The 70123-nt window shown below is 52.0% G+C and overlaps 1 protein-coding gene and 2 long non-coding RNA genes across 5 annotated transcripts; 2 read left to right on the top strand and 1 right to left on the bottom strand.

Moving 5' to 3' along the window:
* The first annotated feature begins 29543 nt into the window (after positions 1-29543).
* LOC135978469 (uncharacterized) lies at positions 29544-31797 on the top strand. The gene is made up of 2 exons (XR_010595888.1): positions 29544-29795; positions 31620-31797. It is a non-coding gene; the product is annotated as an uncharacterized LOC135978469 (long non-coding RNA).
* Positions 31798-54749: 22952 nt separating this feature from the next.
* On the bottom strand, positions 54750-62010 carry LOC135978467 (uncharacterized). Its single transcript, XR_010595887.1, has 3 exons — positions 61739-62010; positions 60403-60540; positions 54750-57090 (listed from the first exon to the last, which is right to left on the bottom strand). It is a non-coding gene; the product is annotated as an uncharacterized LOC135978467 (long non-coding RNA).
* On the top strand, positions 61134-68882 carry LOC135978466 (uncharacterized). 3 transcript variants are annotated; one of them, XR_010595886.1, is made up of 5 exons: positions 61134-61437; positions 62006-63243; positions 64249-64733; positions 65603-65711; positions 66561-68882. XR_010595886.1 is itself a non-coding variant. In XM_065579400.1 (3 exons), exons 1-3 carry the CDS (start codon positions 63124-63126, stop codon positions 67100-67102), a joined length of 771 nt encoding a protein of 256 aa, XP_065435472.1. In that variant the 5' UTR covers positions 63115-63123; the 3' UTR covers positions 67103-68882. The 3 variants fall into 3 exon arrangements, 1 of the variants encoding a protein (XP_065435472.1); XR_010595885.1 differs by lacking the exons at positions 61134-61437; positions 64249-64733 and having other exon boundaries at positions 63115-63243; positions 66561-67389; positions 68471-68882; XM_065579400.1 differs by lacking the exons at positions 61134-61437; positions 64249-64733 and having other exon boundaries at positions 63115-63243.
* Positions 68883-70123: the final 1241 nt, after the last annotated feature.

Here is a 70123-nt window from a genome sequence, read left to right as displayed (position 1 = left end):
GCTTGGCTGAGGAGAGGGCCTATAAAAGCGGTCACCCAGCCAGGCAGCGGCAACAGCTGCGAGCAGCGGCACAGGAGGCAGTGAACAGGGCTGCTAACAGGAGTTTGAGTGGGAGTTCCATTGGAGGAGGTGGAAGGGGAGGCAGGAGGGCATGGTGCCCTGTGTGCTGTGTTTCCCCAGGTGCAGAGGGCACAGCTGAGCAGGCGGGCCCAGGCAACAGCAGCCATGAGCCAAGCCGCAGGTGACAATGCAGATGATTGCATGCGGCAGCTGCGGTATGTACATGGTCCTAGCAGCGGTACCTGAACAGAGGTATGTGTGCATGAAATGCCGCCTAATAGAACTGCTGGAAGAAAAGATCTGAGGCTTGGAGATGCAGGTAGATACCCTGATAGAGTTTAGAAGGGGGTTCGAGCACCTGATGGAGCAAAGGCAAGTGGGGGCTGAAGGGGAATGCTCAGGGGCACAGGTGGTAGCAGGGGCTAAGACCTGTGAGGGGGGAATGTCGGGGGGAGAACAAGGGCAGTGGAAGCATGTGACTGTGAGAAGCAGGCAAAGGAAAAGGAGGGCCAGTGAAGGAGAAATAGAACTCAGGAACAGGTTTGGGTGTTTGGAGAACGAGGAAGGGGTGCAGCAGGTGGTAACTGAAGGGGGCAGGGTGAGGAAAAAGAGACGAGCAGCTAGTCCCATAGAAAGAGGGGAGGAGTTGATGGAGACAGCACCAATTCTGGGTCCCGGGAGGATACAGGATGACGTAAGCGGGACTATAAGTGAAAATAGGAATGGACAAGGGTTGCAACTAGAAGGAACAGGGGATAGATTAGTAGATCGCACTGCCATCAGGCAAAGGCAAGTGTATGTGATTGGGGACTCCTTACTGAGGAGGCTGGACAGGCCTGTAACCAGGGCGGACCCAGAGAACAGAAGGGTGTGCTGTCTCCCGGGCGCTAAGATACGGGATGTGGACTTGTGGCTGAAAAGGATCCTAAAAGGAGCAGGTAAGAAACCCTTGATCATCCTTCACGTAGGAACAAATGATACGGCTAGGTTCTCGCTAGAGTAATCAAGGGAGATTATGCCAGGCTGGGGAAGACGCTTAAGGAATTCGAGGCTCAGATCATCTTCAGTGGGATTCTGCCTGTTCCTAGAGAAGGGCAGTAAAAGGGTGAAAGGATTGTGATGACAAATAGTTGGCTAAGGGAGTGGTGCTATAAAGAGGGCTTTGGGATGTATGGCCACTGGGAGGTTTTCGGGGACAGAAAACTGTTCTCACGGGACAGACTTCACCTGAGTAGGGAAGGAAATAGACTTCTGGGAGGGAGGCTGGCTCATCTCATCAAAAGAGCTTTAAACTAGGAATTTGGGGGAGACGGTTGGGAGATGTCCAGTTAATCTCCACACCAGATTATAACATTGAGAGGGAGAACAATGAGATAAGAACAGATACAGCCAAGGGGAAGAGATTGGACATAAGGAGGGGGGGGGTGGATACCAGCCTAATGGGTCATACTAGCAGTACGGTGTCCATATCAAATGGGAGAACGAATGTGAGAGAGGCCAAAAGGCATAAATTAAGATGTTTATACACCAATGCGAGAAGCCTAGGTAACAAAATGGAGGAATTGGAGCTCCTGTCCGAGAAATGAAACCAGATATCGTAGGAATAACTGAAACGTGGTGGAACAGTAGTCATGACTGGAGTACAGGTATGGAAGGGTATGTGCTGTTTAGGAAAGACTGGATCAAAGGTAAAGGTGGGGGAGTAGCATTGTATGTCAATAATGAGGTAAACTGTAAAGAAATAATAAGCAATGGAATGGCTAAGACGGAGTCTGTCTGGGCATTACTCACATTGGGTAAAAAAACTACTAGAGCCTCCCCTGGGATAGTGCTTGGGGTGTGCTATAGACCGCCGGGATCTAGCCTGGATATGGACAGAGAACTCATTAACGTTTTTAGGGAAGTAAATACTAATAGGAACTGTGTAATCATGGGAGACTTTAACTTCCCAGATATAGATTGGGGAACAAATGCTAGTAACAATAATAGGGCTCAGATTTTCCTAGACGTAATAGCTGATGGATTCCTTCATCAAGTAGTTGCTGAACCGACGAGGGGGGATGCCATTTTAGATTTGGTGCTGGTGAGTAGTGAGGACCTCGTTGAGGAAATGGTTGTAGGGGACAACCTTGGCTCAAGTGATCATGAGCTAATTCAGTTTGAACTAAATGGAAAGATTAACAGAATTAAATCGGAGACTAAGGTTTACGATTTCAAAAGGGCTAACTTTAATAAATTAAGGAGACTGGTTAGGGAAGTGGATTGGACTAACATATTTAGGATCTAAAGGTGGAAGGCGCCTGGGATTATTTCAAGTTGAAGTTGCAGGAGCTGTCAGAGGCGTGTATCCCAAGAAAGGGAAAACGGTTCATAGGCGGGAGATTTAGACCGAGCTGGATGAGCAAGCATCTCAGAGGGGTCATTAAGAAAAAACAGGAAGTGTACAGGGAATGGAAGAGGGGGGGATCAGCAAAGAAACCTACCTTATTGAGGTCAGAGCATGTAGAGATGGAGTGAGAAAAGCAAAAAGCCGAGTAGAGTTGGACCTTGCGAGGGGAATTAAAACCAATAGTAAGAGCTTTTATAGCCATATAAATAGGAAGAAAACAAAGAAAGAAGAAGTGGAACCGCTTAAGACTGTAGATGGAGTGGAGATTAAGGATAATCTAGGCATGGCACAATATCTAAATGAATATTTTGCATCGGTATTTAATGAGGCTAATGAAAGGCTGAGGAATAGTAGAAGCGAGACGGATGGGAATAAAGGAGTGGGGATTGACATTACTGTATCCGAGGTAGAAGCCAAACTCGAACAGCTTAACGGGACTAAATCGGGCGGACCGGATGATCTTCATCCGAGAATATTAAAAGAACTGGCGTGGGAAATTGCAAGACCGTTAGCGATAATTTTTAATGAATCCATAAACTCGGGGGTGGTACCGTTTGACTGGAGAATAGCTAATGTGGTTCCTATTTTCAAGAAGGGGAAAAAAAGTGACCCGGGTAACTACAGGCCTGTTAGTCTAACATCTGTAATATGCAAGGTCTTGGAAAAAATTTTGAAGGAGAAAGTAGTTAAGGACCTTGAGGTCAATGCCAATTGGGACAAATTACAACACGGTTTTACGAAAGGTAGATCGTGCCAAACCAACCTGATCTCCTTCTTTGAGAAAGTAACAGATTTTTTAGATAAAGGAAATGCAGTGGATCTAATATACCTCGATTTCAGTAAAGCGTTCGATACGGTACCGCATGAGGAATTATTGGTTAAATTGGAAAAGATGGGGATCGATATGAAAATCCAGAGGTGGATAAGGAACTGGTTAAAGGGGAGACTGCAGCGGGTCGTACTAAAAGGTGAACTGTCAGGTTGGAGGGAGGTTACCAGTGGAGTTCCTCAAGGTTCGGTTTTGGGTCCAATTTTATTTACTCTATTCATTACTGACCTCGGAACCAAATGTAGGAGTGGGCTGATAAAGTTTGCGGATGACACAAAGTTGGGAGGTATTGCCAATTCGGAGAAGGATCGGAATATCCTGCAGGGAGATTTGGATGACCTTGTAAACTGGAGTAATAGTAATAAGATGAAATTTAATAGTGAGAAGTGTAAGGTTATGCATTTAGGGATAACTAACAAGAATTTTAGTTATAAGCTGGGGACGCATCAGTTGGATGTAACGGAAGAGGAGAAGGACCTCGGAGTCCTGGTTGATCGCAGGATGATTATGAGTCGGCAATGTGACGTGGCCATGAAAAAAGCTAATGCTGTCTTGGGAGGCATTAGGCGAGGTATTTCTAGTAGGGATAAGGAGGTGCTGGTTTCGTTATACAAGGCACTGGTGAGACCTCATTTGGAGTACTGTGTGCAGTTCTGGTCTCCCATGTTTAAAAAGGATGAAATCAAACTGGAACGGGTACAAAGAAGGGCCACTAGGATGATCCGAGGAATGGAAAATCTGTCGTATGAAAGGAGACTCGAGGAGCTCGGTTTGTTTACCTTAACCAAAAGAAGGCTGAGGGAGGATATGATTGCTCTCTTTAAATATATCAGAGGGATAAATACCAGGGAGGGAGAGGAATTATTTCAGCTCAGTACTAATGTGGACACTAGAACGAATGGATATAAACTGGCCGTCGGGAAGTTTAGGCTTGAAATTAGACGACGGTTTCTAACCATCAGAGGGGTGAAGTTTTGGAACAGCCTTCCAAGGGAAACAGTGGGGGCGAAAGACCTCTCTGGCTTTAAGATTAAGCTTGATAAGTTTATGGAGGGGATGGTTTGATGGGATACAGTGATTTTAGTCAATAGGTCAATAACAATGGTCAATGATGGGATATTAAAAGTTACTACAGAGAACTTTTCCAGGAGGACTGGCTAGAGAATCTTGCCCGCATGCTCGGGGTTCAGCTAATCGCCATATTTGGGGTCAGGAAGGAATTTTCCTCCAGGGTAGATTGGCAGAGGCCCTGGAGGTTTTTCGCCTTCCTCCGCAGCATGGGGCAGGGGTCGCTTGCTGGAGGATTCTCAGCAACTTGAAGTCTTTAAATAATGATTTGGGGAGTTCAACAGCTAAGTCAAGGGAGAGAATTCTTCCAGGAGTGGGTGGGTCAGGTTTTGTGGCCCACATCATGCGGGAGGTCAGACTAGATGATCATAATGGTCCCTTCTGACCTTAGAGTCTATGGCCTGGTCTACACTACGACTTTAATTCGGATTTATCAGCTTTAATTCGAATTAACCCTGCAACCGTCCACACAACGACGCTATTTATTTCGATGTAAAGGGCCCTTTAAATCGATTTCTGTACTCCACCCCGACGAGCGGAGTAGTGCCAAAATCGATTTTAGCTATTCGAATTAGGGTTAGTGTGGCCGCAATTCGATGGTATTGGCCTCCGGGAGCTATCCCACAGTGCATCATTGTGACCGCTCTGGACAGCAATCTAAACTCGGATGCACTGGCCAGGTAGACAGGAAAAGCCCCGCGAACATTTGAATTCCATTTCCTGTTTGCCCAGCGTGGAGAGCACAGGTGACCACAGATAGCTCATCAGCACAGGTAACCATGCAGGCTGATAATCGAAAAAGAGCACCAGCATGGACCGTACGGGAGGTACTGGATCTGATCGCTGTATGGGGAGAGGATTCAGTGCTTGCAGAACTTCGTTCTAAAAGACGAAATGCAAAAACTTTTGAAAAAATCTCCAAGGGCATGATGGAGAGAGGCCACAATAGGGACTCTGAGCAGTGCCGTGTGAAAGTCAAGGAGCTCAGACAAGCCTATCAAAAAACAGGAGGCAAACGGTCGCTCCGGGTCAGAGCCGCGGACATGCCGCTTCTACGCCGAGCTGCATGCAATTCTAGGGGGGGCTGCCACCACTACCCCACCTGTGTTCGTGGATTCTGGGTCGGGGATAGTCTCATCAGCGACGCCTGAGGATTCTGCCGATGGAGGAGAGGAGGAGGATGAGGAGGAGCTTGCAGAGAGCACACAGCACTCCGTTCTCCCCAACAGCCAGGATCTTTTTATCACCCTGACTGAAGTACCCTCCCAAGCCTCCCAAGCCAGTACCCAAGACTCTGACCCCATGGAAGGGACCTCAGGTGAGTTTACCTTTTAAAATATAAAACTTGTTTTAAAAGCAAATGGTTTTTAATGATTAGTTTGCCTGACTTTGCATTCGCGGTCAGTTCAGCTACTGGAAAAGTCTGTAGCTACTGGAAAAGTCTGTTAACGTGTATGGGGATGGAGCAGAAATCCTCCAGGGACATCTCCATGAAGCTCTCCTGGAGGTACTCCGAAAGCCTTGCCAGAAGGTTTCTGGGCAGTGCATCCTTATTCCCTCCTCCATGGTAGGGCACTTGACCACGCCATGCTTGCAGCAAGTAATCTGGTATCATTGCCTGACAAAGCCTGGCAGCGTATGGTCCCGGTGTTTGCTGGCATTCAAGCAACATCCGTTCTTTATCTTGTTGTGTAATCCTCAGGAGAGTGATATCACTCCTGGTAACCTGGTTGAAATACGGGAACTTAATTAAGGGGACAGAGGTGGCCGTTCCTACTTGGCTGTTTGCCTGTGGCGGAAAATAAATCCTTCCCTGCAGTTAGCCAAGCGCAGATGGGAAATTGGCCCTGAGTTTTTCGCGTTTGGCTAGCAGGGATCTTCCCTGTTACCAGCCACGCGGTGGGGGGGAGGGGTACAGCGATCATCCCAGAGAATTCATGGCGAGAGGGGGGGGGGTGGTTAGTTTGTTTTCTGGTGCTGCTGAATGTTAACAGAAAAACCGCAGCACTCTACTTGCCTGAAGGGGCCCAGACAAGCCCCCCCACACTGCCCCCCCCACACTGGCTGAGATTGGCCAGGCTTCTGCAGCACTCTACAAGCTATGCTTGGTATGTGGGAAAGGAGGGCGCAGAAGCTTACCATGGCCGCATGCAAGCCGAATTCTGTTGCCCAGACCTGTGATCTCTAGCAGCAAAGCCACAGGCACTCAGCATTAAGAGGCAAAATGCGACCTTGCACAGAAATCACATGTGCTATGTAATGTGAACAGTGTTGGTCACCGTGAAAGAGTATAAGCATTGTTCTGCAAAATGTAGCTTTTAAAACAATTCTCTCTTTTTTCCCCTCCCTACAGCAGCTGCAAATTCCTCAAGCCTCCCTCCTCCATCCCGAAGGTTATCACAGATAAGGCGTCGTAAGAAGAGAACGCGAGAGGAGATGTTTTCGGAAATTATGGAATCCAGCCGCAGTGACAGAGCTCATGTGAATGAGTGGAAGGAAACAGTTTCAAAGTATAGGAAAGAAGTCAGTGAACGTGAGGAGAGGAGGGACCAACGTGAGGAGAGGAGGGACCAACGTGAGGAGAGGAGAGACGCTCGAGATGAGAGGTGGCGGCAGGAAGACCAGAGGATGAAGGATGCAACGCTGGGGCTGCTCCGGCGTCTGGTGGAGGTTCAGGAACGGCTGCTGGAAAACAGACTGCCGCTTCAGCAACTGTTCCACCCTCCACCCTCCCCATGTTCCGTATCCTCCTCACCCAGACGTGTAAGAACTCGGGGGGGGGGAGGCTCCATACACCTTCCCATTCCACCCCAGTAGACAGCCCAAGCAAAAGGCTGTCATTTTTTAACCTTTTCTTTGTGGCTTTTTCCTTCCCAGCAATCCTCCTCCCAAATACCACCCGGGTTCCCTCCCTCTTTTTCTAATCTATTAATAAAGAATAAATGATTTTTAAATGATAGTGACTTTATTTGGTTTGAAAGAAAGCTGGGGGAAGGGGCAGGGTGGATTCCTTACAGAAAATCAGTCAATAAAGGGGGCGGGTTTTCATGAAGGAGAAACAAACAGATATTTCACACTGTAGCCTGGCCAGCCATGAAACTGGTTTTTAAAGCTTCTCTGATGCACAGCGCTTCATGGTGTGATCTTCTAATCGCCCTGGTGTCTGGCTGCGCGTAATCAGCAGCCAGGCGATTTGCCTCAGCCTCCCACCCCGCCATAAAGGTCTCCCCCTTACTTTCACAGAGATTGTGGAGCACACAGCAAGCAGAAATAACAATGGGGAGATTTCTTTGGCTGAGGTCAGAGCGAGTCAATAATGATCTCCAGCGACCTTTTAAACGGCCAAATGCACATTCTACCACCATTCTGCACTTGCTTAGCCTGTAGTTAAACAGCTCCTGACTCCTGTCCAGGCTGCCTGTGTATGGCTTCATATGCAATGGCATTAAGGGGTAGGCTGGGTCCCCAAGAATAACTATGGGCATTTCAACATCCCCAACGGTTATTTTCTGGTCCGGAAAGTAAGTCCCTTGCTGCAGCCCTTTAAACAGAGTAGTGTTCCTGAAGACGCGAGCGTCATGAACCCTTCCCGCCCAGCCCGCGTTGATGTTGGTGAAACGTCCCTTGTGATCCACAAGTGCTTGCAGCACCATTGAAAAGTACCCCTTGCGGTTTATGTACTCGGTGGCTTGGTGCTCCGGTGCCAAGATAGGGATATGGGTTCCGTCTATTGCCCCACCACAGTTAGGGAATCCCATTACAGCAAAACCATCCACTATAGCCTGCACATTTCCCAGAGTCACAAACTTTCGTAGCAGCACCTGAGTGATTGCTTTGGCTACTTGCATCACAGCAGCCCCCACAGTAGATTTGCCCACTCCCAATTGATTCCCGACTGACCGGTAGCTGTCTGGCGTTGCAAGCTTCCACAGGGCTATCGCCACGCGCTTCTCAACTGTGAGGGCTGCTCTCATCTTGGTATTCTGGCGTTTCAGGGCAGGGGACAGCAAGTCACAAAGTTCCATGAAAGTGCCCTTATGCATGCGAAAGTTCTGCAGCCACTGGGAATCGTCCCAGACCTGCAACACTATGCGGTCCCACCAGTCTGTGCTTGTTTCCCTTGCCCAGAATCGGCGTTCCATGGATAGAATCTGCCCCATTAACAACATGATCTCCAAAGCACCGGGGCCTGTGGTTTCACTGAATTCTGTATCCGTGTCCGTGTCCATGTCCTCATCATGCTTGTCGCTGCGCTGCCGCCGCCGCTGCCTCCTCGCCTCGTTTTTCTGGTCCTGGCTGAGCATAAACTCCACGAGAACCCGCGAGGTGTTTACAATATTCATGACTGCTGTCTTGAGCTCAGCGGGCTCCATGCTTGCCGTGGTATGGAGTCTGCAGTGTTCACCCACCCAGGAAAAAAGGCGCGAAAATGGTTGTCTGCCGTCCGTTGCTTTCATGCAGGGAGGGAGGGAGGAGGTGAGGCTGTACCCAGAACCACCTGCGACGATGTTTTTTGTCCCATCAGGCACTGGGATCTTAACCCACAATCCCAATGGGCGCGGGAGACTGCGGGAACTATGGGATAGCTATGGAATTGCTACCCACAGTGCAACGGTGCAGAAATCGACGCTAGCCCCGGTACTTGGACGCACACCACCGAAGTAATGTGCTTAGTGTGGCCGCATTCATTTCGACTTTATACAACCTGTTTTTTAAATCCGAATTATCTAAATTCGGATTAATCCCGTAGTGTAGACATACCCTATGAGTCTATGAGATCTCCCTCACTGCCCAGCACCCCCCAACAGGCCCCCACTGCCTAGCACCCCAAAACACACAAACCTCCCCCACTGCCCAGCGCCCTCCACACCCTCACAGCCCAGCACCCCCCTGCACACCTCCCAGACACTCACTCCACCACACCCTTCCCCCTTCCCTGGCCGCACTCACCAGCCCTGCTGGGAGGTCTCTGGCTCCTAGGGTGAGAGCGGCAAGGGGAGTCTCCAGTGGTGAGCGGGAGCCAGTTCGCGGGAACCGGTTGTTAAATTTAGAAGCCCTTTTAGAACCAGTTGTCCTGCGCGGGACCGGTTCTAAAAGGGCTTCTAAATTTAACAACCGGTAAGTTGAAGTGACCAGGACCGTAGCTGGGGGGGAGCAGAGGGAGCGGCTGCTCCCCCTGAGCACATTATCCAAAAGTGGCGCCTTAGGAGCCGATCCCATGGGTGCTCCAGCTCTCCGCCCCGCTCCCCGGCCCCAGCTCACCTCCGCTCCCCCTCCGCCTCTGAACACTCCGCCCCGCTTCCCCCCCCCCTGCTTCCCGCGAATCAGCTGTTCGCGCGGGAAGCCTGGGAGAGCAGAGAAGCAAGCGGCGGCTTCGCGCTCAAGCCCAGGGAGGCGGAGACGGAGCGGAGGTGAGCTGGGGTGGGGGGAGCCGTCCGCGCCACAGCAGGTAACCCGGGGGGAGGGGCGCCCAGGGGAACCGCTCCCCGCCCCAGCTCACCTCCGCTCTGCCTCCCTGGGCCTGAGCGCGAAGCCGCCGCTTGCTTCTCAGCCCTCCCAGGCTTCCTGCACGAACAGCTGATTTGCGGGAAGCGGGGGGGCTGCAAGCTCAGACTGACGCGGTGCTCCAGGCACTGCGCGGTGGCAGCGTGGCCCGGCTCCAGCAGAGTGGCGCGGCTGTAGCGCCGCCAGCCACCTCCAGGCAGCGCAGTAAGGGAGCAGGGAGGGGGTGCTGGATAGAGGGCAGGCGAGTTCAGGGGGGTGGTGGAGGGGTGGATAGGCGTCGGGGCAGTCAGATGGCAGGGAACAGGGGGATTGAATGGGGGCAAGGGTCCCGGGGGGCAGTCAGGAAGGAGCAAGGGTTGGATGGGGTGGTGGGAGGCAGTCAGGGGCAGGGGTTCCAAGGGTGGTCAGGGGACAGGGAGAAGGGGTGTTTGGATGGGGAATCAGGAGAGGAGTTGGATGGGGTGGTGGAGGGAAGTCAGGGGACAGGGAAGGGGGTGGATGGGGCAGGGGTCCTGGGGTGGGCATCAAGGAACGCGGGGGGTTGGATGGGGCAGGAGTCCCGGGGGGGGCCAAAAAGCACTCAGGACGGGGGCGGTGGCTGAGCCCTGTGTCCCGCTGGGGTGGGGGCGAGCGCTCCGTGCCCGTTTCCCGCTTGGGGCAGTGAGGAGGGGCAGCAACGCGTGTGGGCTCCGTGTCCCGCTTGGGGCCAGGGGGGGTGCGGGTGGAGGCGCGGCGGCGCGCGAGGGCTCCATCCCCGTGTCCTGCTTGGGGCGGGGGGGGGGGGGGTGGCAGCGCGCGAGGGTGGGGCGGGGGGGGCCGGCAGCGCTGAGGGCTCCATGTCCGTGTCCCACATTGCTGGCTCCTGTCGGCGGGCAGGCACGCCACCAGGAGCTGCCCCAGGAAGCGCCGCCACGCCAGCCTCGGGACTTTGTGTGCGTGGGGTTTAGAATCCCCCCGCGGGCCGCACAGTGAGCCCCCACGCGCTGCATGCGGCCCGCGGGCCGTATGTTGTGCAGGCCTGGTCTTGTGGCATACTTGTGACATGTCTGAAAAGCATAAGACGCCATCTGCGGACAATGGCCCCAGTAGTCTGTAGACCGGAGCGACCATAAACATCTGCTTTACAAATGAAGTCCTTCCACTCTATGCCCAATATACAATGTTGGCATTTTATGTGGAAAGCCTCCAGGTTTGCCCACTCTGAGTGGCGCAGTCCCAATGTTTCGCAACCGTACAGCAGTACAGAGAGGATACAGCTCGATTACAACCTGAACTTGGTTGTCGTGCCGAGATGATGTTGATTCCGTATTCATTGTAAACGACCCATGGCAGCGGCTGCAATGCCACACTCAGGCACCTAAATAAATGGCCTGACCTTTCTCAAATGCTGAATACCAAGAACTTCTCACTCGAATCTGCCGAAGCCGTGGCTGTTCAGCTCCTCTGAAAATCAATCCACTCGTCTAGATGCCTGAATATGAATGTTAGTGGCAGACTTTGGACAGTGACATAGGAAGACATTGGCCTGAGCCTATGCATGGACTCTCATCCTACAATCCAGCTCCTCAACAGATACATCCCAGCTTCTGACTGTGAGCCATTCAGCTACAATGGGGAGGCCTAGATGCTGTAAGTGAATTAACATGTAATGATAGATAGACAGATAGATAGATAGTATAAGCTATTCTTTCTACCATCTGCCGTACGGATTTGCTCTGTAGAGCTTGCTGTCCCTGTTACTCATGGGTATTTATGTTGCAGAGCCCCACATGAGAGAGGGAAGGATTTCAGGCCCAAGGCCCAAGTGGGGCAGGAAGAAGCACATGCTCACCTCAGTTGCCTTCTTTGCTGAGGTAAGTTTTGTTGACTTGTTGAACTGAGTTTGCAGAGCCTTGCTCAGTCCCATATTCTCACAACTGGCAGTGCCCCGTATGTATGTCTGGGGCACCTGGCATCCTCATTTCTTGACCTGTAAGTGGGGTGGCCTGGGGTTTATGTAAAAGGCAGGGATTGTGTTGAAACCATAATCATCCAGATACTTCTGAGGAAATCCCTCTGGAACAGTGGAAATAGCGCAGCATTCGGCCATCAGTCCCTCGGTAATTTCCCAGATTGTGACTGCGTTTGATTTCCCGTGAGACGTCTTGAAAACTGCTCTCTTTGTTGAGAGGCTGAAACTCTGAAAGTTCGCCCTGGAGAATGTAAGCATTGACAGGAGAGCCGTTGTGTTGATTCCCTAGGGCGCACTGTCCAGCACGCCGGCAGACAGACCCAGATCAGAAGGCCTGGACTTGGTACGTGAACGTAAGTAATATCCTTAGGTAAGTGCAGTGAGGAAGCAGAGGTCCCAGGGTGTGGGTCAAGGAGATGGCAATGGGGACACAGAGGCTCTGTCATCTTCCAAAAAAGTAAGGCAGAAACTAGTCATGTAAGCCACTCACCACAGGGTGGCGTTGATGCTCTGCCTCCCCTACATTTTTCTCCTCTTAGGTCCCTTTACAGCGAATCAGATTATGTCCAGTCTCTGGGCTGGTCCCCACTTAGTCCGGACTTCGGACTAAGGTACGCAAATTCAGCTACATTAATAACGTAGCTGAATTCGAAGTACCTTAGTCCGGACTTACCGTGGTCCAGACGCGGCCGGAAGTCTCCCCCCGTCGACGCTGCGTACTCCTCTCGGCGAGCTGGAGTACCGGCGCCGATTGTGAGCACTTCCGGGATCGATCCGGGATCGATTTATCGCGTCTTAACCAGACGCGATAAACCGATCCCAGAACATCGATGGCGTGCCGCCGGACCAGCCGGTAAGTGAAGACTAGGCCTCTGTGCCCATTGATGCAGTCTGAGTAGCAGGAGCCCTTCAGCCCCACGGTGACATGGGCTGTTATGTGTTTGAATGATTAATCCTTAATCCTTCCTCTTCCTATTCCAGGCCAGAAGGGCTGAGGTGCTGTTTCCCGAGGAGCTGTTCCAGGACTAGTGAGGTAAGCACAGACATGGGCCGTGCACTACAGCTCTAGGTACACCCAAGAGCGCCGCCAGCGTTTTTGCCGCCCTAGGTGGCGGAAGGTCCCGCCCCCGAAATGCCGCCCCCGACAGGTGGCAGAAGGTCCCGCCCCCAAAATACGGACGACAACGGGGGCAGCCGAAGATCCGGCCGCCGTGGTCGCCGCCCCCCAAATGTTAGCGCCCAAGGCAACCGCCTAGGTTGCCTAATGGGTTGTGCCGGGCCTGGGTACACCCCTATAACTCTAGAGGGGCAGGAAACGTGGTCCTTTCAGGTGGAAACGATGGTCGTTTTAATATGAGTGTCGAGTGTTTAGATGCAAGCTGGATGGCTAGAAACAGAGTTTGGAAGATCAATATATAGCTGAAGATCATTGCTTTTATTGTGTTTTTTTCCCCCTCTCACAGGAGCCTTTCCAAGCGTCACAGAAGTACGGGCCAGAGTTAACATGGCATCTAGTTGTTTGTTGCATAATAAAGCTGCTGCTGATTTCCAAGTGTGTGCGGCCAACTTTCCTCACTGCGCAGTAGGCTGCGTGTAGCCATGTGACTGAGATGTCGGCCTTCTCTTTTCTGGGCACTGCACCTTTAATAGTAGAGGAATCTTGCTGGCTGCAAGCATCCTGGCTAGGGTTCCCAGGTGTCCGGTTTTCGACCAGAACACCCGCTCGAAAAGGGACCCTGGCGGCTCCGGTCAGCACTGCTGCCTGGGCTGTCAAAAGTCCGGTTGGCGTGGGGCTGGCAGGCTCCCTACCTGGCTCCGCGCATCTCCCCGCAAGCAGCGACATGTCCGTCGGCTCCTAGATGGAGGGACGGCCGCAGCCCCATGCACAGCCCCCACCCCGAGCGCTGGTTCCGCATCTCCCATTGCCTGGGTGGAGACAGCGTGCAGAGCTGCCTGACTGCGCCTCCGCCTAGGAGCCAAGGGACATGTCGCCTTTTCCCTGGAACCGGCTGAGGTAAACACCACCCGGAGCCCGCACTCCAAAACCCCTCCTGCACCCCAACCCCCTGACCCAGCTCTGAGCCCCCTCCTGCACCCAAGCTTGGGGATTGGTCCTGCTTTGAGCAGGGGGTTGCACTAGATGACCTCCTGAGGTCTCTTTCAACCCTGATATTCTATGACTCTATGATTCCCTCCCAGAGTCTGCACCCCCCCAACACCCCAACACCCTACCCCAGCCCTGAGCCTCCCCTGCACCCCAAGCCCCTCATCCCCAGCCCCCCCCAGAGCCCGCACCCCTAGCCGAAGCCTTCACCTCCCCCCACCGCATTCCAACTGCCTGTCCCAGCACTGAACCCCTTCCCCCACCCGTCATCCCCAGCCCCACCCCAGAGCCCACACCCCCAGCTGGAGCCTTAACCTCCTCCCGCACCCCAACCCCCTGCCCCAGCCTGGATCCACCTCCCACACCCGGAACCCCTCATTTCTGGCCCCAGTCCAGAACCTGCACCCCCACCCCAAAGCCCATGTCCCCTCCCACACCCCAACCCTCTGCCTCAGCCCAGACCCCTCCCACACTCTGAACATCTCATCCCTGGCCCCACCCCAGAGCCCACACCCCCAGCCAAAGCCCTCACCCCCTCCCACTCCCCAACCACCTGCCCCAGCCCGGTGAAAATGAAGGAGTGGAGTGAGGGTGGAGGAGAGCGAGCGACAGAGGGCGGGGGGAATGGAGTGAGCGGGGGTGGGGCCTCGGAGACGTGGCGGGGCAGGGCCTCGGTGATGGGGTGGCAATGGAAGGGGCCTTGGAGAAGGGTTAGGGCAAGGGTGTTCGGTTTTGTGTGATTAGAAAGTCAGCAGCCCTAACGCTGACTTTCGGGGGCAGGGGGCAAAGCCGGGGGGGCCTGCTGTAGTCTGATCAATGGCTGGAGTTCCAAGTGGTGCCTGTTGGCTCACAGTGGAGCAAGTTCAGCCTTTCCTTTCGAAAACTCAGCCGGGCGTATTGAAGGAGAATCTCAGCTTTCTTCTTCCTTTCTTTCAAGTGAGTCGCTCTAGATTTTATGGCTGTGGGTAAATACTTGAAAATGTGAACTCCAAAGGCTCAAAAACCAGAGAGCAAATCATTTATTGATTTATTAACCTCATGATTTAGGGGGACATGACATGATTTTTTAACATGGGGTGTTGGCTCTACTGCCTCTGCGTCTAACCCTTGGCAGGGGGAAAGGTACTTCCTCCTCGCGGGTTGCCAATTTAGGTTGGACGTATTCCTGAAGGTTTCATAACATGACATAATCCTTAATTAAAGATTAATCTTGAATTCATGGAGACACCAAGCCAATCCTGGAGGCTTGGCAACCCTACCTGCAGCACAAGCCGCCTTCTCTCAAGAAGAAACACCTACAAGCGACGTCCCCCAGCTCTGCCCACTCTGTTTTCTTGCTCCATTTTATCATTCTGTCTTCATCACAAATCACCCTTTCCTCTGCCCTGTGGGTCATTCTATCTGTTCCTCTTCCTTGCGTGTCTCTCTCCCTCCATCTTTGTTCCTCGTTCTCTGGTCCCACCTGTTTCCTCCCTCCCTTGTTCTCTACCTCATCTTCTGCTTTGCCCACCCTTGATTCATCTCCTACCTAGAAATTTAGCCAGGAGAGTGGGGGTACCCCCCCAATTCTGGCAAAAAGTGGTGTGGGATCTTCAGCAACGACCCCTGATTGGGATCTCAGTTTTACGGCTCCTCCGGCAGGTGGTCCAGCAGCAGAGCGCCCCCTAGCCCCACTGGCTCAGTATTGACACAAAGGACCTCCAGCTCCTGCATTCCAAGCAGTGCAGGCTGGAAGATTCATAGTTGGCCAGGGGGAACTCAGACCAAATCTGAGTGACATTTGATGAGGAGGTAAACAATCATGAGTTAAAAGGTCTTGCAAAAACAAATGCTCAGGTGCCCGCAGATGCTCCTACACATTGGCATTCTCTGACATCACGGCCTGCTCCTGTTCCTCCTCCTGGTCATGTGTAGATAAAAGCCTGAAACACTTGGAGAGCTTTAATTTTCTCTGCCCCATGCAGAGGTAACAGGATAAATGATCCACACCTCTGCTTACTTCTCTGTGCGGAAAACACACCTATTCTGTATTGCTCGAGCCACAGGGTGACTCATGGGAATGCAAACATTCTCACTGACCTCCCGAGAGCCACATCAAACACGGAGCCATGGCAGGAAACAAACCTACCAGACTGTAGTCACGGCAAGTTCGGCTCTGGACTGTATTTCACCTGCAAACTGTTAACAATACAGGCAGCTCCAGAGGGAGTGCCACCAAAACACCCCCGGTTCAGCTTTGTGTTGACAAGAGCAGCTAAGGACACGGACAATAACAGACCCAGAGCTAGGTTCTTGACACCACTGATTCCCTAGGGCATAGGTTTCTGGCCCTATGCCCAGTGCAATTCAAATCTGTTGTTGTTATTATTTATTTGGATTTCAGTAGGACCTAACGGCCCCAGTCCATTGTGCCAGGTGCTGTATATGTGCTTGTTATTTATATTACCAAACGATTTAGGCGCCCCAGTCATGGACTAGGCCCCATTGTCCCAGGTGCTGCACAAACACAACACAAAAGACAATCCCTGCCATGAAGAGCTGACAATCTATCAATGGGATCAATCTTCACACTGTGCACAGTCTCTTCACAAGCGCACAGTCAACCTGTGGAACTCCTTGCCAGAGGATGTTGTGAAGGCCAAAACTATAACAGGGTTCAAAAAAGAACTAGATAAATTCATGGAGGATTAGGGTTGCCACCCGGCCAGTCCACGTTCCGGCTTGTGTGTCCAGGTGCCATTTGACAAGACCTGATATCTGGGTTTTTTGGATCTGGAGTGGAAGAGGTGGATCAGAGGGTGTGGTCTGGGAGAGAGGTTTATCTCACGGTGACACTAACACTTTTGACTGGCTGGCCAGGAAGTACCACCCCCTCATACCTGAGGACTTCCTGAAACAATCAGAAACACAGATGGACTGGGGCTGCAATTGCTCTCCAACAGTCCCACCTCTGGGACCCACTTCTGGGATTCACAGCATGGCAGTCAGCACGTCCCAGAGCGCATGTGGGTGTCCAGCGCCATGGGGCTGGAATTCCACTCTTGCCCATCATAAATGCCAGCTGCCACGCTGCCGCTGGAGGGATTAGGAGCATTAGATCCCAGGCTGTGATTAGGTCGCTGACGTTCCTTTGTACAGACTAACACCTTTCACCTGGGATTCGGGGCAGGACGGCTAAGGGCGCAGCCGCAGAATGCTCCTGGTCCAGTGAAGCTGCGTGTAGAAAAGAGCATCTGAGTGGCAAGGAATGGCTTAACTGGGCAGGGTAAGGACGCGACAGGTCAAGCCTCTGGTATGGCACTCGAGGTGTATATGTTCCGTATGCGGCTCCTCCAATACATTACGTAAAGAAGAACCCCACGGACTAGACAGTGCCATATAGGGACAACCCTGCGCAGGGTAAATCTACTGCCCATAGGAGTATGAGGCCCAAAGCTTGCAGAGCTCCCCAGCCTGGGCCCACGGCTGTGCCCCACAGGAGGGTGCAGGGTGCCCTCCCCTCTGCTGCTCACCAGCTTTGTCTCTCCACTCCAGTCCTTTCACCACGGTGGCCAGTGTCCACAAGGTACTAGCCGGGAGCAGACCCTGCACCCTCCAGCAGGCCTGTTTCAGGACGGCCTCAATGTGCATTAGGTACCTTTAGTTCCCACCAGCGGGGTCTACACGGGCTGGCTAGAGTGCGACGTGCGAGTGCTGCACAACTCACACCCCCATAGAGCGGACTGCGGCGCCGTGTAGAGTCTCACGGGGTGGGGGTGGGGATAGGAGTCAGGGGACGGGAAACAGGGGGGGTTGGATAGGTGTGGGGTCCCAGGGGGCCTGTCAGGGGGGCGGGAGTGTGGATAGGGGGCGGGGCAGTCAGGGGACTGGAAGCAGGTGGGTTGGATGGGTGGAGAGTTCTGAGGGGGGCAGTCAGGGGGTGTGAAGTGGGAGGGGGTGGATAGGGGGTGGGGGCCAGGCTGTTTGGGGAGGCAAAGCCTTCCCTACCCAGCCCTCCATATCATTTTGTAACCCCGATGTGGCCCTCGGGCCAAAAAGTTTGCCCACCCCTGGTGTAGCAGAACATCGTGGTGTGGTTATTAGTCAGCACATGGCAACGCCCTCTCTCCTTCCCTTGCATCACTGGTACCCCATGTCCCAGCACTCAGGGGTCACAAGAGCCGAGGAACGACCGACAGAGGGGGCTCAGCGCCTGCATTCGATCAGTGACCGGACAAAGGAAGGAACTGCCGAGCCCAGGCAGAGGTGGGACGCAGACAGTAGAGAAAGGGGAGGATGTCATGCAGCCAGGGCTCCTGAGGACTTGTTCCCTCTGCTTCCCCTGCCCCAGAGCTCAGCACCATCTGCACCATGCGTCCAACGTGCATCCACCAGCATCAATGGGAATCTGTCCTTCTCCCAGGCTGGCTAACATTTCAGCTCATCCCTTACACGCAGAGCAGAGACAATAAACACAGCTTGGGCTAACCATGCCCTGGCCTTGCAACAGCTGGTCAGCTCCAACTTAAAGGCTGGCTAAAGACATACTCTTGCCAAATAATCCATTTCACTGGATCCCATAAGTATTTAATGATGGTATTTTATTACAGATCACCTGAGGGGCTGGCCCAAGGAGGCACTACAGGAATTCACAGGGCCTCATAATGCATTAACCAATGAGACGAATTACAGCATATTAAAGTCCATTTACAAATACAGCAGCAATGTCTATTATTAACGTAACAAGCCCCTAATAAGCAGCGACAGTTCAGTCCTGTTAGAAACAGGGGCAGGCAAACCCTGGATCTGGATTTTGCATTTGGCCGGGAGGTTCCAGCTGCAAACAGCAGCCCCATTGCTGGAGCAGGAGATTTGGCCTCAGTTTGCCCCTGACTCTGGTCCCATTGCCAAGGAAGGGAACCGAGCTGGCCCATAAGTTGTAAGCATGTGCAGGGTCCCCAAGCCGCCCTTATGCTTAAGGTCCTCTCTGATCAATGCACTCACAGGGAGACAGACCCATCCACAGCAAGTGTCACTAATTATACTAGCGAATGCCCCTGCCCCGCCTGTTTGCTGAGGTGACACATCACATCTCTTTTACAAAGCGAGACCCAGGCACAAAGAGACACTTGCCGCAGGTCAGAGACAGGGCATGGCCATGGCACCCAGGAGCACTATGGTAGCAACAATAGCAGATGTTAAGGTAGCCATCTTACAGCAAAAAAACTTCAGGACCAGACTCCAAAGAGAAACTGCTGAGCTTCAGTTCATCTGCAAATTTGACACCATCAGATCAGGATTAAACAAAGACTGTGAATGGCTATCCAACTACAGAAACAGTTTCTCCTCCCTTGGTGTTCACACCTCAACTGCTAGCAGAGCACCTCACCCTCCCTGATTGAACTAACCTCGTTATCTCCACACTGATATATACCTGCCTCTGGAGATTTCCATTACTTGCATCTGAAGAAGTGAGGTTCTGACCCACGAAAGCTTATGCTCCCAGTACTTCTGTTAGTCTCAAAGCTGCCACAGGACCCTCTGTTGCTTTTTATGGTAGCAACAGACCTTCTCCACATCGCCGTCACCAGGGTCAATGTCCTTTGTTTGTCTCGACTCAGCTGCCTTTAGAAGCACGTGTCCCACCCTGCCAAGGAACTGCCCTGCAGCAGCGCCGGTCAGATGGGCTCAGCTGAGCCCCCTTGGCGGTCTATGGCACTCAAGAGATGAAGGAGCGAAGCAGCAGGGGAGCAGTAGGGGGTTGCCAGGGGAGATGATCCACTCCAGGAAGTTTCACACCATCTGCATAATGAAGAGGCTGGAGAAGCCCTGGCCCAGGGGCTCCTATTCTAGTTTGGTAGCAATATTATTGCTTCCTGCGGGCTGCTGGTTTGCACCGACCCTGCAGGGAGGGAGCATTTGCCACAGTACCAGCTAACCCCTAATCTCTTTTGAAAAGCTCCATGTAAAAGGTCACTTCTCCCTGGCCAGCCTTCAGAGATGGGCAGAAGAGACCTTGGTTTAACATCTCATTGGAAGCATGCCATCTCTAAGGGCTTGTCTCCATGGGGAAACTTATTGGTATAATCATACTCTACAGTTATACCCGTGAGCCATTTTTAAACGACTCGCGCTGGTGAAAGGGTCATGCGGCCCCTTCTGTAGATGGACACTTGCTGCCTACAATAGAGGTAGCAGTAGAGCAACAATCCTTACACCATCCACCTGTAACCCCAGAACCAACTCGGCCCTGGACCTGCCGTGGCTGGGAGAGGGGCAGGCCAAACCCAGTCCCGGCTCAGACCTGCCGCGGCCAGGGGGGGCACCTATCCCACGGCCCCAGCCCCAGAGCTGCGGCGGGGAGAGGAACCTCTCCCCACAGCCCAGGTGCTGCAGTAGGGAGAGAGACCTGGGGGGAGTTCTCTCTCCGCGCCGTAGCCCCGGAGCACCCTTCTGCACCCAAAACCCCTCATCCCCGGTCCCACCCCAGAGTCCATACCCCCAGATGGAGTCTCCATCTCCTGCACCCAACCCTCTGCCCCAGCCCTGAGCCCCTCATCCCTGGCCCCACCTCAGAGCCCGCACCCCCAACCCACAGCCCTCACGCCCCAGCATCCCAACCCTCTGCCCCAGCCCGTAGCCCCCTCCTACACGCCAAACCCCTCGGCCCCACCCCCACCAGATGAATTTTGTTATGTGCACCTATATGAAGATGATGTGTCACACATCACCTCCATATTGATGCATGTAACAAAATTCATTCCGCACATGGGTGGGAAAAATGAGAGGGAACGCTGGCCCTGTGTATAGAACCAATGTGGAGTTTGTGCCTGGCTCATAACAGACTGAGGTTGGTACTCAAGCTCTTAAGACACCGCAGGACAGCTTGACACAGAGGCCACAGGCTCAAGCCCTGCTGCTCTTCACACGCTCGGGGTATCACGTGATAAGTGGTGGCCCTTCCAGGAAGCTCAGCTGGGCAGAGCTCTCAGGTCAGGATGAGCGTCCTCAGAGGGGGAGGTCTCTTAGCTCAAAGCCAGAGGCAATGTCAGAATTCTCTGGGGTCCAGCCGCTAGAGGGAGAGAGCCCCACTCAGTGGTTTGAGCATTACCCCCCTAAACCCAGGGTTGTGAGTTCAATCCTTGAGGGGGGCCACTTAGGGATCGGGGGCAAAAATCAGTATTTGGTCCTGCTAGTGAAGGTAGGGGGCTGGACTCAATGACCTTTCGAGGTCCCTTCCAGCTCTGTGAGATAGGTATATCTCCATATATTATTATATTACTAAGCAAGCATGGACTGATGACATACTCATGTGCCCCAGCCACACCCTAGAGGAACCACCAATCTCCCCACTGGCAGAAAGAGGACCAAGTTAGTCCCTGACTTCTTGGTGTGGTTGTTGTGGCCTAGACCAAGGCCAAGTTTATTTCATAGCTGGTCTGAGTAAGGCATCAGATGGTAACAACCATCAGCCAACTCCCAACACAGGCTGGGTTTGAACTGCTGCCCTAGAGCTGGGAGGAGCTGCAATTCATGACCAATCCCACAAGCTAACGAGTTCCCAGCTACACCTCTCTGAAAGGACAACAAGGCTGTGTAGTGACAACAGGGCTGGTGCACCTGAGCTTCCTGCCCGGGCCAGACACTGGCTTCTGCAGCTCTCCCAACAAAGGAAAGGATAATTGTCCCTATTATTCAGGGTCCTGCCTGGGGGCGGAGTTGAATACCTGCCCATGTCTCTCATGAATGCAGCAATTGTTCTGTCAGAAGGTAAACTGATATCTTGGGATGTCAACGGCTTAGTCACCTGCTAAGGAGCTGTATCTATACACTTGTCAGGCCTATTGTTGCAATCCCCTTTCTAATGCCTCAGTCAAAGTGAGGCCTGGTCTACGCTACAGGGGTAGGTCACCGTAAGCTGCCTTGCGTCCACCGAGCTGTGGAAGTGTCTTCACTTAAATTCGGCTCCCGTTGATGTAAAGTGCCTCCCTACACCGATTTAGTAATGTCACCTCCCCGAGTGGTGTAGAGTCATGGTCAATGTCATTAGGTCGACACAGTGTCAGCGTAGAGCTGCCTAGGAAGGAGTACTGCGGAAAGGGATCTGGGCGTCATAGTGGATCACAAGCTGAGTCAACAGTGTAACACTGTTGCAAAAAAAGCAAACATCATTCTGGGATGTATTAGCAGAAGTGTTGTAAGCAAGACACGAGAAGTAATTATTCCGCTCTGATTAGGCCTCAACTGGAGTATTGTGTCCAGTTCTGAGCACCACATTTCAGGAAGGATGTGGACAAATTGGAAAGAGTCCAGAGAAGAGGAACAAAAATGATTAAAGGTCTAGAAAACATGACCTATGACAGAAAAAAAAAATCTTCTTTTTCCAGAAGATTGGAAAAATTGGGTTTGTTTAATCTGGAAAAGAGAAGACTAAAGCAATGGGCTTAAATTGCAGAAACGGCAGTTTAGGTTGGATATTAGGAAAAACTTCCTAACTGTCAGGGTGGTTAAGCAAATTGCCTAGTGAGGCTGTGGAATCTCCATCATTGGAGATTTTTAAGAGCAGGTTAGACAAACACCTGTCAGGAATGGTCTAGATAATTAGTCCTGCCACGAGTGCAGGGGATGGACTAGATGACCTCTCGAGGTCCCTTCCAGTTCTGTGATTCTTCAGGTCTTGGAAAAGTTTACAGGGAGAAATCATTAGCTGGCTGCGGGGTACAGGATAAAAACCCGATCGGATGTCCTGCTCTTCTTTGCATGGAACCATTTCAACTAAATGTTTGCTCGCTTCATCTTGAAAGCCCTTATTTCAGTGGATCTTGAATCTCCTACTTCATATGAACCGCCATAGTGGGCCAGACCAATGGTCTATCTAGCCCAGTGTCTTGCCTCTGACAGTGGCCAGTGCCAGGAATGAACAGAACAGGGCAATTATTGAGTGATCCATTCCCTGTTGTCCAGTCTCAGCTTCTGGCACTTGGACGTTTAGGGACATCCAGAACATGGGGTTGCATCCCTGATCATCTTGGCTAATAGCCATTGATGGGCCTATCCTCCAGGAACTTCTTTAATTCTTTTTTTAACCCAATTATACTTTTGGCCTTTACAATGTCCCCTGGAGGGAAGGAAAGGGGCTTTCAGAGGATGGATCTACGAGAGAGTTGTGGGTCCCACTTGACATAAGTAATAAAACATGTGGGAAGCCTTATTTCTTGGGAGGCAGGATTAGGGAGGTAAATGAATCAGCAGGCTGGAAACAGAACATCTGGACTAGCTAAGATAAGGGGGACACCCAGGAAACCATTTATAATGGGCAAGATAATGGATAGGCTAAGTCTGGAACATAAGGTGGGGTACAGAGTAAGTTGCGCATGGACAGTGCACACTGTACAGAGATTGGTTTCTGGAAAGTGACCGTGCCAATCCCAAAATGTGTGATTCAACATACGGTAAATGCCATATAACGTGTAATTATATATAAAGGAAGAGATTTGCTATGTAACTTTGGATGTGTGGTACGCCCTATGCACAGTCTCGGGAGCCCATCCGCAGGCCCCTGGGGCTGCACGCACGTTCCCAACCCCACATCATATTTACCCTTATGCCCAGCTTAGGGGGCCAGAGCAGAAAGGAGAGCCTGCCCCTAAGGTCCAGGCCTATGCCCATGGCAGTCACGGGGGTTGGCACTGATGACAGTGGGGACGCGGGAAAGGCCCATGCCCAAGAGCAACCGGAATAAGTAGGACTCATGTCACTCAGCTGATCACTTATCACTGCTGAGCCGTGAGAGGAAGTGACCACCCCTCCCCTCCAGCCTCGGCACCTACTTAGAGCCCTGCGCGGGACTAGTATAGAGCACTGCAGCGGGATTAAACAAAGTCCCACGCAGGGCTCTGCGCCAGCCCTTCTCAGCCCAGTGCGACCTTCGCGCTTCACCTGGGAGTGGAGTATTGACTTCATGTTCGTACACAGCACCAGGGCCTGGCAACAAGGGAGGCAAGAGGTGAGCAGCCAGTTACGCAGCTTTATTGTACTCAGCCCTGCCCACAGCATCTCCGGTGCTCTGCGCGCCCCACCTGCTCACTGGCTCAGCCGACGATGGGCGGGGGGGGGCGGGGGGGAGGGGATTTAAGGGACTCGTGGTCTGTTCTGTCAGCACATTTGAGCCGGACCGGCGAGAGCAGCCACAGGGAGCGGCGTCTGTATAACCGTCTCGTGCTGGTATCGTAGGCAGTTTTGTTTCGTAGCTGTAGTCTGCTTGCTAGGCTTGAAATAGTATTGCTCCTTGCAACACTTTCCCCAGCCATGGTGTGAATGTGTGTGTCTCAGTGTGGGAGTCTGTGAGTGTGGGTGTGTGTGGGGGTATGTGTGAGGGTGCATGCACCTGATACAATTATATAATTTAAAGATTCAAACGAAGGCAGTACAAGTGCTAATTGTATTGGAAGTTTGGAAGTTGCTGTTTTTAGCAAAGGGCGGGGGTGGGGGGAATTTTTTTTTAATTTTGAGGCAAATAAAATAGTTTTGTTTGATTTTGGGGTGTTTTTTAATATGTAACCCTTCTGCCCACCTAAGTTGGCAGCAACAAGGGCCGGGTTCTGTATCTAGGGGTTCCGCTTCAATAACGCAATGCAAAACCGGCTCGAGCCCCCACCCAGTGACCTGGGACAATTACATACCACCCCCTGGGTGCCTCTAAGAGGCAATACTTCCCCTCTCGCAAGCACAGAGTCTGAGTGTAACAAAAAATGTTTAATAACATGAGGTAAACGACATCAGCATTAAATTGGAAAAAAAACCACAAACAGGATTCATAACACAAACCATGAGCAAAAAAAACCCACCCCAGCAAGTTGGGCTGTGTCCTTTCCCTTGGGTTCTTGAAACCAGCAACCCAAGGATCACCAAAGTCCCAAAAGTCCAACAACCCCCCAAAGTCTCTGTCCCTGGTCAGTGCAGCCCCAGAGTTCGGGGGGGGGGAGGGCACACAGGGCGTTAAGGGGCACCTTACGTGATCAGAGGCCGACGGGGTTCCGCCGCAGTCTTCACCACGAGCTGCTCCACTCCACCAGCTGTCCCGTGAGCTGCTCCCGCCGTCCCACGAACTGCTCTGGCAGCTGCTTCACTCTGCTCACCGACCTGTGAGCCGCTCAGCTCTGCTCCACTTCAGCCGTCCCTTGGGCCGCTTCCACAAGACTCCACTCCGCTCCACTCCACTCACCCACCTGTGAGTTGCTCAGCTCCACTCCAACCATCCCACAAGGCTCCACTCTGCTAGCTGCTCTACCAGCCGCTTAGCATTATAGCTTCAGGCTCCCCCACTAGTTAACACAGCCTCAGTGATCTCACCTCTTTTGTGATTTCAGCTCTTAGCAATTTCAGCTCATAATAGGGGAGCCCCACTGCTAGTGCAGCATTGGTCTAAAGTGAATTCCATTCAGCAGTCTGTAACTAGACTTCTAATGGAATCAAAGTTAGCTCTGATATTTAAGAGTGGAGAGAGGAAGTAGTGCAATTGGTGTTTCAACCCCTTGGAGAGAGACCCATACCATCAGGTACAAATATCTGTCCCCATCATCTCTCTATTCACTGGGTTTTGTAACCCATGCCCCTTGTCAAGCAAGTGCTACTTAGGTAATGGTGAAGGACTCACTCAGTCCTTCTGTCATACAACAGGTTCACTGCCCTTGATTCACAGAATCAGGGTAACAAAACTTTATTCTTCCTGCCCCAATAACAGAGAAACTGGGGATCCCACACCAGCCAAAGTAACCACTTTGAGTTGCTGTTGTTTCATGCCAGGCGAGTGGGTGTGCCTATGCAAACCAGATCAGCCCCTGGAGTTCTTTTCCACACTCACCATAATTCACCACCAGATGTCAGGGTAGAGCTCATCCTGATTCTGCTTACAAAGAAAAGCAAAGGAAATTGGGAAATGGGGGGCACCTAGATGCCATTCATGCACCCGAGGAGTTGGCGTTGCCCCCTTTGTGTCCCTAGCCCAGTGGTTAGGGTACCCACCTGGGAGACTTGCATTTGTTGTGGGTTTGCACCGGGTCTCTCCTGTCCCAGGTAGGGGCCGTAACCCAAAGACTACTGGGCATAAGGGGACACCAGCCTGCCTCACTTTTGTGAAAGGCACCTCAGTTGCCTTGTCAACGGAGATCAAAAAATCAAATGCTTTTGTTTTGCACATGTCCAAATGAACCGTATTGACATTTCCAAGATGTTTTTTTCATCCGGAACAATTAGTCAGAATCAACAAATTTACTAAGGTTCCCGTCAACTGGAATCTGCCTTTTTCAATGGAAAAACAGTTTGGGCTAAAACATTTTGCCCAGCTCTAGGCCTGAGATCCGTACGTGCCACAGCTACTGAAATCAAAGGCAGCTGCATGCACAGAGGGGCTTAAACAAAACAAAAAATGGTGGAACTTTGCCACTTTCCCTTTATTCCCACAGCTCGTATGTTCGATCCCTTTCTCCCAGCCTTTGTCTGTCTAGTCTGTTTAGACCCTAAACTCTTTCGGGCATGGTCTCTTAGACTGGGACTGTGCAGTGCCTGGCACGGGCGGGGCACTCTTGGCTGGTGCCTGGGCACTGCTGAAATGCCAAATGACAATCATATCTCACCTATTCCATGTCTACAGCAGCAGAACCATTTCTGCCAGAGCCAGCCATGCAGTCAGATTTCTGAGATTAGATCAGAGGGGTGTTGGCATGACAGTGGCCCCGGGGCAGTGCCATGTATGTACCAACCAGTGCCCACGGCTGTGCACAAACCACAATCTAGCCCAGAGCTGCTGGCTGTGGCGAGGCCGGTCTGGAGACGGCAGGGCTGCTGGCTGCTGCACTGCAAGGAGCCTGGGGCACATGCTGCAAACGGGCAATAGGAATGCCAGGCTGGCAGAGTGCGGTGGGCATTGCGTGGCAGCAGTGCCAGGCTGCACGGGATTGGCAGCAGGGGCATTAACTGCCTGACGCCAAGAGGGCTGGACACACGGTGCTGCTCAGGTGGCTCCAGGCTGGTAGCTCAGAGCCAATGCCCCGTTCCAAAAGGCAGAGAAGTACACGGCCCTGCTCCTGGGCGTTCCCACAGCCGCTGTGTGAGTGGGCACGGGACAGGGCAGCATGGGGCCCCACCCCATTACAGACAGGCACGTGCTGCCCGAGCTGCCTCAGGCCCTTTGAAGCCAATGGCAGTTTTGCTGCGGGGCCGTGGGCGCAGCTGGCTTTGCGGGTTTGCTGCTCCTGTTCCTTGCGCTGTGTATTCCAGCAGCCCCACGAGGCCCCAGCTGAGCTGAGTCCCTGGTGCTGGGTGCTGCACATGCACTGGGACAGGTCCTGCTCTGAAGAGCTGCTGCCCAAGGCAGACCAAGGTGGCAGGGGAAGTGCCCAAGGTCACCCAGCAGCTTGTGGCAGAGACAGGACGGGCGCCCAGGCTGCTGGCGCAGGGCACGTGGGTGCGGTGCCATCTCACGCTGGCCGCACCTCCCCTCGTCGTGCAGGTGGGGGTAGGGTGACTACCCATCCTGAACTGGGCGGGACAGTCCCGAAATGCAGAGGTCTAGTCCCGGTCCCGGGTTGAATGACTCCAGGACTGCATTTGTCCCGGATTCCCTGCAGCGCCGCTCTGTAGCTGCCTGAGGCTCAGGGGTGGTGCCAGCCTCTTCCTGCGGGGAGAGAAGAAGGGGCTGAGGTGGGCGTTTGCCCCCCTCGCCATGAGGCCCTGCCCCTGCTCCTCCCCTTCCCCGGAAGCCCTGCCCCCTGCCCAGGAGCCGAGGAGCTCCCACCTGTCCTGGGCAGCATGCCCCCAGGGGCGGGCACACGGGCCGGGGGCTGCTCTTGTGCCCCTCGTCCAGGGCAGGTGGAGGGTCCAGGGCTCCTCACAGTGGCCCAGGCTTCCAAGGTGGCTCTTCCCACTGCCCACCTCTGGCTTCTGGCCTGAGCAGGGGGCAGGGCTTTGGGGACGAGGAGGAGCAGGGGCGGGGCCACAGAGGGGGCGGGGTTTCTGTATGTGTCCCGCTTTTGCCTTTTGAAAAGGTGATCACCCTAGGTGCAGGCTGCGGGCGGGGACCGTTCTGCCCCCCTGCTGCGGGTGCTTTTCCGTGGTTTGCTGCGCTGGTGCAGAGAGCGGCTCCAGGGGCGGGAGGCAGGTGACTGGAGGGCGGGCGGGCGGGAGAAACCTTCTGACCAGGACTCTCCTTCCCTTGGAGGTGCTGACGGACACTCCAGGCATGTGGAATGCGAACACAGGTGAGATCCTGGCTCAGCACAGGCTGGCCTGCCGGGGGGAGCCGGGATGGGCTGTTTCCGGCTGCTTTGCTTAAAGCTGGGGAACTCAAGGGCTGTTTCCTGGGCCGAAGGCTAAGGCCAGTTCCTCTGTTCTACGGGGACACAGACGGGTTTCAGGACTCTCTGTGTGGGGCCATGGCTAAAGCGGGGATCGGCTGGGAGCCAGACAGCGTGGCTGTCTCTGGGAGATTTGCCTGTGTAAGGACTGCAGCACCCAGCCCTCCAGTAGCGTGACGTGTGTACATATACGTGTGTAGTATTCATGGCCCGGTTTGAAAGTTACTCCACATGCTGGCCCCATTCTGCCTCCTCGCCTCCCCCAGCCTAGGGTTACCATACGTCGGGATTTTCCCGGACATGTCCGGCTTTTTGGTCCTCAAATCCCCGTCCGGGGGGAATTGCCAAAAAGCCGAACATGTCCAGGAAAATACCAGTGCCCTGCTTACCTTAGAGCGGCTCCGGCAGGCTGCGAGCTGCAGGCGGATTCCCCCGCGGCGGCGGCTGCTGCTGCTCCCCCCAGACACCTCAGCTCTGTGCAGCGGAAGAGCCGAGCTGCCCGAGCGCTACCGGCTTCACGGTTTGCTGGGGAGCCCCCAGACCTCCAGACCCTGCACCCCCGGTTGGGCGCTACCCCAGCGCAGCCGGAGCCAGGGAGGGGAAGTGCCCGGCCAGGGGCGCAGGGTCTGGAGGTCTGGGGGCTGCCCGGCAAACCGTGAAGCCGGTAGCGCTCGGGCAGCTGTTTCGCGTGGCTGGGAGGGAGGAGGGGGAATGCGGGGCACTCAGGGGACTGGGCGGAGTTGGGGTGGGGAAGAGGCGGAGTTGGGGCGGGCCGGGGGCGGGGAAGGGGTGGGGCCAGGGCCCCATGGAGTGTCCTCTTTTTTTAATTTTTAAATATGGTAACCCTACCCCAGCCCCCTTACTCCGGAGCTGGCAGGCCACTGAAATCAGGCAATGCCCTACTCAGCGGGAGTCGTCTGTCCGAAGCGACTGCACCATGGACTAGGTCATTGTTCCCTGCCTTCCTGGGGGCATTTCCCTTCGAATACACAGTGCCAGGGGGTATCACCTGGGGTTCCCCGCTGCTAACAATGCGGATCCCTCCGGGTGGCAATACAGTGAGCCAAGGGAAGCCAGGGGAGACCAGTTCCTGCAGGCAGCATCCAAGCGGCACTGCAGACTGGGAGGATGGAGGCCGTGCGAGAGGAGCCTGGGAGCCTCCAGCACAGGGAAACCATGCTTGGGGCCAGTGGTGTGTCAGCATTGCCCGCACTGCAGGGAAACCCGGGGAGGAGGAAGGGTGAAGGGGCCTTGCCATGGGCTCTAACACGTCACCTCTGCTTTCCCTTTGTCTGGTAGGACCCCCTGGTGGGAGACCACCACCAAACACGCCACATTGCCACCCTCACCCGAGTCCTTGCTCCCCTGTTGTCTGTCCTCCTCCCCCTCCTGTATGCCCTGGGCCTGGTGGGTCTCATCCCCCTGGACACCACCCGCATGGACACCACCCGCATGGACCTGGATGCCCTCACCATCCTGGGTGTCATCCCCCAGGTGGACCTCATGGGCATCATCACAAACATTAGAAACATGGCCATGGTCGCCATGGACACAAGGTACAGAGCCCTGGTCACTGGGGTGTGGGGGCCACGTTGCAGAAGAAGATGCACCATTAGCGTCAGCCCTGTGCTGGGATGCTGTGCAGGGCCCACAGCCCAAGGCTTAGCTGGGTTAGGGACTGCTCTGTTCCCAACCCGTACATGGGGCTCTGGGGACATCAGAACCCACCCTCTCTGCTCCCTGCAGCCAGGGGACATTACACCAGTCCCTGGAAACATTTTCTTTTCCCCTTAAGAGTCGGCTGTTTTCACCAGGTCCCTGGATTCCGGATTAGGGTTTGTACTGGCCAGGGCATCACTGGTTAATGTATTCAAACCTCAAACCAAACCCGCCTGCGCCTACAGGCTGCTGCATCGCACCTTGTGCAGCCAAACCGGTGCAGGACCGGCCCAGCTCTGCTGGGAACCCAGGTGTTCCTAGAGTCAGTGTCAGGAAATGAAACAGAGGGAGCAGGACTAGCACGCAGCCACAGCTCAGGGCACTCGGGTGGGACGGAGAACTCAGCTCAGCACAGAATGTCAGGGCCATGACGTGGCACCTTGACACACCTCACAAAGGCAGGCTGGATTCCCAGGGACCTCTCCAGCACGTTGGCCAGTGCTGCGCCCACCTGCATTCTGTGGCCAGCCTCACTCATGTACAGGGACACGTGGCTGCAACAAACCAACCCAGCTTACTGGGTGTGACGCCTTTGTACAAACCCATCATCCAGCCAGAATGTCCCTCTGCCACAGAGCCCGGCGCTGGAAGCCCTTGCAGGGACTGACTCCCTGCCTGAGGCCCCGAGTCTGCACAGCGTGTGCACATGCTCAGCGTTAGCTCGTAAGCAGCACCTGGAAATCAGTGATGCTCAGTCTGAGGTACCGTCAGGCACGTGTACACGTCTTCGCCGGGCGGGGCCTTAGCGTCCTGCTGGGGACGTAGTACCGCACGTGCTGCCGCAGCCCCTGGGGTTGCTGTGGTGCAGTTAGTGGCAATTCTACTTGGCTGGGCTCAGGAGCGGGGACCTGCCCCTGGAATCACCTGGCGGGTGTCGAGAAGCCCAGCAGCATTGGCTGGTGCAGAGGTTCGGGGCTGAGAACTGGACTCAAAGCCCGGCCTCCCCGCGCAGTGCCAGGGGTTGCAGGTCGGGCCGTTTCAGTGTCTTCCTGCGCAGCCCATCTCTGCCGGGCGATTCCTTTCCAAGGTGAAGCAGCGTCCTGGTTGGCAACCAATATTGTGCAGTGAGCTCGTTGTTTAGCGTTGTGTGGTGCCCGTCCTGCTGGGCCTGGCCACTGATTTCTCTGTGCCCAGGGCCTTCTCATCACACTGGGCATGCTCGGGGGCCAGGGCTGCAGCCCTCCCGCCTCCTTCCTGCTGGCTCAGCCTGGCCGGGAGTCCCCAAGCCTGCCAGGGCTGTTCCTGAAGGGTAGCTCGTGGGCTTGTGCTTCCCTCGAAGGTCGAATTTTCCATCTCCACTCCCCTGCCCATTCCTCAATGCCTGAGCAGTCCTGGCTCCCCCCATGCCTGCTGCAGGCCTGGCTAGGAGAGCTGCCATCATCACCCCTAGCTCTGTGCTATGGGCGAGCAGAGAAACCAGTTACTAGCCCCGGCCGTCCCTCCCAGGAGCCACCGGAAAATGATGCCAATGTCGGGTCAGGAAGTGAAGGGCACCACGTACAGCTGACACGGGAGCAGCCGGAGTGTAGCTGGCCAGGCACCAGGGCCAGCTCCCGTCTTGTGACACAGGCTGCGGGACGGTAACTGCTGTGAATGCAGACAGCCGTGGGAGAGGGCTATTCTCACGGTATCTAATACACGTCAATCCTTGTCCCTTTCAGCATGGAAGTGGGTCGAGCAGCAGTTCTGACTCGGATTAAGAAAGCGCCTCCCACCGGCCTGGCACATCGGTGGCACAGCAGCAGCAGCAGCCAAATACAATTTAAGAACGTCTGTTAGTTCCCTCCAGTTCGCTCTTCCGCTGCCCTTTGCTCCCTCTTCTAAACGAATGTCGTGTAACCTTGTGGCTAGTGATTCTCTTCTGTTTGGTTGGTTCAATTTCTGTCTGGAAGCATTTTAAGCTCATAACGTGGCTCGTTTCCCCTCTGTCACTGAAGAGATTTCCCCCTCTTATGTAGCCCCTCTACCGGGTGGTATTGGCTGCAACCAGGGCCATGGTCAATACCTGGGGGTTCCTCTTCACAATGCACACCAGAACCGGCGCAAGCCCCAAGCCAGAAATCTAGGTAAACTAGACATCACCAGTTCTCTGGCTCTCAATCAGCACCTAGGTCTGGTATAGTGTGAAGTTATTTAAAAATTCTGCTCACTATACAAAATGTTCTCCTGACCCCAAAGGGTCAGCCATTTTACCAAGTCAAAATACCACGCTGCCAGATAGTCCGTTAGCATCTAAAAATAAAGGTTTATTATAAAGACAAAAGCCAGAACAAGAAGAGAATTGTTAAATGGTAAAACAGTCACATACATACAAAGACTTCAAAGTCCATATATCAGGTTCTTAGCAGTATTGGTGAGTTTGCTGGCTTGAAAGTCCCTCTGGAACACATCCACAGCTTGGATGGGTCATGCAATCCTTTGTTCGGAGCTTCAGTTTGTAGAAGAGTCACTCCAGAGGTAAGAAGCAGAAATGAAGACAAAATGAAGAAGATGCAGCTGCCTTTTATATCCTTTGCCATGTGGCTTGTACTTCCTTTATCCCAAACACAAGCTGCCCTGCACATGGCATGGAAAAGCCTTAGAATTCTCTGTCCGCAGGCATACCACATGCCTTGCTGACTCATAAGGTATCTTCCCTGGTTCCTTTCAATGGATTCTTTGTACAGCTGATGACCCCTGATGGGCCATCGAACAGGCTAGGCAATGCTGATGCCAATCTGTCTGGGGGTCACCCAGAAACACAGCACTAGCTTGGAAATACAGATATACCCCACATATCTATGGCCTGGTCCACACTAACCCCCCACTTTAAACTAAGATACGCAACTTCAGCTACGTGAATAATGTAGCTGAAGTTGAAGTACCTTAGTTCGAACATACCGCGGGTCCAAACGTGGCAGGCAGGGAGGCTCCCCCGTCGATGCCGCGTACTCCTCTCGCCGAGCTGGAGTACCGGCGTCGACGGCGAGCACTTCCAGGATCGATCCCAGAAGATCGATTGCTTACCGCCGGACCAGGAAGTAAGTATAGACCTACCCTTAAACTCATAATACAAAGGTGATACGAACATATAAACAAGAATAGAAAAAGAACAAGTTAAAAATCACTTAGAAAAGTTGGATGCCTGCAAGTCACCAGGGCCTGATGAAATGCATCCTAGAATACTCAAGGAGCTAATAGAGGAGGTATCTGAGCCTCTAGCTATTATCTTTGGAAAATCATGGGAGACGGGAGAGATTCTAGAAGACTGGAAAAGGGCAAATATAGTGCCCATCTATAAAAAGGGAAATAAAAACAACCCATGAAACTACAGACCAGTTAGTTTAACTTCTGTGCCAGGGAAGATAATGGAGCAAGTGGTTAAGGAAATCATCTCCAAACACTTGGAAGGTGGAAAGGTGATAGGGAATAGCCAGTATGTTATAAGGAGGAGGGAGAAAACTTGTTCACCTTAGTCTCTAAGGATAGAACAAGAAGCAATGGGCTTAAACTGCAGCAAGGGAGGTTTAGGTTGGACATTAGGAAAAAGTTCCTGACTGTCAGGGTGGTTAAACACTGGAATAAATTGCCTAGGGAGGTTGTGGAATCTCCATCTCTGGAGATATTTAAGAGTAGGTTAGATGTCTATCAGGGATGGTCTAGACAGTATTTGGTCTTGCCATGAGGGCAGGGGACTGGACTCGATGACCTCTCGAGGTCCCTTCCAGTCCTAGAATCTATGAATCTATATCATACTTGGCAAATTATAACATTTCCGCAGATACCTCACATGGCATATCTGGTTAGACTCATTGCAGTTTTATAACATTGGTGTCAACAGTATTATTAATGTTCTCCCCTATTCCATACAGCGTCAAACTTTGTATGAAATATACCAAATGACAGGGTGGCTATGGGGGTTCCAGGGTGCTGCTTTGAGGCACAGAGTGCCACAGTTGCCAAGGGCTGCTTTGTGGCCAAGACGTCACTGCAGTCTGCCCTGGACATTACAGACACTTTGGCCAGGATGATGGCCTCTGCGGTTACTATGATGCAGGCCTCCTGGGGGGCGAGGTAGCTCAGTGGTTTGAGCATTGGCCTACTAAACCCAGAGTTGTTAGTTCAATCCTTGAGGGGGCCATTTAAGGATCTGGGGCAAAAGTCTGTCTGGGGATTGGCCCTGCTTTGAGCAGGGGGTTGGACTAGATGACCTCCTGAGGTCCCTTCTAACCCTGTGATATTCTATGAAAACTCAGGGATCACTTTGTATGTCCTTGCTAACTAGACCTTGTTTTCAGATAAGAGAGATGACACCCTGCATTCCTTTAAGGATTTCTGGATTACCTTAAGATCCTTCTGGGTGTACACGCTGCTCAGGCAGAGATTCCATTATGGGGCATGGCAACAACAACAGTATAGGCCACAGCATCCCTTCGTGCAGCCCTTTCGTCCGAGACAGCAAGACTATCCCAGGAAAAGGAAACACTCAAGTTTGGGGCTCGGCCGATCCCCTCGCCCTCCTCTGGTGCCTGCTAAGATCCCATTTTGACTCCTTGGTCCAGAGCACCATTCCAGTTGCTGTTCTTCTGCCCTTGTTGTACTTCCATTCCTTTGGGGACAGGCAGGTTCATTTTTACAATGCCTGGGTCTCGATCATCTGCAACAGGTGGGTCCTAGACACTCTTAGATCAGGCTACTCCATCCAGTTTCTCTCCACGTCTCCTCCGCATCCAATCTCCCCATCCCTCTTCAGGGACCCTCTCACGAGACACTGCTCATTGAGCAGGTCAGCTCTCTCTTGACGTTGGCAGTGGTGGAGGAAGTCTTCCCAGAATACTGGGGCACAGCTTTTACTCCCGGTACTTCCTGATACCAAAATCCTAGGGCAGGATGAGACCCATCCTCAACCTTCACGGCCTCAAGAAATTCATCAAGTACATGAGGTTCCATATGGTCACTCTATCGGCTGTCCTCCCTGCACTGTCTCAGAACGACTGGTTTGCTGCTCTGGACCTTCAGGACGCTTATTTCCATGTGGCGATTCTACTGAGTCATGGGAAGTTTCTTCGTTTCCTGGTAGGAGAATGCCATTTTCAATGCACAGTTCTCCCTTTTGACCTTTCTTCTGCCCCCAGAGTTTTCACCAAATGCATGGCAGTGGTCATATCTCAGGAGGAAAGGAATCCACATCTTCCCGTACCTCAATATCTGGTTGCTGAAGGGTGGCTCCAGAGAGGAGGTTCTTGCACAAGTCAACACTATATTGCATTTGCTCAACCATCTTGGAATCATTTTAAACACCAAAAAGTCAACCTTGGTTCCCGCTCAAAAAATCGAGTTCATTGCAGCACTGTAAGATTCCATGAGGTTGAGAGCATCCCTACCGACTGACTGCTTCAAGGCAATTCGACAGCTTTTCCTCAGTCTGCAATTTCAGCCCTCCAAAACTGTCTGAGTGTGCCTGAGCCTGTCCGCTTGTACACGGGGGGTCCAGGTCACCAGTCTGCACCTTTGCCCCCTTCACATGTAGCTTGGGATGGTTATGGCCCTGCCCTGTACTCCCTGGACAGATTGGTGCACCTCCCACCATTAGTCCTGGACTCCTGGTGCTGGTGGACATCTCTGCGCAATGCATGTCAAGGAGACTTGTTCATTCAGCTCTCTCCAACCAAGACAATGTTCATCGACACCTGCCTTCTGGTTTGGGGGGCGCATCTAGACTCACTGAAGTGCAGGGCCTGTGGACAGAACAGGAAGCCTCACTCCATATCAATGTGCTGGAACTTCGGGCCATGCACAATGGATGTCGTGCCTTCTGGGACTGTATCAGGCATTCAGCAGTTCACATACTCACCAACAATACCACCGCGATGTACTATGTGAACAAACAAGGGGGAGGCCACTCCAGATTACTCTGCCTAGAGGTGATCCACCTGTGGCAGTTCTGTATTAAGAGGACATCACCCTGGTAGCTGCCCACTTACCAGGCATGCAGAATCGTCTTGCCGACCATCTCAGCAGGACCGTCTCCCTGAGTCACGAGTTGTCACTGAAGGCAAGTGCCCTTTGGATCATCTTCGCAACGTTTGGCATCCCCACAATTGACCCATTTTCGATGAGGGAAAGCAGGAAGTATCGTCTATTCTGCTGTCGGGGGACTCAGCCCGAGCTCCCTCTCTGCTGTCTTCCTCTGCAGCTGGCATTCGACCCTGCTGTGTGCCTTTCCTCCTATCCCAATCATTCCTCAGGTCATGACCAAACACGAGGCAGATCGAGCCAGGCTCATCCTGATCACTCCTGTGTTGCCAAGATAGTGCTTGTCCTCGGAACTCCTTGCTCTGTCAGTTCAGCCTCCTGTATCACTTCCTCTCCATCCCGACCTCCTCGCACAGGACCATGGCCTCATGCTGCATCGGTCATCAGCTCCCTGCACCTTATGGCATGGCTGCTGCATGGATGAATGAAGAAGAAGAGTGTTGCTTGGAGACTGTCCAACACGTCCTACTTAACAATAGGAAGTTGTCCACTAGGACGACGAACTTAGCAAAGTGGAAGAAGTTTTTGGTGTGGTCCTTGGCCTGTGGGACCCATCCGGCGGAAGCTTCCATCCAGGACATCTTAGAGTACCTAATACACCTTCAGAAATTGATCTTGGCCCCCAGTTCTCCGAGAATGCACTTGGCAGCAATATCAGCATTGCATCCTCCTATCCAAAGGAAATCAGTTTTTTTCCAGCACCATGGTGACGAGATTTCTGAAAGGACTTCTCCACCTGCATCCTCTGGTCTGAGAGCCGGTCCCACTGTCTTAGTGCCTCTAATGAGGACTCCATTTGAGCCTCTTGCATCCTGTTCACTGCGCCTTCTGTCTCAGGAAACAGTGAGTGGATGCAAGGCGGGTGGGTGAGTTGCAGGCCCAGGTGGCTGGGCCTCATTACATGCAGTTCTCGAAGGACAAGATAATGCTTCGGCCAGACCCAAAGTTCTTATCCAAAGTGGTCTCTCAGTTTCATTTGAACCAGGTGTTGTACTTGCCTGTGTTCTTCTTTAAGCCATATTCCCCCCTGGAGGAGCTTCATCTCCATATGTTAGACATTACATGGGGTCTAGCCTGTTACCTGAACGGGATGGAACCGTTCTGTGCTTCGCTTCGCCTGTTTGTGTCATATGTGGACCGCATGAAGGGACAAGGGGTCTCTGCACAGGCCATCACTAGATGGAAAACATCTTGTATCAGGTCTGCATATGAGATAACTTTGGCTACACCTCCTCAGCAGCTATGGGTTCATTTGGCGAGAGCACAGGCAACGTTGGTAGCAGTCCTCAATGACATTTCTATATTAGACATTTGCAGGGCGGCCACTTGGTCATCCAGCCATACATTTGCAGACCATTATGTTATCACTGCATTTTCCAGAGCAGATATTAATCTCGGAAGAGCAGTCCTGCAGTGCCTACTCCGATAGACTCTGAGCCCCACCTCCTACAAGGGTTTCTGCTTGCAAGTCACCTACCTGGAACACGCGCCTGCATCCATGTGAAGAAGAAGAAATGGTTACTTACGGTATCGGTGGTTCTTTGAGATGTGAGGCAGACGTGTATTCCACGAAGCAGCCTCCATTCCTGCTGCATCGGAGTCTTTCCCTGGATGTTGAGTGCAAGGGAACTGAGTGGGGCTGGGGTGGTGCTCCCCATATAGCCCCGGGAGGGGCTACGGACATGAGGTGTGAGTGCTGCCCCTCTATGGGTACTGTACTGCTAGGCAAAAGTCTCTGACTCTATTAATGACTGGTCTAGAGAGGTTAGCATGGACACTTCCGTTCTCTGTACCTCATAACACAAGAACAAGGGGATATTCAATGACAATGAAAGGCAGAAAATTCAAAAGTAATGAATAAAGCTAAGATTTTGTCCTGGATATTTTTAGTAAAAGTCACAGGACAGGTCACAGGCAATAAAGAAAAATTCATGGAAGCCGGTGACCTGTCTCTGAGGTGGGGGCTCATAGCTCCAGGGCCCTCCTCCGCCTGCCGCTGGGAGCTGCGGGGTCCCCCCGGCCACCTATGGTGGCTCAGAGCTCAGGATACCCCACAGCTCCCGGCTGCCGCAGGCAACAGTGGGACCCTGCAGCTCCCAGCCTCGGCAGGCTGAAGTCACGGAGGTCTTTGGAAGTCACTGATTCTGTGATTTCCGCGATCTCCATGACAAAGTCGTAGCCTTAGTAATGAAAGGAAATACTTTTTCACACAACATGTAATTAGACTGTGGAACTTACTGCCACTGGATGCTGTTGTGGCCCAGAACATAACATGAATCAAAGACAGATTGGATTTTTGTATGGCGATCCCGAATATCCAGGATTATAACTGTTAATGAGTAAACCGTAAAAGAGTATTAAAAGGGAGATAAAACATCTGGCTCCAGGGCTTAATCTCTAGCTATTGGAGACCAGGATGAGACGTCTATAGGGGTAGGTTATCCCATATCTGCCTGTGCAGGGTCCTTTTGAAGGCCCTGGTGCTGGTCCCTGCTGGAGACAGGACACTGGGCTGGATGGACAGTGTGTCTGATCCGGTCTGGCTGTTCCTTGTTCCTCTCACTATTTTCCAGTTCGTTTTCTTTCTGACTACTTTTCTCCCTTGTGTCACTGTCCCCCTTTCCCTCTCTCTGCCAGCCCACTCCTCTGCTTCTTTCTGTTTTATTCTCCCCCAGGCGCCTTCATGAGAGGTCTCTCTCCTCCTCTTCCCCCAGGATCTCCTCCCCCACTTATGGTCACTACCCTGAGGTCTCTCTTCTCATATGCACTTAGCCAAGCCCCTCTCCTCTCCGCTCCTCCTTAGGTGTGTCTCCCCTTTTGATCGCTGCCACCTCTCTGGGGGGCTTCCCTTCCACCTGGATCACTAGCCTTGGGATAAATCTCCCCCATACCTCTCCCCCTCAGCAAGAGTCGCTCCCTGTCCCCTTTCCCTGCTTTAGGGGTCTCTGGTCCAGAAAAGATGGGAAAAGGAAAAATGATCAAAGAAAAACATTTTTAAGCAATTAAAAAAATCCACGCAACATTTTGAAAAATGTAAAGTGGGTCCATTTAACCAGATACCGTTCAACAGCCATCTGGGTTATAGCATATCTTGCCTCCGCTGTTTCCTCATGCTATGGCTGGCTACCCCTCTTGACTGGGCAGAATGGTGCCATTGTCTCTCCTCTTCATGTTTTGCAGCTGACATTATGGTAGACTACAGCTATGTGGAGCGCACTTCGTCAGTCATGCAGGCGCTGAAACACTTCCAGGAGAAATTCCGGAGCATGGGGCCTAGGAGATCAGTTACTGGGGAAGAGAAGAGAGAGGGAGGGGAAGTGTTAAACTGAGATGACTGAAACCTTCAATTCAGAGTTTATTGTCCCTGGGAGAGAATTTGCACCCTGGGGAGCTCAGTACAGTGAAGCCTGCTGATATTAATGCAAATAAGCTTGTGAAAATAATAGAGCTGGTTGAATTTATTGGGTGAAGAGTAAATTTGCAAACAAATGGATTTTGGGGGGCATCAAAACTAGTCATGAATTTGGGGCAAAGTCAGCAAATAGTTTCACCAAAACAAAACAATGCCGCAAACAAAAAATTAGGAAATATCAAAACTGTTTGTTTTGAAAAAAAAAATTGAAATATTTGGACTCATCATTTCATTTTCAAAAGGTCATTGTGTTTTGACATTTCATTTAGGAAATGTTGGTTTCGGTTTGACATTCACAATGGTTCATTTTGAGCTGAATGAATTTTTTTAAAAATTTGTTTAGTCACCAAAAAAATTCAGTTTTGGTTCGAAATGAACCAATTTTTTTTTTATTTTTCCAGTTCAGCCTCGGAACCCAAAAATCCATTATTCCCTCAGCTCTAGAAGCACAGGTAGAGTTTGCTCTACCTGGTTGGACCAGTGAACCAGGTGGTCTGAGATCTTGCACCTGTGTCAGACCAGGAAGATGAAGCCTCCCCCAGTGCACCTGATCAGTTGTGTAGTGCGACACATAGAGGAAACTATTCTTCCTAAATCCCAGTAGAGCAAATGATAAACCAACTTGTATAAGAACTGGAGCTGGTAAACGAACACACTTCAGGTGCAAGCTAAACACAACAGCATGCATCTCCGAAACAGAGTCATTTAAAGAAATATACCAGATTAAAGTATAATCATGGACCCATGCAATATTATCTCTCTGATATACTTCTGCTGCAAGTCAGATGCAAATCTGCCCACAGAAATGCTGGGTCACTACTCTCAGTGTATTTACTTATAGATTCTAGGACTGGAAGGGACCTCGAGAGGTCATCGAGTCCAGTCTTCTGCTCTCATGGCAGGTCCAAATACTGTCACCATCCCTGATAGGCATTTATCTAATCTACTCTTAAATATCTCCAGAGATGGAGATTCCACAACCTCCCTAGGCAGTTTATTCCAGTGTTTAACCTGACAGTTAGGAACTTTTTCCTAATGTCCAACCTAAACCTCCCTTGCTGCAGTTTAAGCCCATTGCTTCTTGTTCTATCCTTAGAGGCTAAGGTGAACAAGTTTTCTCCCTCCTCCTTCTGACACCCTTTTAGATACCTGAAAACTGCTATCATGTCCCCTCTCAGTCTTCTCTTTTCCAAACTAAACAAACCCAATTCTTTCAGCCTTCCTTCATAGGTCATGTTCTCAAGACCTTTAATCATTCTTGTTGCTCTTCTCTCGACCCTCTCCAATTTCTTCATATCTTTCTTGAAATGCGGTGCCCAGAACTGGACACAATACTCCAGTTGAGGCCTAGCCAGTGCAGAGTATAGTGGAAGAATGACTTCTTGTGTCTTGCTCACAACACACCTGTTAATGCATCCCAGAATCATGTTTGTTTTTTCTGCAACAGCATCACACTGTTGACTCATATTTAGCTTGTGGTCCACTATAACCCCTAGATCCCTTTCTGCCGTACTCCTTCCTAGACAGTCTCTTCCCATTCTGTATGGCCTAGTCTTCACTTACCGGCTAGTCCGGCGGCACGCCATCGATGTTCTGTGATCGATTTATCGCGTCTGGTTAAGACGCGATAAATCGATCCCGGATCGATCCCGGAAGTGCTCACAGTCGGCGCCGGTACTCCAGCTCGCCGAGAGGAGTACGCGGCGTCGACGGGCGGAGACTTCCGGCCGCGTCTGGACCGCGGTAAGTCCGGACTAAGGTACTTCGAATTCAGCTACGTTATTAACGTAGCTGAATTTGCGTACCTTAGTCCGAAGTCCGGACTAAGTGGGGACCTGCCCTATGTGTGAAACTGATTGTTCCTTCCTAAGTGGAGCATTTTGCATTTGTCTTTATTAAACTTCATCCTGTTTACCTCAGACCATTTCTCCAATTTGTCCACATCATGTTGAATTATGACCCTATCCTCCAAAGCAGTTGCAATCCTTCCCAGTTTGGTATCGTCTGCAAACTTAATAAGCGTACTTTCTATGCCAATATCTAAGTTGTTGATGAAGATATTGAACAGAGCCGGTCTCAAAACAGACCCCTGCGGAACCCCACTTGTTATACCTTTCCAGCAGGATTGGGAACCATTAATAACTACTCTCTGAGTACGGTTATCCAGCCAGTTATGCACCCATCTTATAGTAGCCCCATCTAAGTTCTATTTGCCTAGTTTGTCGATAAGAATATCATGCGAGACCGTATCAAATGCCTTACTAAAGTCTAGGTATACCACATCCACCATTTCTCCCTTATCCACAAGACTCATTATCCTATCAAAGAAAGTTATCAGATTGGTTTGACATGATTTGTTCTTTACAAATCCATGCTTGCTGTTCCCTATCACCTTTCCACCTTCCAAGTGTTTGCAGATGATTTCCTTAACCACTTGCTCCATTTTTTCCCTGGCACAGAAGTTAAACTAACTGGTCTGTAGTTTCATGGGTTGTTTTTATTTCCCTTTTTATAGATGGGCACTATATTTGCCCTTTTCCAGTCTTCTGGAATCTCTCCTGTCTCCCATGATTTTCCAAAGATAATAGCTAGAGGCTCAGACACCTCCTCTATTAGCTCCTTGAGTATTCTAGGATGCATTTCATCAGGCCCTGGTGACTTGCAAGCATCTAACTTTTCTAAGTGATTTTTAACTTGTTCTTTTTTTATTTTATCTTCTAATCCTACCCCCTTCCCATTAGCATTCACTATGTTAAGCCTTCCTTCAGACTTCTCTGTGAAGACCGAAACAAAGAAGTCATTAAGCATCTCTGCCATTTCCAAGTTTCCTGTTACTGTTTCTCCCCCCTCACTGAGCAGTGGGCCTACCCTGTCTTTGGTCTTCCTCTTGCTTCTAATGTATTGATAAAAAGTCTTCTTGTTTCCTTTTATTCCTGTAGCTAGTTTGAGCTCATTTTGTGCCTTTGCCTTTCTAATCTTGCCCCTGCATTCCTGTGTTGTTTGCCTATATTCATCCTTTGTAATTTGTCCTAGTTTCCATTTTTTATGACGCTTTTTATTTTTTAGATCATGCAAGATCTCGTGGTTAAGCCGAGGTGGTCTTTTGCCACATTTTCTATCTTTCCTCCCCAGCGGAATAGCTTGCTTTTGGGCCCTTAATAGTGTCCCTTTGAAAAACTGCCAACTCTCCTCAGTTGTTTTTCCCCTCAGTCTTGATTCCCATGGGACCTTACCTATCAGCTCTCTGAGCTTACCAAAATCCGCCTTCCTGAAATCCATTGTCTCTATTTTGCTGTACTCCCTTCTACCCTTCCTTAGAATTGTGAACTCTATGATTTCATGATCACTTTCACCCAAGCTGCCTTCCACTTTCAAATTCTCAACAAGTTCCTCCCTATTTGTTAAAATCAAATCTAGAACAGCTTCCCCACAGTAGCTTTTTCAACCTTCTGAAATTAAAAGTTGTCTGCAATGCAGTCCAAGAACTTATTGGACAGTCTGTGCCCTGCTGTGTATTTAGTTGTCTAAAAAAAGCCTCATCCACCTCTTCCACCTGGTTAGGTGGCCTGTAGTAGACTCCTAGCATGACATCCCCCTTGTTTTTACCCCTTTTACTCTAAACCAGAGACTCTCAACACTTCCGTCTCCTATGTCCATCTCCACCTCAGTCCAAGTGTGTACATTTTTAATATATAAGGCAACACCTCCTCCCTTTTCCCCCTGTCTATCCTTCCTGAGCAAGCTGTACCCATCCACACCAACATTCCAATCATGTGTATTATCCCACCAAGTTTTGGTGATGCCAACAAGGTCATAGTTGTATTTATTTATTAGCACTTCCAGTTCTTCCTGCTTATTACCCATACTTCTCGCATTTGTATATAGGCATCTAAGATACTGGTTTGATCTTGCCTTCCAGTTTTGCCCTGACCCCCTTTTCTCTCTGCCATTATAGCTCACACTCCCTCCTATTTCCGACCCATCTCCCAGGTCTCCATGTTCTCCACTTACCTGTGGGCTTTGCTCACCTGTCCCCGTTGAACCTAGTTTAAAGCCCTCCTCACTAGGTTAGCCAGTCTGTGTCCAACTTCATATGTTGCCCTTGTTCTTGCACTTGACATCAGGTCCTGTGTCTTGCACTGGATGCCAGCTGATTTCCAAGTGAAATTCAAGGTGCTAGTTTTGCCCTAATAAGCCTGACCTGCTTTGGATTCTGTCTACCTGAGAGTCTGCCTCTCTCCCATGTGATTCTGCAGCAGATACAGTCTCCAAGAGTTTGGAGCTGGCAAATCCTCAGGCTAAAAATGGGAGAACACCCTAACATGGGCCCACCCCAATTTTATCTGGAGGATATGTCTGCTCAATACTCCCAAGGCCTGTACAGGCTGCAGCACCAGGTGGGAGAGAGGCGGCCTCTCAAGTGTCAAGTTTTGTGCTGAGAAGATGGGTGGAGTGTGGCATAAAGGACATTGGCCACAGGGCCTGGTGAGCCAAGGCAGGACCTGCTGATGTTCTTACACACACTCTGTCTACTTGTTCAGGCCAAAATATTCAAATCCAAGTGCCTAAAGTCAAATACCCAGATCTGGATTTAGATACCAAAATAAACCTGGCCTGATTGGATATTTGCAACTGTAAAGAAAATACTTACATTCCTTTCTCTAGCGAGATGCTCCAGAAGGGCCTGGAATACTGTCGGAAGGTGCAAAGAGCCGATGGATCATGGGAAGGGTATGTAATGTTATGCAGTTATGGGGTATTGTAGTGAACTCGAAGTATAACGGGTGTTGGGGGCCATCAGACTGACTGTCAGGACCAAACAGATTTCCCAAGGAAGGACTGACACGCATACAGTCAGGAAAGTGTAAATCCGTTCTGACAGCAGGCATCCAGATGTGCAGTTTATGGGAGCGCAGAGCAGAGCCCACAGGGGAGGGAGCTGGGATCCATCCTTTCCCTCCCAATGGAGGGGCTCCTTCCTAGTGGCTGCTCTAAGTGCCGCGCAGGGGGCAGAGAGGAAGCAGCAGGGGCTCTCGGAGCAACTGGCAAATTACAGGGAGGAGGAAGTGGGTTAGATCTTGGGGGAAGGTTAGCAACACGATTCTTTGGGGCCACCCGAAATGGAGTGGACTTGTTTTATATAAAGGAAGCCTGGGATGCTCGGGGGAATCTTTGTGCCACGATGAGCCTCAGGCTGCAGGAGAGGAGTGTGGCAGGAGCCACACCTAGTCACCTATATTTAGAAAAGTTTTCCAAGGGACAGTTCTGTAAATTGTCCTGAGAGGAGGTGGCTGCTTTGTGTGCGTTGCGGTGAAGCGTAACATTTATACAGCAGCAGCTCATTCCATGGCACAGAGCCCCTGTGAGCTAAGCGCTGCTAGCTCCACGTGCCACTGTTAGAATCCAAGGTCAGGGCTGACCGGAGTCCCTTGCTGTCAGACCCTGTGTAGTGCACTAGAACAGACTCCGGATCTCCTCCATCCTGCAGGGCTCGCCAATCTGTCACTGACAGCCCTTCCGCCTGCCTGGCAGCTGGGAGGCAGAGCCAGCTCTGTCCATGGGGCCAGGATCTCACGTGTTACTGAGAGGTACAGTACGTCTGGAGAATGTAAAGTGACCACCTGGTGCAGGTGAGAACACACCTCACTCACACTCACAACTTAAATTATTCCTGTAAGCTTCGACGTAAGGGAAGGTCAAAGGAATTCGTCCCAAGTAAAATTAATGTGCTTGGGACTCGCATGGGACGACCTGTAAAGATGCCCTGCCCTCTACGGACGATTTGCAATACAGCACTGCCATTTACGGGACACTCTGGGGAACAGGGGGTGGGGGTGGGGGCAGAGGGGGGGCGCGTTCAGACTATTCCCTCTCTCATCTGGCAACCTGATCAGTGGAACCAACGTGGCTGGACGCCCCCACAACCTGCCTCAGGAAGGGTCCTGGAACAAGGCATTGAAGGCAAGCCGCAGAACCACTGCATTCCAAGGCACAAATAGCAGAGCCAAGCCATTGCTCTGAACTCGCCCCAGAACAGCTGGGAACACAAGGTCCTGGCACTATCTGAGCGCACAGCCTGAATTGGAAGCAACGGAAGAGGTCAGAGAGCAGTGGTGCCATGAGCACAGGAAGTTACCTTCTTGTACAGTTTTAACACACAGCACCATCCCGTATCAATGTTTAAATTGCTAAGGTCCACAAAGGTATTTAGGCACCTAACTCCCTTTGAAATCAGTGGAAGTTAGGCACCTAAATAGCTCTGAGGATCTGGGCCCAAGTGAATGAGTTTGGCGGGTCACTTAGAAGGCCTAGTCATAGAGGGACTTATCTGCTTTGTGTGAGTCTAGAGAAACAAGGTGTGGGGCTAGTCGACCTGGCAGAGAGCAGAAAAATGGAGCATTCCTCTTAAGCAATTCCCTGGGCTTGTGAATGTAAATTTAAACCCCAACGCCTCCTTTGTAGTCAATAATTATGGTGTGGGTGTGGGATCTGGAACCTGAGCACATGACAAACTGTCCTGAGTTTGACTGGCCCCTTAGTCCTCATCATACTGCCTCATCAGATGAATTGTATTGCGTGATCGCAGATTACGGGAGAAATTTCCATGCATGTTTTGGTGTGTGATCAAAGAACACATATTTGTTGCCTTTCCTTTTTCTCCCATGCTGCACGTCCTGGTTCCTGTGCTCATGGGGCTATGAGCTATTCTTTTAACTATTATTGAGTTATTTAATTATGTGTAGCAAAGGACTAACTCTTAACTGGTTAAGAAAAGAATAACTGTCCAGACCTAAAGTTACTGACTGATTCCAGTGGCAGATCACAAGATTTCAAGGGTCCTGGTCTGACCAGGTCTGTTCCAGGCCACAGGCTGTGGGGGATCCTGGTCTGACCTGGTCTGTCTTCTGCAGGTCACTGAGTGTGAGGGGCCCTCGGTCTGACCCGGTCTGTCTGTTCCAGGTTGCAGGGTGTGAGGGGCCCTGGGTCTGACCCGGTCTGTCTGTTCCAGGTTGCAGGGTGTGAGGGGCCCTGGGTCTGACCTGGTCTGTCTGTTCCAGGTTGCAGGGTGTGAGGGGCTCTGGGTCTGACCTGGTCTGTCTGTTCCAGGTTGCTGGGTGTGAGGGCCCTGGGTCTGACCCGCTCTTGCAACTCCAGGTTTCCTACTTTAAATATTTTGCCGGTCATTTAAGAGTATTATTGATTCCTGTGTTTATTAACGAGGGAGCTGAACAAGCCCTCGCTGGCTCTGGGATGAAATGAATGCTGGCTAGGGCTGTACCTGTGGCTGGGAGAAGCCATTTTCACACCTTCAAGGCGTTAAGGGGACACTGTCAGTTTACAATTCATGGTGAGGTATTTACAAAATGGCTGCTACAGTTCAGCTCCTCTGTCCATATTTAGGCTCTTTAATAAGTGGCCTGAGGCGGGGAGCTGCATTGCCACTGATTCCCGACTGAGGGGTTTGCCTCGGGGTCAGTGTGCCGAGGGAGCTCTGCCTGCCACGACCACCCCAAATCTACAGTGCGTTCCGCTTGTTAGCAACCCCTCGGCTGGCAGCAAGACGTTGCTGTGATGCAACAGTTGCTAATAAGCAGAAGGCAGGTTTGCGAGGCAGCAGCCAGGGATGGTAGGTCTCAGCACGGCCTTTCCTGGCTGCTGCCTCACAAACCTGCCTGCCGCTGGAGCCTTTCATCCAAACATGTAGCTACCGAGCAGCATGCCATTTATCCGCTAATGTGGCTAATAGGCAGCACTAGCCAACTGCCATGAACATTCAAGTCAATGGGACAGGATTGGTTCATGGCAAAATGTTGCTATTAACCGGAAGTTGTGACTAGCCAGACAGCTATTAAATGGAATCAATCGTATTGGCAACTGGAGCCAGTCAGAGCAGACTGAAGGGCCTGGCCCAGGACCAGGCTCAAAGCCACCTTCGCTCACATACACCCTCCTGAGGGCACTGAGCATTCCTGGACCAAAGCCCAGGCTCCAACTCGGTGCTAAGGGTCTTGGGAGTTTGTGTTGCCCAGTGCTGCCTGATGCAGTCGAGGAATGGGATTCAGCACATCTTCAGAACACCCTTTAACGTATCCTCTACCAAAGCCATTGAGCCCAGGGGCTTTCCTGGCGTTCGGTACGGATTGACTGCAGTGGTCATGGCGATGAGAATTGCTGTTCAGTCAGGGCGGTAGGGAAGGAGGCTGAGTTTGAGACAATGGCAGAAAAGATTAGGGAGACTAACAAGCAGGTTCTTATAAAGAAGACGTGATCCTCTCTGTGCTGTATTGAGCAATGCTAGCAAGTTCTTTAGCAAGGATGTAGAAGTTGGATTTCTCAAAGAGTAGGGTGTGATTCCAGGCTGTAAATCAAGAAATTCTTGTAGTAGGGCTGTTATATTGACGGAGGATTGTGCAATAATAGACCTGAGCTTTAAGAATTTCCCAGGAGCTGGTTAGCTTGTCCAAATGAGGGCACTTGTCTCGGAGCAAGGAGAATGCTTATAGGGTGCCTGTAACCTGTAGCTACCATGTCTTTCTTTTCCATGTGACATTTTGCTGTCATGGTGACTGCAGCTCATTGCAGAGACAATCGCAGAAAAAATTAGGGAGGCTAACAAGCGTGTTCTTATAAAGTAGTTATAAGAAAACACAGTCCGGGTATTATCTTCCTATGTAAGAAGGCAGTTCCAATAGGGTTTGTCATTCTTGGAATAGAATAGTTCCTGGATCTGACCCAGTCTGGCAGCTCCAGGAGTCTGCACCTGAGGGGCCCTACAGTGATAAGCTGCCAAAATCCGAACAATCGGTTCCCTCCTCACCCCACAAGGGGGTCGTGGCCCGCCCCTGCTCCCCGGGACTCCTGCCCCATCCAACCCCCCGCGTTCCTTGACTCCCCCCCCCGGACCCCTGCCACATCCACCCCCCTTCCCTGTCCCCTGACTGCCCCCGCCGCCCCATCCAACACCTCTTCTCATTCCTGATGGCCCCCCGGGACCCCTGTCCCATCCAACCACCCCTTCTCCCTGTCCCCTCACTGCCCCTGGAACCCCTGCCTCTGACTGCCTCCTGCTGTCCCATCCAACCCCCCTCCTTCCTGACTGCTCCCCCGGGATCCCTTGCCCCCATTCAACCCCCCTGTTCCCCACCCTCTGACCGCCCCGACCCCTGCAAATGCCTTGAGTTGTGGCCACAGGTCTTCTGGCTAATGAGGACTAGATTAGGGTCCTTTCGGAACCTGTCAGCTCTTCTTCTTTCTCTTTGTTGGCTAATGCAAGGCACTTCTGAGGACAGGAGACCTTTCCTTCCACGTCTAGGCTGACAAACAGTTCTGCCTCCACACTCCTATCACCCCAGCTGAGTGGTGGAGTCAGCGGGACACCGGAGACCAAAGTGCAGGTAATGATCAAAGACTGAAAGAACCTGTGTTATTCATGTGTTTGATAGAGACGCACGCTGGATGTGTGACAACTCACTGGCAAAAAAACCTTTGGCCCAAGATACTCTGGCCATAGAATATCACCCAGTGTTTCCTGTATCAACCCCAGTAACCCGTGACTGAGCTAGAAAGAGACATCCAATCTTGTTTTAAAGACTCCATGTGATGTCAAATTTACTACATCCCTAGGTGAGCTGTTCCAGTGGTTAATTTCCTTCACTAATACAAATTTATATCTTATTTCTAGTGTTAATTTAGCTGATTTCTACATTCATCCTTGGTAATCTGGACGCAATCAAACATATGCATTTAACACAGCCAAATGCAAGGTCGTACATCTAGGAACAAAGAAAGACTGTAGGATACAATTACAGGATGTGGCACTGTGTCCTGGACTTACTGAAGAGTAACTAGGGGTCATGGAGGAAACCAAGTGAATGAGCTACCAGTGCGATAATGCTGGGCCAAAAATGGTTAACACAGGCCTTGGAAATATAAATAGAAGTATGAACAGGAGTAGAGAGGTGCTATTACCTCTGCATAAGGCATCACTGAGACCATTTAAGAGTCCACCCTTTAAAAGGGATGTTGAAAAATTGGAGAAGGTTCCAAGTTGAGCCACAAGACTGCTCTGAGGTCTGGAAAACATGTCTTGCAATGCGAGACTAAAGGAGCTCAGTCTAGAGGTGACTTGATCACATTCTACAAGTACAGATGCAGGGAGAAGATTTCTGATAGTGGAGAGCTCCTTGATGTAACACACAAGAGCAGAACAAGGGAGAGAGCCTGGCTGGGCTGAAGTTGGCTTCCCTCCAACCATCTCCAGACCCAGCAATCCAAACACCCCTTTGGGAAAACAGCTTTCTCCTGCTGCCAGCGTGTCCTGTAGCTTACATAGTAGCAGTGTGCTGCAGTGCTGAAGGTTCAAACCCCAATGATAATGCCCTGTGTGTGTTAACAATTGTATTTAATAGACTTTTAGTTTAGTTTTTACATTCTTAAAAAAACCACCTAGGAAATTACACTCAAACAGTGTAAACTGTTCAAAGAATGTTATTTAGGTTGCAAAGTCAAACACTCAGAAGTTGGGAAATGCCAGATCTACAGTTTTCTATTCAATTTTAATTTGTCACCCCTGTGCGTGCATTATGGTATGGTCTTTAATTACATGATCACATCTTATCTTACGCACAGGACCCCTGCCTCATTCGGTGCACAGACTGGATGTTACGTGGGCTAGTGTAAAGCTGGCTGTAAACACGTGTCCTGAGGGCAGCCCCACAAGTGGCCACCACCTCAGTTTCCATCTTAATTCCTCAGATAAACTGAGTTCAGCCCAAACAGTACATTCGTCCCAACAGTCCAGCACCAAGTCCAGCTCCAGTATCTCTACCACGCCCCAGCGCCCAGGTGCAGCGCTGGCTGCTCTCCCCCATCCTAGCTTCCAGGTCTGGCTCCAGTGTCTCTCCCCACACCTCACCCCAGACCCTCTAGCTTGGGTGTATCTCCACCCTGTTTCCTTGCCAGGCAAGGCTCCATCTCTTGCCTGGAGACATCAGTGGACACACCCCTGCATCACTCCCCAGCCTTCAGCCTTCTGTGGCCCTCTGAGTTCAGGTCTCTGGTTCAGAGAGCCAGCAGGCACCTTCCTCTGCTGTTCTCAGCCTTCAGCCATCTCTAAGCTCTCTGGCCTGTGGAAGTTTGTAGGTGACCCCCTGCCTGCCTGTCTGCAGCTTTCACCAGCCTGCTCTGGCTCTGCTGGGGAACTGACTGCTCCCCCTTCAGGGACAGCCCCCCTGAAAGCTCGGCGCCCAGCTCTGCTCTGCCTCTGAGCTGCCGTTACTCTCTGGGTTCTCTTCCTTTCTGCTCTGGGCCCTCAACTCTCCCTCTCAGGGCAGGTCTACACTACCACTTAAGTCAATATCACTTACATCACTTAGTGGCGTAAAATAGCCAGCCCCCGAGTGACGTAAGTTACAGCGACCTCAGCAGAGAGGGCTCTCTCGTCGGCATAGAGCATCTTCCCCAGACGCGCTGCAGTGGCATTGGAGCTAGTGTCGACTAGCTCTAAGTTCTCATTGGGGTTTGCTCCGGGGCAGCCCCACCTTTCTCATTACACCAAAGTAGGGTGCACCTGGACTGGAACAGGAGAGCTGAGCCCAATTGCATTTACGTGGGGGCCACATACTCAGATATGCATGTATATTGATCTTTGAACCATAGCAAATCTCTTCTTTCTTTTTTCTTTTTATTAATAAATCTAAGATTTAGTTAATAAGGATTGGCTGTAAACGATTCAGTTAATAAGGATTGGCTGTAAACATGTATTTGGATGAGATCTGAAATATTCATTGACCTGATAGGCAATGTGTCTCATCCCTTGGACTGGTAGAACTTTAAGTACAGTGAATAAGATTGTTAGTAATCTCTCACTATTCAAGATTTGGCAGTCTGGATGGGAGCCAAAGGCTGCATTGCTTAAAGGAAATAGTTTGTCTTTTTGGTAACCAGCGTGGTATTACAGACGCTGTTTTACTGGCTTGGTGAATCTAAGTATAGAATAGTATTAGGGGGTAGCCATGTTAGTCTGTATCTACAAAAACAACAAGGAGTCTGGTGGCACCTTAAAGACTAACAGATTTATTTGGGCATAAGCTTTCATGGGTAAAAACCTCACTTCTTTGGATGCATAGAGTGAAAGTTACAGATGCAGGCATTATATACTGACACATGGAGAGCAGGGAGTTACTTCGCAAGTGGAGAACCAGTGTTGACAGGGCCAAGTCAATCAGGTGAATGTAGTCCACTCCCAATAATAGATGACGAGGTGTCAATTCCAGGAGAGGAAAAGCTGCTTCTGTAATGAGCCAGCCACTCCCAGTCCCTATTCAAGCCCAGATTAATGGTGTTAAATTTGCAAATGAATTTTAGTTCTGCTGTTTCTCTTTGAAGTCTGTTTCGTAAGTTTTTTTGTTCAATGATAGTGACTTTTAAATCTGTAATAGAATGATCAGGGAGACTGAAGTGTTCACTTACTGGCTTATGTATGTTACCATTCCTGATGTCCGATTTGTGTCTATTTATTCTTTTGCGGAGGGACTGTCCAGTTTGGCCAATGTACATGGCAGAGGGGCATTGCTGGCACATGATGGCATATATAATATTAGTGGCTGTGCAGGTGAATGAGCCCTTGATGGTGTGGCTGATGTGGTTGGGTCCTCTGATGATGTCGCCAGAGTAGATGTGGGGACAAAGTAGGCAATGAGGTTTGCTATAGGGATTGGTTCCTGGGTTGGTGTTTCTGTGGTGTGGTGTGTAGTTGCTGGTGAGTATTTGCTTCAGGTTGGGGGGTTGTCTGTATACAAGGACTGGCCTGCCTCCCAAGGTTTGTGAGAGTGAGGGATCATTTTCCGGATAGGTTGTAGATCATGGATAATGTGCTGGAGAGGTTTTAGCTGGGGGCTGTATGTGATGGCCAGTGGTGTTCTGTTATTGTCCTTGTTGGGCCTGTCCTGTAGTAGGTGATTTCTGGGTACCTGTCTTGCTCTGTCAATCAGTTTCCTCACTTCCCCAGGTGGGTATTGTGGTTTTACAAATGCTTGATAAAGATCTTGTAGGTGTTTGTCTCTGTCTGAGGGGTTGGAGCAAATTCGGTTGTATCTTAGGGCTTGGCTGTAGACAATGGATCGTGTGATGTGTCTTGGATGGAAGCTGGAGGCATGTAGGTATGTATAGCGGTCAGTAGGTTTCCGGTATAGGGTGGTGTTTATGTGACCATCACTTATTTGCACTCAGTGTCCAGAAAGTGGATCATTACAGAAGCAGCTTTTCCTCTCCTGGAATTGACACCTCGTCATCTATTATTGGGAGTGGACTACATCCACCCTGATCGAATTGGCCCTGTCAGCACTGGTTCTCCACTTGCGAAGTAACTCCCTGCTCTCCATGTGTCAGTATATAATGCCTGCATCTGTAACTTTCACTCTATGCATGCGAAGAAGTGAGGTTTTTACCCATGAAAGCTTATGCCCAAATAAATCTGTTAGTCTTTAAGGTGCCACCAGACTCCTTGTTGTTTAAGTATAGAATAAACTGCCAGTTGTGGGGATTGTCTGCCCTATTCCTTGCAGTTTGCCCTGAATAAGTATTCTCAGTGTGGCCCCTCTCGGCACCACGGTCACAGATGGATTTCCTCACGAAAACTCAGTAACTGGCTTGGTGGCTTTTATCCAGATTCCTGGCAGGGCTCCTCTTGACCATATGGCTGGGAGTACTGAGAGCAAGAAGAGCCTTTTGCACCAGACAGCTGGTACATTCTGATGGTAACAGCAGGTGCTGTTTTATGTAACAGGACTTGACAAATCCCATTACAACCCCTCGTTGGTCATCTGACAATGAACCTTTTGACTCAGATGTCCATCCTGACAGGGATCCTGCTGATTAACCGCAATTTCTGTCTCTTCCTCCTCAGGAAATGTGTGGGGTGTTCAGTAGGACCTGTGCAATAAGCTACAGTTCATATCGGAATGTCTTCCCCATCTGGATACTGGGCCACTTTTCATGCCTTCCCCCAGGGAGTTCACTTGCCGGTGAGCTAATGCCGGGATCATCAGAACGCGAATAAGAGCATGGACCGTACCAAGGCACTGCATAAGAGCTGCTGCCTGGATACAAATGCATGCGACATGCTCTTGGCTATAGAACAATGTAATTGAAGACTGACCTAGGCCTTAGAACACATATTGCAGTGTTTTCCTGTACTTTATTTTATTACCAAAAGTTTGTTGTTTGGCGTGTGTGATGTTGCATTGCATAATGCTTTATAGAAATATGCTTATGAGTGTAAATATGACATAACTGGAATATGTTTTATGCTAGATATGCCATGTAACATATCTTTGTAAAGGTTATGATCTACTGAATATATTCATCCTATTTGTATGCATGTATCATTTTTATATCTGAAGTTATGAGCAGTGGCTCTATGCTTGTTTAAAGTGTTTGCTGTTGGAAGCACATGAGGCAGATTTGGTCAACATAGTGTGAGGGGTTATTCAAGTAACTGGGAGTACTTAACTAACAATGGACTTTGGGAGACACCAGTCCACATCTGAGCTTTCCTGGGAACATTCAAACTAACGTGTAAACAATGACGTCGGCCTGCAAAAAGCAGAATCATCCACAGACATGTGACTTGCCCAGGTGGCTACAGACTCCATCTTGTTGCTGTGATCTTGCACAGGAGAACAAAGGGGTTTCCGCCACGAGAGAACCCCAGCTGCAGCCACTTCCCCAATCAGCCGGGGTTTTACCCCCTTACACAGCCCCTGCCCCTTCTTAACCTTCTTTTTGTTAAGCTAAATAGATTGAGGTCCTTGAGTCGATGATTATACGGCATGTTTTATAATCCTTTAATCAGTCTTGTGACTCTTCTCTGGACACTCTCCAATTTATCAACATCCTTCTTAAATTGTGCACCCCAGAACGGGACACAGTATTCCAGCAGTGATTGCACCAGTGCCAAATACAGAGATAAAATAACCTCTCTGCTCCTACTTGAGATTCCCCTATTTAGGCATCTGGTCACCCTATTTCTGTATGCATTTCCCCAGGTTTTTTTGTAAAAATCAAAATTGAACTGCCCCAGAAATTCTGTCATGTGGAATCAGCGTGAAACTCGCATGGCTGCAACCCTGCCGATGAATCTTTAGATCCACTGCACAGACTTCTGCCACTTGAGCTAATGGAGTAAGTGATGGCAGAGGAAGTAGGTTGTCATCCTATATGTGATAGATCAGCTCTATAGGGGTGTTGCCGGCCCAGAGGGCCCCGAGGGGGCAACAGGGTTCGTTGCCCGGTGTGCGTTGCACCAATAGACACACCAGGGTGGAGAGGCAAACCAAGTTTATTCGAGATCTCGAAAAGGCACTCAGGAGACCAGCATGTCTCAAATCATAAGCGCAGTGAATACAAGCAAGTTTTCCCTTTTATATTCCAAGCTGTTTTCAGTAAGCCTTTTGTTCTGGTTTCTTCCTACCCCTCCCTCCGCGACAACAGTTACAGCAGGCAGTACATTAGAAAAGTTCCCGTTCGCATGCTTATCTTCGACCTTGCAAGCTCTACGCACTAGGCCTTTTGCTCCCCCTTTCCCCGCATTATCACGGAAAGTTCTGCTAGTGTGAGCGAAACTGCAGCTGTCTGCTAGAAAAAGCTGACCATTACATATTCTGCTTCAGCATTAAGCTGTGAGCATGTAGGTAGGTGAAAGTTCACAAGATGGAGTTACTGTGGCTCACTTAGACCCAGAGCAGGGGAGTTTCATCGGCACTTATGGCCTTCCACTCCCCCGAGTTACCTGGTAGCTATGTCTAGTGACGCCAACAATTCCCTCCTTTGAGAACACTCAACAAACCTTTGGCAGAGTTTTCTCATACTCTAAAGACAACATGCGATTAAGTTCCATGCAATTGGGATCATCAATGAGAGAGTATAAAGGAACTTCTGGGGAATGGGAGGTACAAATCTTATGTATGAGCACTTTACAGCAAGCTAGCAAAAGGAAAAGAACAAAACATATCACAACACCTGTGAGCAAGATGTGAACAATGCCTCCCCCTAGTCCTCCTAGACCAGGTAACCAGCCCCAAAGGGAATCAAAAATAGTGGGTTCTCCTTCCTGGGCCTTCCACTGGTTCAAGGCCTGTTCGGCTGACAAGATGTGCTTGTTAATATCCTGTGAAAACTCTGGGACATAGGTACAACATTCTTCTCCAATAAGGGCACAGACCCCGCCCCGTGAGGCTAACACATAATCTAGGGCCTGGCGGTTTTGTAGAGACAGCAATCGAAGCTGGTACAGCTCAGAGCTTATGCCTTTTTCTATGGCTAGGGTATCATTGGCAAACTGAGTGAGAAATTTAGAAAGTCTTCTGTAGAGTTGGGCTAGCCGTCCCACCCCATAAGTAGGGAGGAATATCATTCCAAACCTGTCTTCTTCTCCGATGGGTTCAATGGTAGCTTTCAAGGATCGATAGTACCGAGGGTGACCTGAGGGAGCCTGGGGTAGAACACAGAGGGGAGGAGCGAGATAGCCTTTGTAACAGCTACCATGCCAAGCATGAGGAAGCCATTTGTAGGCACTATTACCACAAATCCAGAATGCTTCACCATAACTAGCCTTTCCATTGTTACCTTGTAGGTCCCGTAGGGTGGCTTGTGGGGAAAGGGCAAAGAATGCAGTGCCAGTTTGCCAACCGGTGGCATTTAGTACAGGAATAGTGAGACTTATACCAGGACTAATATAAAATTTACACCTACTAATGCCTGCAAACCAGGTATGATTACTTGTACTGGCTTGCTGATAACATATGAGACCAGTGGGTGGAGGGCGTAGACGAATAGGCTGGGGCTTAAGAGTGCTACTATAGTGGGAATTCCAGGAGCCATTGTGTAGGCCATAAGGAGCTTCTGCTGTACAGTTGGATCCCAACTTAAATTGTCAGAGGTGCTGCTGCTGGTAACCATCCACCTTTGACAAAAGTCTGACCAATTTTGGGGAACTACTCTCCAGGGCAATCCCGCCGAATGGTGGGGAGTCTGGGCACATATCCAACAGTGGGAGAGATTGAACTCATGGGCAAAGGCAATTTTCAGGGCCTCATAGGTATTGGTAGCCATGTCTGTAGGGATAGCTCCCCATCCTGCATGCGAGGTGGGTGAAACAGTAGGTAACAGAAGGATTGCTTCTGTGACAAAAAGGAATGTTGTGAGAGACCCTAAACCTGAATCTATATTGTGATTACAACAACCCAAATGCCCAGAAGATAAGAATCAGTGACACCAAACAAATCAAGAAATAAAAGGACCAGGACCATAGGCTAGGTCGGCCTACTGTGAATAGACAGAACCAATGCTCAGGGTTCTCGCGGGGAGTGCGCTGTGGCTGTTCAGAGAGATCACCAGGCATTCCCAGTGACCCTTACTGTCTTTTGAATAACAGCTTAAGCCCCAAATCGTCACTGGCAGTCTTCTCTGCAGGCTGGACTGTCCACTGTTCAGGAGTGGGTACTGCTTTCAGTCGAGAGTGATGAATCCAGTTCTTGTGTCCTTCGACCTTTGCTGCCGTGTGGGAGACCAGCAGGACAGGGTGGGGTCCCTTCCACTTCTCTTGGAGAGGTTCGTCCTTCCAGGTCCGAACGAGAACGGAGTCACCAGGCTGTAAGGAGTGGACAGGGGCATCCAGCAGAAGAGGCTGTGAATCTTTGGTGTATCTGTGAAGAGAAGAAAGAACAGCAGACAGAGAGCACATGTACTGAGACAAAAAACCACAACGCATTTCCCACTCTCCTGCCAGAACCGGTGTACCGTTCAGAGGCCATGCCCTTCCAAATATAATCTCGAAGGGACTAAGCCCTAACCTGCCCTTGGGGAGAGCGCGAATATGGAGTAACACAAGGGGCAAAGCATCAGGCCACCTAAGAAAGGCCTCCTGACAGACCTTTGAGAGGTGTCGCTTAAGTGTCTGATTTGTGCGTTCCACTACTCCACTGGCTTGTGGTCGCCAGGGTGTGTGGAGCTTCCAGAGGATTTGCAAGGCACTTGATATCTTTTGAACAACTTGAGATGTGAAGTGTGTTCTGTTATCAGATTCCATCCACTGGGGGAATCCAAAGCGAGGAATGATCTCCTTGACAAACGTAAGAGCCACCGTTTTGGCAGTGTTGTTACGACATGGGAAGGCTTCGGGACATCCGCTGAATCGATCCACCAAGACAAGGAGGTACCTGTACCCTTGGGTCCTGGGAAACTCAGTAAAGTCTATTTGCCACACCAATCCTGGGCCTGGGGTAGGTTCCAGGGTGGCTGGTGGCACTGCTACTCCTGGTCGAGGTTATTCTTTTGGCAGATTAAACATTCAGCCTGTATCTGTGGTGCTAGGGGTTTAAGTCCAGAGGTTAGAAAATATTTATTCATAAGCTGGATAAGAGCCTCTCTGCCTGCGTGGGTGGTTTGATGCAGTTTCTGCAACACTGGTCGGATCAGGCCCTTGGGCAGGAGGATTTTTCCCTCTGTGGAATAAAGCCATCCCTCCTTTTCCAGAGACCGAGCCTGTCAGCCAGGTTTCTGTCCTCTTGGGAGTACTGAGGGGCTGCAAGCTCACCTACTGATGGGATGAGGGCATGCATTTGGGCATTCTCCTCTGGTGGTGACTTCAGGGTAGCAGCACGCTTGGCTTCCCTGTCTGCTCTGGCATTGCCCTTGGTTACATCTTGATCTTCCTTTTGATGGGCTCTGCAATGCACCACTGCTACTGCTGAGGGGAGTTGTACTGCCTCTAACAGCCGGAGAATTTGAGACCCAAGCTTAACCAGGGAACCTTGGGCTGTTAGCATTCCTCTTTGCTTCCACAGACCAGCATGAGCATGCAATACCCCAAAAGCATACGTTGAGTCAGTAAAGATATTAACCCGTTTGTCTTTTGCCAGCTCGAGTGCACGAGTCAGGGCCACTAGTTCAGCAAGCTGGGCAGATGTCCCGGCAGGGAAACTTTCAGCTTCCACAGTATCATGAAGTGTCACAATAGCATAACCCGCCCTCCTTTGCCCATCTACAACGGCACTACTGCCATCCGTATACCATTCCAAGTCAGCATTTGGGAGTGGCTGATCTTTTAAATCTGGGCAGCCGGAGTAGTGGGCATCTATGATTTCCAGACAGTCATGTTCCTGCTTTTCTGTCTCTGGTAGCAGGGTAGCTGGATTAAGGAAGGGACAGGTTTGCAGGGTGACTTCAGGGTTCTCTAACAGTTTTGCCTGGTACCGAGCAACCCGAGCCTGTGTGAGCCAGAGACCACCCTTAGTGTCCAGCAGGGCTTGGACCATATGGGGAATATACACTTGCACAGTTCCTCCCCATGTCAGTTTTTCAGCTTCCCCAAGCACTAGGGCAGTGGCTGCGACCGCCCTCAAGCATGCTGGCCACCCCTTTGAAACTTGATCCAGTTGTTTAGAGAACTATGCCACGGGACGTTTCCAGGTGCCTAATAACTGAGTAAGCACTCCCAGGGCTATCCCTTTCCTTTCATGCACATACAGTTGGAACGAATTAGAGAGATCCGGCAGACCCAGGGCTGGGGCTTCCATCAGCTTCCTTTTCAAGATTTTAAATGTCCTGTCCGCTTCTGGGACCAGTGAAAGGGGTCATGATCCGCTCCCTTAACACATTCATACAGAGGTTTAGCCCACAGTCCAAACTCTGGGATCCATATTCTGCAAAAGCCTGCCATGCCCCAAAATGCCCTGAGCCGTTTGCGGTTGCTAGGGATAGGAACTTGGCAGATAGCCTCCTTTCTGTCATTTGATTGCTGCCTCTCCCCCTGTCTTATGTGAAATCCCAGATACTGTACTTCTGAGAGAGCAATTTGAGCCTTGCTTCGAGCTAGGCTCTATCCTTGGAGTCCAACAAAGTTCAGGAGACTCACAGTGGCTTTGAGACAAGGGATTAGACCCATGGCAGCAATTAGCAAGTCATCTACATATTGCAGGAGCAGGGCTCTGTCTGAATTATTGAACTCCTCCAAGTCTCTGGCCAGAGCCTGGCCGAACAGAGTGGGGGAATTTTTAAATTCCTGGGCCAATACTGTCCAGCAAAGCTGCTTTTTAACCCTTCTGTTGTCCTCCTTATGCCTTGCAGTATTTTGCAGATCTCATAGTTGCTTGGGCACATTCAGGCCCCCCTTTTCTTGGTTGTCAGCCAAGTCTTAGCTGTGAACAATGTCCTTGGATGGGGCCAGCATCTTATCTTTGGACTGAGCTTGCTAGCTATATTTTCCAGTTAACTCGTTCTGTTCTTTTTCCTTCTCCCTTTCTTGACTTTTAACCTCCAAAGGAACCTTCCACTCTTCACTCATACACCTTTTCCCAACAATGAACACATACACATTGCCTTTATACACCCTTCTAGTAACATAACTTCTATACAGAGCTTTGGAGCAACAAACCAGGACAAGCACACCCACTTCTGAAGATTCTACTCGGTACAACCTCTGGTGTCCAATAGCTTTCCGTTTTAAAACCTTATATGCCTTCTCTGTGCCTCCTCCTTAGCCTTGGCTATAACCTAATTTCGCTCCACCTCAGACAACAAGGTTCTCATCAGTATATTGCAATCATCCCAGTCAGGCTTATGGCTTGCTAGACACCCTTCAAAGATTGAAATAAACCGATTTGGATTCGTTGAGAATTCCCCTGCTTCTGCCTTAAAGGCAGCTAGGTGCACTGGGTTAAAAGGCACATGAGAATACACTGGCACAATCTGGGCTGCACGATCCTGTGTTCCTGGACGGGCTACCACATTCTCAGTAATCAACGGATACAATCCCACCGAGGGGGCACTCTCTAGAGCCTGTGGGGGTGCTGGAGCCGAAGGGGACACCGATTCTGCCATTACAACTGTAGGAGGGTGCTGGGGATTAGCAGCATGTACTACCGAGTCTGTCGGAGTCAGATGGCACTTGTGCAAAATATCAGGCCTATTTCTTAACAGCATAACCGTATACGCATAGAGATGTTCATTCCATTTACCTGTTCGCCGGGAACATTGCTGGGGTGGTGTCAGGGCTGGTCTGCAGAGGCATTCTGGCTGTTAGGTGCATTCTGTCTTGGCTTCACTGGAGAAGAGTGTCTTTCCCGTCTCTAGGATGAGGGTCTGTGATCAGAGGCCTTGGTGAAAGGGAAAGCAATCATGGGAGAAACGTACGCCTGCACTGCCAGCTCTCCGCCATTGTCTAGGCAGGTTTCCCTATTCCAGCGGAGGTGAGGGGGACCCAGAGGAGCACAAGGAAACGAGGGAGAATGTTCAAAACTGGCTCATTTTCTGTGTCTCACCTTCAACCTATTAAACAAAATCCCTGAAATCCCACCAGCCCCCAAGCTGGCCCCTGGGAGGGAAACACTCTGATTTCATTAGCAAATCAAGCCCCGCTTCATCGGCATTTCCGGGGTGACTTTAGCTCCGGCAGTGCCGCCGTACTGAATCACACAGCAACGCAACGGTGGGTGTTCGAAGTACTCGGTGTTGGCGTCATTCCGCCTCCCCTTGCCTTGACGAGAGCACTTGCCTATGGCTTCAGCGGGGACAGGCTAGGCCATGGCTGAGTCCTTCTGAAGCTCCCCCGCAGCATCCAGAGCTTGGCCTGGTGCTCCCTTCCATGTGGGAAGCAGCTCAGAGCTATGCTGAGAGTTGGAGCTGCAGTGCCGTGGAGGCCAGCACGTGGCGTGACCAGAGCCCTCCTTCACCATGGGGAGACCACTAGAGTGAGGGGCTGGGAGCATTTCGTTCCCTTTTCCCAGCAGCATGGCCCAGGGCGGTTGCTTTTCAGTTAGTTTGCTCAGTTAGCTCTAACCCCCTGGGTAGGTTTGCCCCAATAAAACCAGTCTCGGTTGATTGCACGAGCGCTCGGCCATGTCTGACTTCCCTGCTCTCTGTATGTGGCAGGCACGTGGAAGACAAATCGACGGTGTTTGGCACAGCGCTCAACTACACGTCCCTGAGGATCCTGGGGGTTGGGCCGGATGACCCGGACCTCGTGAGGGCTCGGATCAACCTCCACAGCAAAGGTCAGCATGTGGCTGGAGCTCTCCGGCATCCTGTCCTCCCCCCAGCACCATGGGGCTGGGACTGTTGAGAAGGGCTTGCCCAGCTCCAAAGGGGTGAGTGGTAGGCGAGGGGACATGCGGCCAGAGTGGCATGAGCCTTTGCAATGGCTTGTCCTTGGCTGTATGGCAGCATGTGCAGTTCGCACGTTAGTTTCTGCCCTGCCGCCCTTAGCTTCTCCCAGCGTGGCCTGGCTGTCGCAGCACGTGTGGCATGTCACAGCCCATGCTGCATCCTGCTGTGCCAGCACCCTGCCGCGCTTACCTTCTGGGGTGACGGTGAAACCTCAGCTCCTTCACTGGTTGCAAACGCTTCCCAGGTGTCGTTTCTGAATGGCTGTGTCTGTCGGTGTGTAGTGCCCGTTGTGTGCCCGCCGCACCGGCTTGCCGCTCTCCAGGGTCCCTGGCCTGCCACACACCCAGACCAGACTAGGATTCAGGAGCCTCTGTTCATGCCCTGTCACATGGCAGGGTCCGTGTCCCTGGCCCCCGTGGCTGCCATCAGAGCCCAGATCTGTGTCTGTCTCTCCAGGGGGTGCTGTGGGAATCCCGTCCTGGGGGAAGTTTTGGCTGGCCGTCTTGAACGTTTACAGCTGGGAGGGAATGAACACGCTGTTCCCTGAGCTGTGGTAGGTGCTATTCTGTATCTGCAGAGTGTATTGATTTTCAGTCCCAAGCCACAGCCCTGTCCCCTCGCAGCAGCACCCAGCAGAGAGCCTGACGCCGAACACCAGGAACCTGAGAGTAATCCCCAGCCTGCACCAGTCCCCCATTCTCCCGCTCAACCTGGGCCAGGAGGCTTCGGGCACGGAAACCAGGCACCATTCCTGGCACTGGGCGTGGGCTGATGCGGGAGGGATGTTCTGTTGATGACCTTCCCTCCCTCTCCAAGCTCGGCCCACCTGCTCGACCTCCAGCCTTCCTGCCCTCTCTGCCAGCCTCCAGACCCACACGTTGCGCTCTCCCCAAGTCCCTCCCTCCTGGGGCTGAACCTGTGCTGGGTCCTGACACAGTTCCTCCCCATTTGGCATGCCACAGCTGTCCTTGTCCTGGAGCTGGGCGTGCCGCAGACTCCCCCAGCCCTCAGGGACAGCTGGTGCCTGAGCTGGCCGTGGGGCCAGGAGCAGGGGGCAGTGTGAAGCGAGGGAGTTCAGGCAGCTGGCTGATTACAGGGAAACTAGTGGCAGCATTGCTCACTGGCATGTTCCCCACTGGAGAGGCTGTTTATTCCCTGCGCCTCCCTCCGCACCCCGTTAACACGAACCACAGGGAATCAGATGCAGTCTGTTCGCAGAGGCCCTGTCCAGGATAACAGCCTCGCTGGGTTGCTGGGAGAGCCCAGAACGCTGTCCTCGGGCTGGAGGAGACAGTCTCCTGGCTCCAAACGAGGGCTCCAGCTTCTCTTCCAGGTCCCCCACACCCCAGGAGCATGGAGCAGCGATCGCCTGGGGTCGGTGCGTTGTCCTGTAGGGCTGCTCTAACGCTGAGGCAGCGGCTATCCTGGGCCCCGGGTGTCTCCTGGGCACATTACCCCTCTGACTGCCCACACCCCTGTCCTTAACTGTGCCGTGTCCCTGCGGCTCCCCACTCCCCATCCCGCACGCTGCCGACAGCGTCCCTCTGTTGTGTGACAGACTGCTCCCGGCGTGGATGCCAGCCCACCCCTCCACGCTGTGGTGTCACTGCCGCCAGGTGTACCTGCCGATGAGCTACTGCTATGCCACGCGCCTGACTGCCGAGGAGGATGAGCTTGTCCAGAGCCTCAGACAGGTAAATGAACTCCCTGAGCACCCTCCCCACTCCTCACCCTGTGTAACGGTGGCCTGGAGACCTTTCCCACCATGGCCCAGCTGTGGCTAGTCGCATGGACCCAAATCTCCTCATTGGGTGCAAATCCCAGGGGCTGCAGCCTCTGGCAGTGCTTTGGTGGAGATCCCTGTGGGCTCCTTGTGATGTGATCCCCACATCAGCCCCTTGTTCCCCTGTCCCATCAGAGCTTCTGGGTCTTCCCCTTGCCTGGGCACTAACTGCGACGGCCCTGAGCCATGTCTCAGCAGCCCCGTGTCTGACACCTCTGTCCCTCATCTCTGTTACCAAAGAGGAGCACAGGGGTGGGAATCTCCCCTCATTCTCTGTGGTGAATCATAGAATATGAAGGGACCTCAGGAGGTCATCTAGTCCAACCCCCTGCTCAAAGCAGGACCAATCCCCTGACAGATTTTTACCCCAGATCCCTAAATGACCCCCTCAAGGATTGAACTCACAACCCTGGGTTTAGGAGGCCAGTGCTCAAACCACTGAGCTATCCCTCCCCCCTGAAGACTTTAGCAACCCTGCTGCTCAGTGTCTCGTCCTCTCTGGTTGTTCCGCTCACCCTCTGCTGATCTAGCAGGGCCAGCGACTCTCACCAGCTTTCTGGTTCTCCGGGACTTACAGAAGTTCCTATTTGCTGCTGGCCATTCTGGTTCCCTCTGAGCCTCCTTACGCCTTCCCTGTCACAGAGGATGCTTCTGTACGTTGACGTAGTGTGGGCTGCATTTCTGCTCCTTCAGGGGGATGTTACTTGAGTGAGCCACGTGGTCCTTCCATGCTTTCCCTTTCGCTTAGGGCTGAGGTACGACTGGCCCATGCTGAGGTACGACTGGCCCGGGCTGGGTTGGGCCCCTCGATGTCGGTATGTGGCCACTGGCATGTTACCTCTGTGCAGCATCCCAGCTCTCGTTAGCAGATGGAAAGGCTCTGCCTTCATAGCCGCAGTAGTAACCTTCCAAACAGGAGCTGCATGGAACCGATGCCCTGCTGTCTGCGTGACGACCCAGAGCTCGATTCATCACATCAAGGGACCGGTAGATCATCTAGTCAGGCTCCTGTGTAATGCAGGCCAGAGAATGTCACCCAGTTACTCTGGACTGAGCCCAGCGACGTGTCTGGCTGCAGTACAGTGTGCCCTCCAGAAAGGCAGCCGGTCGGGAGCTGAAGACATCGAGAGATGGAGAGTCTGCTAGTTCCCTTGGCAGCACATTCCGGTGGTTGATCACCCTCATTGTTCACTGTTCGGGCCTTATAGCTTCAGCCACTGGTTCTTGTTCTGCCTTTCTCCGCCCTTCGGTACCTGGTATCTTCTCCCTGTGAAGGTTCTTCTATCAGTCACCTGCCAGTCTTATTTCTGATACTCAGTGGTGAGGACAGTCACGGGGGGCCCGGGAGTGCCCGCCTTAAACAGCCCGTGTAGGCGCTGCATTAATGCTCTTCCAGTGCTGGTAAGCTTGGCTGATGGGAGGGGTGGAGGGAGCCCTATGGGGCAGAAATTGGGGTGGGCTTTGGGGAAGGAAGGAGAGAGCTGGGAGGGCAAGGTAGGAAGGAAAGCCAAGGGCAGAGTGTCTGGGGTCGTGCAGGGAGCAGGCTTTCCCTGTGAATGCCATGGCAAGGTACTTGCCACACACTTGTTCACAATGCCTAAGGCCTGCACTTTCCAAAGGGAGGAGTGATTTTTGGGAGGCCCCGTCGGCCCCCTGGGAGGGGTCTGATTTGAGAGCGCTGAGCCCTGCCCTTTGCGAATCAGACTTGGTGTCTCAGGCTGGGCACCTGACACCCCTAGGCCTGAAGGGGAGTTACGCCTTAGGGGCTGTCTTCTCCCTGCCCACTGGGCTCCGGGAGCCCTGCTGTGAACTGGAGCGGGGTGGAGTCCTGCACACAGGCCTCCAGCCAGAATTAAGCCCTCCCTATTGCATGAGCATGCTCCAGCATGGTCCCCCCATTCTGGCCTGTGTGGGCCCTGGAGCCCCCCCCCCCACCTTCGGGCTGTGTGCCCCTCCCAGGCCGCATGGGGCCCCGGTGCCCCCCTCAGGTGCTCTGGCACTATCTGAAGGTGCTTTCTCCTCTTGTTAACTCTCCTTAGCAAAGGGTGCTGGGAGCAGCTCCCACATGGGCCCTGTCCCGGTGGCTGGTGTGGAGCCACAGAGCAGGCCAGGCAGTGCTGCCCTCCGTCCCTGGTGCTGCCCTGCGTGCTCCGTGCTGTACTCCCCCTGGCTGCCAACGCCACCAGCCTGACACTTGCAGCTGTCTCATGGGTCTGCTCCCATGGCGCGCTAGTGAGCGAATGGCTAATCTCCCGCCTGCTCCCTGCCAGGAGCTGTACGTCCAGGACTACTCCAGCATTGACTGGCCGACCCAGAGGAATAACGTGGCTGCCTGCGATCTCTACACCCCGCACAGCTGGCTGCTCACACTCGCCAGTGGTGAGTAGGCCACTGGCTGGGCCTGGCCAGGGCAGGGCGGGGGATAGTTGATGTGCAGGTTGTTTTCTGACCCCACTGCCGTGAGTCGCTGGCGGAGTTGAGAGCTGCCCCATAGCCTCACATCCAACGCCAGTGCAGCCCCCAAGCTTCCTGTCAGCCTTGCCCTGCCCGTGGGATCTCAGAGTGGCCAGGGACCAGAAGCTGGCAAGACTGTACATTACTAACCCGGGAGGGAATGCTTGTGCCTGACAAAGCAGTGCCCACCTGGCCTCAGCATGGTGCCACAGTTACTGCCCTGCCCAGTGGGCACGAGGGCGATCTGTGTGCGGCATTGGCTCGCTCACTTCGGCCACGAGCCAGCAGCAGCCACCTGGGTCCAGCACGTAGGAAAGGCGCTGGGCTCTGTGCTGATTGCCGCTGGAGGAGGCTGAACCCAGGCCCATCCTGACTGTCTGGTGCCATTGGTGCCGAATCAGGGCTCATAGAACAACTCCAAACACTCTGTCTCTGAGGTGTCTGCGGAGGCTGAGTCCAGCGTGGGCTGTGTGCTGGGGCACTGAGTGAATCTTAATACCTCGGGTTCTGTCCCCCACTCAGCAGCTTCCCACCTTCCCTCTGGTCCTGTCTCGGGCTGAGCAGAGGTGAAACAACCAGGGTTCAGTCCAGGTGTGGAGCGTTCTGGGGCTGTGTCCCTGGGGCTCTCGCCCTGCTCCCCCCAGAGCCCTGGCCAGCTGGGGAAGGGATGGGGGGAGCTCTCTGGGGCTCGGGGCCAGGCCCTGCTCGCACAGGAGTTGGAACCAGGCAGCTGGTAAGAGTTTCCTTATTGTGTCTCTCTTGTTCCCGTCTCAGCCATCCTGAACGTGTACGAAGCCCACCACAGCGCCCGGCTGAGGCAGCGAGCCATCGCGGAGCTGTACGACCACATCAAGGCTGAAGACAGCTTCACCAAGGCCATCAGCATTGGCCCGGTAGGCTGCTCGTTACCGTTCCCAACGAATCAACGGAGCTGGCTCCAATTCCTGCCCAGGTGCGGGAGAGTCCGGCCTGGGACTCCCCAGCTCTGCACAGATGCCCTGCTGCTGGCACGTAACCATAGCAACCAGCAATCCAGGCAGGCTCAGGGCCTGCTGTGCTGGGCGCTGCACACAGGAGAGTTCATGGCGGATGACAAGGGCATGAGCAGGCTGGCAGGAGAGGAGAGCGTGAGCAACCGCTTGGACATTGTGCAGTGGCAGTGGAGGCTGGGCGTGCCAGATGCCCCGCTCTGCAGAGTCTTTGCTGGGGACAGCTGGGGGGTGTGGAGTCAGCTGGTGGAAGGCCGTGGCTGGAGAGTGATCTCCTGCCCTGTGATGGGGAACGGACATGGGGATGCCAAGGGGTCCGTTCTGTGACCAGAGCCCCATGTAGACGTGCTCGCTCGTCTGCAGACAGCCCCCAGCCTGGGGTTTGCTCTGGGGCTGGTCACGAGGTCAGGTCATGCGGTGCAGGCCCAAGCCGAACACCACTGCGCTCTGCAGGGGAGTGACGCCTTCTCTCTCGGCAGATTTCCAAGACCATTAACATGCTGGTTGGCTGGTACGTGGATGGGGATGTTGGGGTCCACTAGGCATAGCTACCAGGTAACTCGGGAGAGTGGAAGGCCAAAAGTGCCGATGAAGCTCTTTTGCTCTGGGCCTATGTGACGTTATTGACATAAACTGGGACCGTATAGATCATTGTTGCAACCAAGGTCCTGTAGTGGCATGCAAATCTTGTATAAAGGGGGTCAAATGGGGTGTCTAGGACAAGGTTATGGTTTACTGGTTATGATTATGCTGTCTATATGTGTGTATCAGTTTTGTAGTCGAAGTTATGAATATTGGCTCTATACTGTCTGTATGGCAAACTTATGCTATGCTTCTGGGTGACATCCCAGACAAGCTGAGATTAGCTCTGCCTAGCCTGCTTGATGGCCCATTAAGGACCATCAGTTATACAATGGACCCATTGAGAGAAGGCAGATATGCCTTGTAACTCAGCAAAGTATGCAGGGACTGGCCCATGTGACTCCAGACTCCATTTTGCTGTAATTTTCCACAGTAAGAACAAAGAGGTGTTCTTACACCTGGAAAAGACTATATAAGGCTGATGCCTCATCTCCATCTTGTCTTCAATCCTGCTTCGTACCTCTGGAGGAACTTTGCTACAAGCTGAAGCTTTGAACAAAGGACTGAGGACCCATCCCAGCGGGGCATGTATTCCAGAGACTTGATTTGAACCTGCAGTTTATTCCATCGCTGCTGCAAGCCTGAACCAAGAACTTTGCCATTACTGTATGTCATTGATTCCATTTAACCAATTCTAACTCTCATCTCTATCTTTTTCCTTTTATGAATAAACCTTTAGATTTTAGATTCTAAAGGATTGGCAACAGCGTGATTTGTGGGTAAGATCCGATTTGTATATTGACCTGGGTCTGGGGCTCGGTCCTTTGGGATCAGGAGAACCTTTTTCTTTTACTGGGGTACTGGTTTTCATAACCATTTGTCCCCATAACGAGTGGCACTGGTGGTAATACTGGGAAACTGGAGTGTCTAAGGAGATTGTTTGTGAGACTTGCGGTTAGCCAGGGGGTGAGACCGAAGTCCTCCTAGTCTGGCTGGTTTGGTTTGCCTTAGAGGTGGAAAAAACCCCAGCCTTGGGCTGTAACTGCCCTATTTGAGCAATTTGTCCTGAGTTGGCACTCTCAGTTGGGTTCCGCCAGAACCGCATTGTCACAGCCTATCTGAATCCCCAAACCCCATCTTGTGAACTCTCACCTACTTCTCTGCTAACTGTTTACATGCTCTGAAGTAGGCTGAAGCAGAAATGTAATGTCAGCTTTTTAGAAGATGGCTGCAGTTTCACTCACACTAGCAGAAATAATAGAGATAAGAAGCGGGGTAGTTAGTTTGCAGGCGTCTAATCCAAGGTCGCAAAGACTGAGAAAGTTTTCTCACAAGCTTATGTAGAGTTTATTCTAACAGTTGTCCGGAAGGGAGGGGTAAGGAGGAACAGCCAGACAAAGAGATGTATGCAAACAGTTTGGAGTATAAAAGGTAAAATTTGTTTGTATTTGTTGCACTGGATTTGAGACATTCCGGTCTCCTAGTGCCATTTCAGCGCTCTGAAATAAACTTGGCTTGCTTTCTCCCCTCGGTGTCTTTATTGGTGCCAAGCACACCGGGTGACGGACCATTGTTGTCCCCTCGAGCCCTTTAGGGCGGGCAACAGGGAGAGCTCTCCAGCCTTCCAGGAGCATGTCTCCAGGATCCCTGATTACCTCTGGTAAGGCCAGGCCCATGAACCTCCCTAGCCCTGGAGACAGCGCAGGGCTCAGCTAGAGAGAGCCACTCTGCCCCGCGTGGGAGTCCCCAGGCCCTAGCAGGGAACCTGCTGCCCAGACCTGCCATGGGGGACCCCGCTCTGCCCCCAGGGCCACCACGCTGCGTAGGCCCCACGAGCAGGGAGTTCTGTGCAGGGGACATGCGAACGGGGGGGTCTTGCACTGATCAGCAGCCAGCTCCAGACACTGGCTCCTTATTAGTGAGTCCCACTCGCTCCAGTTCTCCCAGTCAGGCTGGGAAGGGGCAGGCCAGGGCCCCCGGGGAACCTGCTGCAAGGCTGCCCCTGAAGCTCAGTACTCCGTGCCCCAGGAGCAGTGTTAGACGCCTGGGGGCTGTGGGAGGTTGGGGACAGCACCACGCTCCCCAGGCTGCTGCAGTGATGTGCTCTCTCTCCACGCAGGCTGCGACTCGACGGCATGAAGATGCAGGTAAGGCGCTGTGGCCCTGGCAGTGACCGCAGGGACCCTGGGCACCCTCTCGCTGCTGCTGAGGCAGCTCGCAGGGCTGGGCAGGGACCCCTTACCCGGGGACTGAGCGCGTACTGCAAAGGGGGTCTCGCCAGGCTGCTCTGCCTCGGGGGATCTGCCACCCCTGCAATGTCTCCCTTTGCTGCCGGGCTGTTAATAGTCATAGGACCAGCCCTGGCCCAGCTGTGCGGCTCACAGCAGCAGCTTCTCCCGTCCCTGCTCCTCCTCCTGGCAGAGGGTAGAAGGGGTTGGTATCAGGAGCAGTGTGTGTCCGTGCTCTCGGGCAGCTGCTTCCCCTGCACCTCTGGGGGGTGCTCTGCACCCGCCATCCCGTGCCCAGCCCCTTCGCTCCGGCCTTCCGCCCCTGCCACACACGCATTGCCCCTGGGGTGGAACCTAGGGGAGGAGTCCCGTCCTGTCCTGTCTCTGCTGTGCGGTTCTGGCCCTACGTTAGCGGACAGCCCCTCTGCTACCTGCGCTGGGGGCTAGAACCGAGCACTAACGGCTGCTTGGCCCCTGCTGAGTGTCCAGCAAGGAAAGGGGCTGCGTGCTGCTCCCCCATGCCCTGGCCACGCAGGCC

This window comes from Chrysemys picta, unplaced genomic scaffold (assembly GCF_011386835.1).
Source record: "Chrysemys picta bellii isolate R12L10 unplaced genomic scaffold, ASM1138683v2 scaf272, whole genome shotgun sequence".
NCBI classification, from domain to species: Eukaryota; Metazoa; Chordata; order Testudines; family Emydidae; genus Chrysemys; species Chrysemys picta.
Note: the sequence above shows the minus strand (reverse complement) of the source record. Positions and strands in the feature narration are given on the sequence as shown.

Excerpts from the sequence above, each read along its gene's own strand:
- LOC135978466 (XM_065579400.1), top strand. The coding sequence starts at position 63,124 with ATGCCAGCCCACCCCTCCACGCTGTGGTGTCACTGCCGCCAGGTGTAC. Across the intron at positions 63,244-65,602 it reads TTGTCCAGAGCCTCAGACAG|GAGCTGTACGTCCAGGACTA; the intron begins GTAAATGAACTC and ends GCTCCCTGCCAG. Across the intron at positions 65,712-66,560 it reads GCTGCTCACACTCGCCAGTG|CCATCCTGAACGTGTACGAA; the intron begins GTGAGTAGGCCA and ends TTCCCGTCTCAG.